Source organism: Lontra canadensis, unplaced genomic scaffold, assembly GCF_010015895.1.
Source record: "Lontra canadensis isolate GAN:19392208 unplaced genomic scaffold, GSC_riverotter_1.0 scaffold465, whole genome shotgun sequence".
Lineage (NCBI taxonomy): Eukaryota > Metazoa > Chordata > Mammalia > Carnivora > Mustelidae > Lontra > Lontra canadensis.
In genome coordinates, this window is record NW_022631458.1 from 11,329 (window position 1) to 78,247 (window position 66,919).

The 66,919-nt window shown below is 45.5% G+C and overlaps 3 protein-coding genes and 1 non-coding gene across 7 annotated transcripts in view; 1 reads left to right on the plus strand and 3 right to left on the minus strand.

The window, feature by feature from the left end:
* Positions 1-6,399, plus strand: part of LOC116863017 (high mobility group protein HMG-I/HMG-Y) — an 8,181-nt gene extending 1,782 nt beyond the window's left edge. Inside the window, exons 3-6 of one of the 2 annotated variants that reach the window (XM_032850491.1) lie at positions 1,937-2,115; positions 4,110-4,193; positions 4,823-4,873; positions 6,255-6,399. In XM_032850491.1, coding sequence (XP_032706382.1) covers positions 1,981-2,115; positions 4,110-4,193; positions 4,823-4,873; positions 6,255-6,308 — 324 coding nt within the window. In that variant the 5' untranslated portion in view covers positions 1,937-1,980 and the 3' untranslated portion in view covers positions 6,309-6,399. The remainder of the gene's footprint in view (positions 1-1,936; positions 2,116-4,109; positions 4,194-4,822; positions 4,874-6,254) is intronic. The other variant, XM_032850492.1, reaches the window with a different exon arrangement.
* A 1,407-nt stretch (positions 6,400-7,806) lies between these two features.
* LOC116863018 (small integral membrane protein 29) lies at positions 7,807-10,413 on the minus strand. Of its 3 annotated transcripts, XM_032850494.1 has the most exons (6): positions 10,305-10,323; positions 10,025-10,093; positions 9,059-9,242; positions 8,850-8,875; positions 8,442-8,547; positions 7,807-8,256 (listed from the first exon to the last, which is right to left on the minus strand). In XM_032850494.1, the coding sequence occupies exons 3-6, from the start codon at positions 9,167-9,169 to the stop codon at positions 8,191-8,193; spliced, it is 309 nt and encodes a 102-aa protein (XP_032706385.1). In that variant the 5' UTR covers positions 9,170-9,242; positions 10,025-10,093; positions 10,305-10,323; the 3' UTR covers positions 7,807-8,190. The 3 variants fall into 3 exon arrangements, with proteins under 3 accessions (XP_032706385.1, XP_032706384.1, XP_032706386.1); XM_032850493.1 differs by lacking the exon at positions 10,025-10,093 and having other exon boundaries at positions 10,305-10,413; XM_032850495.1 differs by lacking the exon at positions 10,305-10,323 and having other exon boundaries at positions 9,119-9,242; positions 10,025-10,214.
* Positions 10,414-17,307: 6,894 nt separating this feature from the next.
* Positions 17,308-17,418, minus strand: LOC116863019. Its single transcript, XR_004381752.1, has one exon. It is a non-coding gene; the product is annotated as a U6 spliceosomal RNA (small nuclear RNA).
* Positions 17,419-37,526: 20,108 nt separating this feature from the next.
* LOC116863016 (diphosphoinositol polyphosphate phosphohydrolase 1) lies at positions 37,527-46,364 on the minus strand (the record flags this gene model as incomplete). Its single annotated transcript, XM_032850490.1, has 3 exons — positions 37,527-38,350; positions 41,343-41,427; positions 46,320-46,364. Coding segments are annotated over 3 exons (309 nt in total), but the record flags the coding sequence as incomplete, so codon positions are not given.
* Positions 46,365-66,919: the final 20,555 nt, after the last annotated feature.

Here is a 66,919-nt window from a genome sequence, read left to right on the forward strand (position 1 = left end):
TGAGGCCCAGAAGGGCTTATTACAAACTGGAGGGTTCGGGTCGGGCCCTTTTAAACATGGCTTCCCCTAAGCCAGGCCTCTGATATTCAGAAACAGGTGGAAGAGACAAGCATTTCCCTTCGCCGGAGAGGGCCACAGGCTTTCATTCAGTTCCTGGAGGCCTAGACTTTGGGGGGGTGGGGTGTCGGAGAGTGGATTAGAGGGTTCCTACTAGTAAGAGGTGGGGGGAAGCTCTAGATGATGCAAGAACTTTTCTGGAGACCCACCAGGATTCCCAGGCATGTTGGGCCCAGGCTTTCTGGGATTAGGGGCTAGCTTGGAGCAACTGGACCCCCCTCTGTGAGGGGGCCTTCACAGACCTCATGTGAGGTCAGCACTCATTTAGGCTGATTAATTTTGATGTTTAGTTTGAAGGGGAACCTGTGGTGTAATATAAGATTCTAATCACTGCCTGTAATTACAGAGCAGGCCAAGCCACTAATGACGGAGCAGGATAAATCACCAACCACCTTGTTTAAAAGGGTCTTCAAGTCTGAAATATTATAAAATAGAATAATTACCAGACAAAGTCTCGCCGTCTGGAGAATCTTGAGGCTTGGGGCCTCAAGCCCTCCAAAAGTCACAAGTTTGAGGAAAAAAAAAAAAACCAAAAACCCACAAAAAACTTTTTTTTTTTCCCCCTCGAGTTAAAATTGGAAATTGTCTGAAAATCTGAAAAGGGGAAAGAAAAGTCATTTTCGAATGTTCTGTTCTCGTTTTGATTGGAGTGAGGACTTCCTGTTGTGGACCTATTTTCACTATGATCTGGTTTGATTCTTGGCCTCAGTGTGGAAAGGTAGTTGAGGTAAATGTCTTTGCATTTCCCCCATTTTATAGGTTGAAGGTCTGTTAGAAACGAAAGCGCTTGGGCCTACCCTTTGCCAAAGGCAACCAGGGGTTGGTTACCAGGGAGGTGGAGAGCCATGGATCTGCACCTGGGAAGACAGGGGGATCGGACCAGATGTGGGGAAGACCCTCACCGTCTTTTTTAAGCTTCTGGAAGAGGCTACCAAATAATGGGGTGCCGGGTGCTCCTTGCAGTGGGAGGTTTTAGATAAACTCACAATTAGTGGGGCTGATTAAATCCAAATGGGCCTCTAAGAAGAGGGAAGATGCCAGGGGACAAAAACAAGACGCTTTGAGGACCAGCCCTGCAAGGTGGGGAAGGGCAGCTAGGATCTCAGGGGAGACCCAGGACCGAAGGGGAAGATCTCATTTGACTCCAGGTGGTGTGTTTGGCTTTCTTTTTCTCCCTCCACTACAATTTCAACCATCTTCCCCAAATTATTCTCAGCCTTGATTCCCCAAGGCTCTACCCTGGGGAGAGAGTGGAGAGGAGAGCTAAGTGGTGGGGTGGGCACAACCCTGGCCCGGTGATTGGTGTGGAGCATCGAGGTTGGGCCTGAGGCTTGGGCCATGGTGGGTAGGCCACGCTGCTGGCCTGGTGGCCCGGGGCTTAACTCCCTCTGCTAACCTTCCCACCCTTGTTGCCTGTGAGTCGCTCAGGCTGGGTTTTCTCTTAGGGGAAAGGGGAGCTGGCTAGAGAGAGGGACCCCCTGGGGAGCATGAGGACCCCCCATCTACACCTTTGTTCAGGTAGCCTCACTTACAGAAGCACATCTGAGCTGGCTGTGCCTCTTGGGCCTGGGCCCTGTGTGGGTGGCAGGACAAAGCATGCTTCTGCTCAAGAGATAAGGAGCTGATTAGGGCCAACGGCCCAAGCCCCACCCTGTAGCCCGCGCTGGGGCTGGTCAGACCCCGATTCTCAGCAAGCAAGGGTATCCCTGGGGAGAAGGCAGGGTCCCCCAGTGCCCTTTGAGGGCACTGGTGGTGGAGGGGTTGGGAGGGGACTAAAGCAAGGGGTTGTGTTTTTTAAACAACTTTGCCTGCTTCCCAGCATCCTAGCCATCGCTTCTCCACCTGCTCCAGAGAGAAGGGAAGATGAGTGAGTCGAGCTCGAAGTCCAGCCAGCCCTTGGCCTCCAAGCAGGAAAAGGACGGCACTGAGAAGCGGGGGCGGGGCAGGCCTCGCAAGCAGCCTCCGGTGAGTCCCGGGACGGCGCTGGTAGGGAGTCAGGTGGGTGTCCAAACCTTTGCCTCGGTTTACCTCTCTGGGTTAGGGAGGTGCCAGGTGTCTCTGCAAGTGAAAACTGGAGCAAAGGGCTGCAGAATCATTGCTGTGTGTGTGTGTGTGTGTGTCCTCCAGAAATGCACCTGGCGTGCGCTGACCCTGGTCAGATCCTGAGACCCACGGATGGAAGTGGGGGCTGAGAAACCTTGAGCCCTGAGCCCGTGCCAGATCATCCAAGCCGGAAGTGACCCCGTGGTTGCCTGGGCCAGTGCCCCCACCCTGCTAAACTACCCACGCTTTACTCCCAAGGTGTTGCGGACCAGGGCGGACCGGGGCCTTTATAAAAACATAGTTAAGATGCGTCGCATATACGTACAAGTTCCGGGTTTCTAATCCTGAGAGTCCTTCCACGTACTGCTCTGTCCAGTCACCATAAACATTTCTAAAGACTAAAATGTCGGTTTCTGGACTTCCTCATCCCAGGCCCTAACAGAAAGGTCCTGGGCCGGCACCTGTTGGGGGCCTCTCCTCGCGTGGCCCTGGGCCAGGCTCCGCTCCGGCCCTGTAAAAAACAAAATGGAAGCCTAAAGACTTAAAAATGTGGGGAAGTTGGCGAGAGAGTGACCCTGGGAACCGTGGTGCTGTCCTCCACTGAGGTCGCATGGGTTTAGAAGGCCAGCCGGGGGGGTGCCTGGGTGGCTCAGTGGGTTAGACTTCTGCCTTTGGCTCAGGTTATAATCCCAGGGTTCTGGGATCGAGCCCCGCATCAGGCTCTCTGCTCAGCAGGGGGCCTGCTTCCTCCTCTCTCTCCCTGCCTGACTCTCTGCCTACCCATGATCTCTGTGTGACAAATAAATAAAATCTTAAAAAAAAAAAAAAGACCAACCTGGCACTTTGGGGCACGCTGGGGAGCCTGGCCTCTGGCCTGTCAGGCTTGGGGGCCCACCTGGCATGCTGTGGGGATCTTGGATTCTCTCGGGCGGCGGCTGGCAGGGCCCAGCTTATGTCCCTTTCCCAGGGAAGAGGACAGGAGTTGAGGTCCGCCCTTGCTCTCTCAGCAGGGTGGGCCTTGGGCTTCTGCATTTGTAGGATGGAGAGTGTGGTCTGTACGGGCTTCGGGGGGACGTGAGCCATGAGGCTAAGAGGTGGGCTTCCAGAGCTCCCAGTGTGGGGAGGGAAGTCATTCTCTGTCCGTGGCCTCCACCCTGTGCCTGTTAGCTGGGGCCTGCGGAGGGGTGCCCGAAGTGGGTGCTGGGTTACAGGACCATGGTGGCCCTACACAGCCTGTGAACAGCCGTCCTGAAACTGTAGCTGATGTGCCTTCACTGCCTGGCTTCTACGCCTCATGCAGCAGCTTCTTATTCTGTTGCGCTTATTAAAATTTCAGCGGCAACCACGGTAGGGAGCTCTGGGTTTCCGACACGTGGGCATACTTCCTTTTCTGAGAGGTGGCCTGGAGGGAGTCAGTTTGCAGGGAGAGGCTGGAAGCTCTCTCTAGTGGGGCGAAGGGGGCATCCTTTCCCCACTTCGGCATCCCTTCCCCACTTCGGCATCCCTCACAGCGGGGAGGCAACTGTCTTGGCCCAGTGCTGGCCACTTCCACACTCTTCATTTAGTCTCTGGATACCCTGTGAGGTGTCTTGTCACCATTTACGGTTGAGGAAACTGAGGCCCGAGCATCCCGCGTCTTGCCCAAGAGCTTCGAGCCCCGTGGTGCCAGAGCTGCCTGATGGTGTCTTTGTGCCCCTGTGCCGCCTTTCCCTCTTCTGCCTTCTTGTCCTCCTGTTGGCGCAGGGAGGCATGGGAGGAGCTTTGCAGAAGATGTTCAGTGTGAGAACTTGAATCACGAGGGCTTGTCTGCTCTGGTGCCTGTGGATTTCTGGGTCGTGGCACTGGCTTACTGACTCCGTCTTGCTGGGATGAGGGGAGAGCACCATGTGTTTTGAAAGGGGTGGCACAGGTGGCTTCTGTGTTCCTGATGACCCCATCTGTCTTTGCAGAAGGAACCCAGCGAAGTGCCGACACCTAAGAGACCTCGGGGCCGACCAAAGGGGAGCAAAAACAAGGGTGCCGCCAAGACCCGGGTAAGGATGGAGGAGGACGACCCCCTTCTGCCCATGGCCACAGCTGGGGGAGGTCTAAGAAGGCACTGGCTTGTCCTTATTAACTGTCCCCTGCCCTCTCTTTCCTGGCATGGGTGGCAGGGGGTCTTGGCTGATTGGGGAAGGCAGGGTGATGACCGAAGCCTCACTTCGGGGGAAATCAAGTCAGAATTCCCATAGCTTTTGTCGTCTGGAAACAGGCGAATCGGGAAGAGGGAAGGGGTGGTTCCACCAGTCCCTGCGTGGAGAATGTTCCATTCGGGGGTCCCCCTGAATCCCAAGGGAGTGGGGATAAGCAGGGAAGGGCAGATTCACAGTGGCAGCAGTCTCTCAGAGAAGTTGTTTTGTTTTTTATTTTTTTTCTGAGACACGACTCATATCCTCTGAGTCATGGGTGGAGGAGGGAGTGGGGGGCGTGTGTGTATGTTGGGGGGGTGCAGTGTGGCTGGCCAGTCATCACCAGCTGGACTCGGGTGGGCCTGCTGGGGTGAGAGTCCCAGGCTGCCCTAAGCAGAGGTAGGGAGTTCTGCCCCTCTCCACCAGGGCACTGGTGGTTGCGTGAAGACTGAGGGACGTTTTTGACTTAGTGGATCTTTTCTCTGACCATCTAGAAAACTACCACAACCCCAGGGAGGAAACCAAGGGGCAGACCCAAAAAACTGGTAGGTGAAGGGATGGCGGTGGTGTGGTTTGCTGGGGAGGATGTTTAAGGATGGGGGATACTGAGTCCTGTGCGCTCATCGTGGAAGGACCGCTCTGCCTGGCCTGAGCCGGGAGTAGTGGGACATTGTCCCCTTCCCCAGGCCTAGAGGGAAAGGGATTTGCGTGTGTCCCAGGGTCCTGACACCCAGCCCAGGGCTTTTAAAGGGCTGTATCCCTGAGAAGCAAGGGGTCCCAGGTACGAACCTGCCCTAGCCAGGGGGTGGGGCTCCATCTCTTTCCCCTGCTCCTAGAACAGACTCAGCTTCTAGGGGGAACTTGGAGGCCATCTAGTCCCCTTCTCCCACCCCAGCCCCATAATAGAAGTGAGGAAAGAAGGCCACGGGAGCAGAGCGCAGGGTCTGTCCTCACCACCATCTTAGGCGGTCTTGGGTAGGAAGGAGGAGGCAGCCAAGGAGCTCAGCCCTAAGCCGCGCTGGCAGTGCTGTGTGGGAGCGGAGGGGTGATCCCACATGGAGGCCCCTCCTCACTGGGACCCACCATCCATTTCTGAGCCCCCAAATAGCTGCTAACGGAAGAAGGTAGGTTGAGTCAGGAGGCTGCCTCTGGGGCCTCCACTGAAGTCAGTGGCCACCCCAGCTTTGTTCTTCCTGGCCCTTTTCTGTCTCCCCAACCTGCTCCCTGAACTCCCTGAGGCCTTCATTCCTCGAGCTGAGCCACCACCAGGGTGAGGAGGGGGGTCAGGGGGTGCTGGCTGGGCCCCAGGAGTGAGTAACAGGAAACAAGTTGTTTGGGAGTTTGAGCCTGGCACGGGGGGCCGCAGGCCCGTGTGGTGTCCCAACATTCCCGCCCAGTGAGTGAGCCCCGGCGGCACACACACTTCCCCTTCCTCCCCGCCCTGGCCTGGGGTCAGTCCGAGGCCTGACTCCATAGCCCCTCAGCTGCCCCTGCGGCCCAAGGCCACCTGGTTCCCCAGCGAGGCACCCAGCAGCCACCTCTTCCCGTTTCCTCTTCCTGGCCACCTCTCCCTTCCCCTCCTACAGAAAGCCAGTTACCTCCTCACTTCCCTGAGCTGGGCGTTGGGGTGGGGGGGGGACAGGCCCTGGGGCCAAGGGGGCCTGGCTCCTTGCGGGAGCAGCCTGTGTGTGGGGTTTTTTCCCTCCCTTTAAATTCTTCCTTTTTTATGAATGAAACTGGGCCGTGGAGGTTGCTGAGTCACTCACACACTCAGCCCTGACTCATCCCCCTTCTGGAGAGCCAGGGAACCCAGGGAGGGGTGGGGGCCCTTCTGGCCTGTGCCCCCACCCCCCAGCACCACCAGTGGGGTGCAGGGGGCAGGCCTGGCACTCCTGCTGACCGGCCTGCCTGCCTCCTGCCTCACAGGAGAAGGAGGAAGAAGAGGGCATCTCGCAGGAGTCCTCTGAGGAGGAGCAGTGACCGCGCCGTGCCGCCTTCTCCTTGGCCGAGGAGCGATTTTCCTTCTGGGACTGGACAGCTCCGCTCCGCTCCCACCGCCCCCTCCCCCAGGCCCCCCTTTCTCCCACACCACCACCACAACCCACCTGTGCCCTCGCTGCCACACTACACAGCACACCAGCCGCTGCGGGGCCCCAAGGCCCGAGTGGGGAGCAGTTTCCTTTGGTCTCGGTTTCCAGCGACCCCTCACCCACACGCACACTCACAGCTCCAGACACAGCGACCCCCAGTCTTGCGGCACCCTGCCCCCTGCTGTGTCTCTACACCCTGCGGTGGGGACATTGCTGACTGGGCTCTTGGTTTGGGGGGGGGATCCCTTCTGCTTCCCCATTCTTCCCTCTGGCTTCCCACTGAGGGGCCTGGGAGGGCTTCCCTGGCCTTAAAAGGGGCCCCAAGCCCCATCTCCTGATCTGCTCCCCTCCACAGCACAGGCAGCGGCAGGTATGGCCAGTGGGGAGGGGCGCTGGGCCCCGAGATGCCCCCCACCCCACCCAGCCTGTGTCTCACTAGGTGCAGCTCATACCCACTTTTCTTTCTTCCTCCCTTGCCTGGTCCTTGCTCTAGGTGAGACAGCCCCCTTTGGGCACAGGAAGGAAGGCAGGAGGGGTCTGAGCCCCCTACCCTTTCTAAATGGGCTCCAGCCCACCCCACCCCCTCACCCTGGAATCTGTTGCAGTGAGGGAAATGCAGTCCCCCCTTTTTCCAGGTGAGGTCCCAGAGGCCTAGGCTCCCTGCCACGGCCTCCCCAGGTGGGCTGGAGCCACTACCTAACCCCTCCGCTTCCACCTTAGGCCTCACTTTCCCCCTTCCTCACATGGGGCACTAATAACAAGGAGCTAGCCTTGCCCACTCCCACCCTTCTGCTCCTCCCCACCCCCCCAAGGTTCTGGTTCCATCTTTTCCTCTGTTCACAAACTACCTCTGGACAGTTGTGTTGTTTTCGTTCAATGTTTCCATTCTTAGACATCCGTCATTGCTGCTGCGACCAGCGCCAAATGTTCATCCTCATTGCCTCCTGTTCTGCCCGCGGTCCCCTCCTCCAAGGCACTCTTAGGGGCAGGGGCCCGGGGCAGCACAGGCTGGGTTACCGACCACCCCAGTCCCAGGGAAGGTGGGGCCCTGCCCCTAGGATGCTGCAGCAGAGTTGGGGGGGGCCTGTATTGACCGTCGGGTGTAGAGGCTACCTTCTCCCCCCTGTTCTGATGGGGAGGAGGTGGCCATTATTTGTCCCAGCCTGGGGCCCCCCCATCTGGTTTCCTATTTGCAGTTACTTGAATAAAAAAATATCCTTTTCTGGACCGGAATCCTTCTGTGGTGGGTACCTGGGGTAGGTAAGAGTGGAAGCCAAGGACAGAGTTGGTGGGGGTGGATCTCCGGGGAGGGGGCGAGGAAAGCCTTAGCTCTGGGGAAGGTAACAAGCCTCTCTTAAAAAAAAAAAAAAAAAAAAAGGCACCACACCCCTAGCCACAAAACAGTTTATTTACAAAATATATATACTGAATACTATACATTAGGCCCTGTCACCATGGAAACAAATCCAAAGCCAGGTTGGGGAGGGCTCAAGAGAAAGGTGGGGCCTAGGAAAAAAGTCTCCCAACCACCCTTCCAACCGGGCAGGAAAAACTTGGATTAGCCTGGTGGGGGGAAATGGGTGGAAGGCTCAGCCCACCAAGGATTGAAGGCCTGGGCAGGGGGAGCGAGGTGCAGCCTGGATGGATGAGAGTAGAGGAGACCCAGTTCCCAGTAGGGGGAGCTGGGTGAGTGCAAGTGGGGAAGGACACCGCAGGCCCCCAGAGCACTCCCAAGTGCCATGGTTCTGGAGAGCAGGGGGGTGGGGGTGAGGTCAGGTCTTGACGTCCAGCAGGGGCATCCGCTTGTGCTGGTAGCCACTCTGCCAGCCGTGTACCACCTGTGGGGGCAGAGACCGGGCCACAGGGCTGGGGTCCAGGGCAGAAGCTGTGGCACCCATGGCAGGAGGACAGCCCACTAGCCCTGGCCCACATAGGGAGGTCTGAGGACAAAACCTGGCTCTGGGGAAGAAGACAGCAGGTTGCCCCCCTGACTGTTCTGCACCCACCTCTCCCCAGCACTCACCTTGGGGTCCCCCACATCCGAGAGCAGCTCCTGCTCAGCCTCATGCAGCTCCTCTGCAGGGTCGTAGCTGTACATGGGGAGCAGGTGATGGCGAAGCCGGTCCACTCTAGGGAGCAGGGGAGGGCACTCAGCCCAGGGGAGTCCCACTCCCAACACCTAAGGCCCTGAGGGCCTTTGGGGGCACACTGTGGTTCTGAGAATACATGCCCAGTTCTAGAAGGGGCCCTTCTTCAGTAGGTTCCAAGCCCAGTTTGGGCAGGAAACCCTCACAGCGGGGTGTAGGGAATTTTGGGCTGGTATAAGGAAAGCCCAAGGGCATCTTAACCTCGACTGTAGAGAACCAAGCCTATGGGAAGAAACTTGTGAGCCAAATGCAGGGGAAGTAACACTGGGGACAGGGACACTCACCGCTTTTTCTTCTGGACATACATTACCTGTAACAGAGACACAGCGCTGTGCAGGCTGCTGAGCCCAGGACGGCCCACGGGAGACCCACCTCTACCCCTTCACCCATCACATCAGGACAGCAGAGATGAGCGGTGCAGGTTCACCAGCCCCACCGTCCCCACTCCCAGCCGAAGTGTGGGTGTGTATGTGTGTCCATGGGGACTCCTTACCACAACCACCACCACCCCGACCAGGGTGATGAGGAAGAAAGGCCCCAACACGTAGCCCACCATGGAGTCGCTGTTGGCCTGGGGGGCATTGGGCACTGTAGTGTTACTCATGACATCGGCAGCCGGAGGGCTGGGTCGTCAGCATGGGCAGTGGGGCCTTGGGAGGGCGCCTCCACTGGGCTCCCTGCGGAGGAGAAAGGGAGGTGATTCGTTTGACCCAGGGCGCCATCCAAGCTCTGGATCCCTCTCCAAGAGCGGGTGATGTATCAAAACTTAGGTCAGGCCCTGGGACGAGATATCCTCCAGGTCCGTGTGCTGGGTTTAACCCTCCAGTGACCAGGGAAATCCTGGGTGTGGAGGGCACCAAGGGGAGGCCCAGAGTGCTGCCCGGCTCCTGTCCCCAAGCCAGGGTGGGGCCCAGCTCAGGTGCTGGCAAAACACTAGCACATCTCCTGGGAAAAGCTTAGATCTACGTTTGGAGCTCCTATTCTGACCTCTGGGGACACTGGGCAGCCAGCACCTGTCCAGTGGAGCAAAAGGGGGAGATCTGACAGATATATGAGGGTCCTGCGCTGTGGGGCCTCCGGGTGAGGCAGGAGCATCTCAAGGAGCCTGCCCCAGTCCTGGTCCAATACCCCCACTTAGGCTACAGGCCTTCTCTGTGCCCTCCTTGTCCCTGGTGTGACTGCGGACATACAGCCAGGACAGCCTCTCCTCCACTGTTATCGTGCCAGGGCGGAAACGAGTGGGCAGGTATCTGCGAGGTGATGTCACCTCCCTCTGGTCCCCACCCGGGGCTCCGCCCAGGTCCCTCCCCTCTTTAGCGCGGGCTGATAGGCAAAGGTGAGAGGGTCAGCTCCCATCGACAGATGCAAGGAGACTGCCGATGGGCTCCTGTACGCAGACCCCAAGGTCCCCGACCCCGCTTCGCTTGGGTCTCCACTGGGGGGGCAAGGTATGAACTACCTGTCCCGGTGTCCGTGGGGGCACCGAGCTTGCACGGTCGCATGCACGCCGTCCCACGGTCGAAGGGACCTGCCGAGGTGGGGCGGATGTCTGGCCGCTCCCAGGATGCGGACCAGCATGGGCGAGTGGGAGGTATAGTTCCCACGACGCTGGGCGGCTCAGGCCGGGTAAGGGAGGTTTGGGGGCTGCAGGGAGGGCCCGGACATCCCGGAATCCCGGCACCCTGAGACGTGGACCCGCGCCGGCGCTCTGCAGCCCGTCCAACCCGAGCATGCCTTACCTCCCGCCGCTGCAGCCCGGACAGGAACGCCCTCGGTTGGCTCCCAGGCCCCGGAAGAGCCGGCAGGCGCGTGATCAAAGGACCCGGGGAAATGGGCGGGGCCTCAGCCCCGGGGCGCAGCCAATCCAGTGGCGGAAGGCTGCCGGCCCGGAGACTTCTGGAGCGGCCAATCCGGGGCTGGGGGGTGCGCGGGGCGAAGGCGGGGAGGGCCGAGGTTGCAGGGCCCACCCCGCGGCAGCAGGGGGGCAGGCGAGCGCCGCGCAGCGGGGGGAGGAGAGCGCGCGGGGAGGGGCGGGGCAGCTTCCCGGCGTCCCCCGGGGCGGACCCCGGCCGGGCGCCAGCGCTGGGGAGCTCTGGTTGCAGACTGCGGCCCGGCGTTGCTTCCTCGTCCTCCCGGGTGGAACCCAGGTGTAGGGCCAAGCCACGCCCTGAAGCTTAGTCCTGGCGAGCGGCGACTAGCCGCTCCCTCCGCCGGTGGGGCTCTGCTCGGGTCCCCCACGGACTCCATTAGTGTTTGCGGAGCCTTCCAAGCCTCCTAGTGCCCCCAGGGGCCCACGGGACTGTGCTCAGAGGGTAGAAAGCGTAGGCAAGCCTGGATTAGCTCCTGCCGGACCCACTCACCCTCCACCCTTCTCCGCGGCTCAGTCTTAACGTCTATGAAACAAGCTCTGGTGACGATTAAGCGATCACGTGCATGAGGAGTCCAGAACACACTAGGCCCTGTTAACCTCTGTCCGGCTTGCAGGGGCACTGTTGGAGTAGCAGGGTGCAATACCCCGGGGCCACAAGCAACTTTAGTAGGTAAATTTGGAAGCTTTAGTGGTCTAGCATTACAATGGCACACGCCAGAGGTGGACTGATGGATTGTACCAACAGGGGATGTCTTATTTCTTCTTTTTCTTTTTCAAGATTTTATTTATTTATTTGACAGAGATCACAAGTAGGCAGAGAGGCAGGCAGAGAGAGATGGAGAAGCAGGCTCCCCACTGAGCAGAGAGCCGGACGCGTCCCAGGACCCTGGGATCCTGACCGGAGCTGAAGGCAGAGGCTTTAACCCACTGAGCCACCCAGGCGCCCCGGATGTCTTATTTCTTAGAACTGCATGTGAATCTACAATTACTTCAAGTACGTGTGTGCAGCTTTGTACCCAGACCTTCCCACCTTTCCCCTCAAGTCACACACGGTTAGGAAAGCTCCAGATTGGCAGGTGATGGAAGCCACCCAGAAACATAAAAGATGTGGGACCTGAACCAGGCTGAGGCGCTCCAGGGCCCTTGGGTGCTACTGGAGATAGATCTAACCTAGATCACCTTATTCTTGCCAGAAATAACCAATGGCTCGGACATGGTCGAGCCACTTGGCCTGCTCTGGTCTGTTTCCTCGGGTCCTCCAAAAGAGGTTGGATGCAGAGATGACCCAACCTAGAACCAGAGGGCTGTTTGGAAATCTGGCCTCTTGCCTTCAGACACCATCATCTGACTGGTAGGAAATCATAGATAAGGGGAAAGGAATGACAGAAATGCCTGCATCTGGAGGCTACGGGTGGATTCCCTGCTGTTCTCAGACTTTTGAGCCTGAAGATTAAGGAGACCACTCTTCCCAGGCTTCCGTCAGAACTGAGGCAGAGGGAGGGGGCCACCTTCCCTGGCGGAGCCTACCCTGCAAGGAGGTTAGAATCAAATGATAGGTCCTCTGTCCTCTTCTTTACAACCTCTGACTACGTAACTTGAGGGCCTTCTAGGAGGGGGCTTAGCAGTCAGTTGGCTAAGGCAGTGTGTAGAAAGGACTGGGGTGTCACTTTCAGAAACTCAGCTTGTTTTTACTTCTCTGACTCCTAGTTCAATTTCAGTATATCTGCTGCTGAAATGAGCACACCTTACTCCCCGGAGAGAACACCCTTCTGAGCTAGGCAGAGCAGGTGGGGTCACCCCAATTTACAAATGAGTAAGCTGAGGCCCTGAGCAGTGTGATGACTTCCCAAGGCCCTTGGTGTGATCGGCAAGGGTGAAGCAGAGTGGAATGATGGGTGGGACCCTCTTCCTGGACAGCTCTGTGCCAGCAGCTGCTCCGTGTCTATATTTGAAGTCTGGTTTGTTCCTGTGATAAGGTTTCAGATCCCATGAGGGTACCCTCAAGCCTACCCAGGGAAAACTCCAGCCCTCCCTGCTCTCTTCATGCTGCTGCTACTACCTCGGGAAGGGGAGATAGAGGGCAGAGGTGAGGCTGCACTCCGCCACCCTGATCGAGTTTTAATGTCCCCTTAGCCGTGTTGCTGTGGTTTAGTGCCTGGGCTTATGTATCCACTTTCACTAATGCCTTGCTCGTCTTTGTGTCCTCCTGCTCTGACTCAGCTAACAAATCATAAAAGCAACACTTAGGAAGATCAAATTGTTGACTGAGTAATGTATGAGTAATGAGTAATGTAAACTCATTACACAACAGAGCTCAAGATTTATAGGAATGCAGCTATCTAGCCCTCAGTAAGATCACATTCATAATGTATGGCACCCATCAAAAAAAATGGATCAATAAATACTTAGACATGCAAAGAGGCAGGAAAATACAGTCTATAATCAAATGAAACTGACCTAGAACTGAAAGAAGTTGGGCCTAAGGAGGACATTAAAACAGTTAACTGTATTTCTTATGCTCAAAAAGTTGAGAGAAGGAAGATATAAAAAAGCCTCAAATTGGGATACCTGGGTAGCTCAGTCGGTTACGTGTCTGCCTTCGACTCAGGTCATGATCTTTGAGTCCTGGGATCAAGTCCTGTGTTGGGCTCCTTGCTAAACAGGGGAGCCTGCTTCTCAGTCTGTCTGCCACTCCCCCATTTGTGTTCTCTCTCTGAAAAATAGACGGATAAAATCTTTAAAAAAAAAAAAAAAGAAGCCTCAAATTGAAATTTCTGATGTGAAATCTGCAATGTCCAAGGATGAAAAATAAACGGGATGAGATTGATGGCAGATTAGATATTGCAGAAGAAAAGATATGTGAACATGAAGGCATTAGAATAGAAATTATCCAAAATGAAAGGGACAAAAAAGAATCTAAAACAATTACAAGAACATCAGTGAATTATGGGACAATTTCAAATGGCCTAATATATGAGTAATTAGAGACCCAGAAGAAGAGAAAAAAAGGGGACAAAAACGTTTGAAGAAATAATGACTGAAAGGTTTCCAAACTTAATGAAGACCATACACCCGCAGATCCAGGAAACATAATAAACCCCAAGCAAAAGAAACATGAAGAAAAGTTATATGAAGTCACATTATAATCAAATTGCTTAAAATGAGTAAAAAGAGAAAATCTTAAAAGATGGAATGTACAGAGAAACAAAGTTAAGAGTGACATCAGATTTTCACCCAAAACAATCTGTGTAAGAAGATAGTGAAACAATATCTTTAAAGTATTGAAAGAAAACCTCCCAATGTAGAACATTAGGCAAAAATATCTTTCAAAAACATACAATAGCCAAATTATAGAAGCAGCCCAAGATGAATGAATAAAGAAGATGTGGTATAGGGGCACCTGGGTGGCTCAGTGGGTTAAGGCCTCTGCCTTCGGCTTGGGTCATGATCCCGGGGTCCTGGGATTGAGCCCCATGTCAGGCCCTCTGCTCATCAGGGAGCCTGCTTCCCTTTCTCTCTCTCTCTCTCTGCCTGCCTCTCTACCTACTTGTCATCTCTATCAAATAAATAAATAAAATCTTTAAAAAAAAGAAGATGATGTGGTATAACATATGATGGAGTATTTTTCAGCCATAAAAAAAAAAGATGAAATCTTGCCATTTGCAACAACATGGTTGGAGCTAGAGAGTGAAATTCTAAGCAAAGTAACAAAGAGAAAGACAAATATTTCACTCATGTGGAATTTGAGAAACAAACAAAAAGGGGGCAAAGGAAAAGAGAAAGACAGATAGACACAAACCAAGAAACAGAATCTTAATGACAGAGAACAAACTGATGGTGACCAGAGGGGAGGTGGGTGTGGGGTGGGCGGGGATGGATAAAACAGGTGATAGGGATTAAGGAGAGCACATGTTGTGATGAGCACAGGGTGGTGTATGAAGTGTTGAATCACTATGTTGTACACCTGAAACTAACATAACACTGTGTGTTAACTGTACTGGAATTCAAATTAAAACTTCATAAAAAGTATCTTCCAAAAACAAAGGTGAAACTAAGACATCTTTTTTTTTTTTTTTTAAGATTTTATTTATTTATGTGTGAGAGAGAGAATGAGAGACAGAAAGAGAGCATGAGATGGGAGAAGGCCAGAGGGAGAAGCAGACTTCCTGCTGAGCAGGGAGCCTGATGTGGGACTTGATCTTGGGACTCCAGGATCAAGACCCGAGCCGAAGGGAGTTGCTTAACCAACTGAGCCACCCAGGTGCCCCCAAAGGCATCTTCAGATATATATAAATTGAAAGAATTCATCACTAACAGACCTGCACTACAAAAAATGTTAAAGGAAGGTCTTTAGGCAAAAAAGAAAATTGTACCAAGTAGAAATATGGGTCTATCCAAAGGAATGAAGAACTCTGGCCATGGTAACTACCTGAATAAGTATATGTTGCTTGTTTTCTTATTACATCTTTTAAAAAGATAATTGTGTTTAAAAAATAATCATGTAGGGGCGCCTGGGTGGCTCAGTGGGTTAAAGCCTCTGCCTTCGGCTCAGGTCATGATCCCAGAGTCCTGGGATGGAGCCCCGCAGCATCGGGCTCTGCTCGGCAGGGAGCCTGCTTACCACCAACCCCGCCCCCCCGCCTGCCTCTCTGCCTACCTGTGATCTCTGTCTGTCAAATAAATAAATAAAATCTTTAAAAAATAATAATAATGTATGGTGGGGTTTGTGCACTGAGAACATTGACCAAAATAGACTATATTTTGGGCCATAAAACAAGTCTGAAACTTAAAAGGATTCAAGTTAACATATGTAAAAGTAAAATGTTTTATGCGCCTGGGTGGCTCAATTGGTTAGTGTCTGAATCTTTTTTTTTTTTTTAAGATTTTATTTATTTATTTGACACACAAAGATCACAAGTAGTCAGAGAGGCAGGCAGAGGGGAGGGGGAAGCAGGCTCCCTGCTGAGCAGAGAGCCCAATGTGGGGCTTGATCCCAAGACCCTGGGGCTCCATCCCAAGACCCTGGGATCGTGACCTGAGCTGAAGGCAGAGGCTTTAACCCACTGAGCCACCCAGGTGCCCCAAGCATCTGACTCTTGATTTTGGCTCAGGTTGTGTTCTCAGGGTTATGAGATTGAACCTTGTATTGGGCTTGCGTGAGTGTAGAACCTGCTTAAGATTCTCTCCCTCCCCCCTCAGTCAGTCTCACTCTCAATCTCCTCTAAAGAAGGAAAGAAAAAATAAACAAATAACAGAAAGATCCTTGGACCATCCCCAAATGTTTGGGAAATGAGTAACACACCTTTAGATAAAAAAATAACTAGGGGGATACAAGGCTGGTTCAGTAGGTAGAGCATGTGACCCTTGATCACAGGGTTGTAAGGTCAAGCCCCATGTTGGGTATAGAGATTACTTAAAATAAATTTTTAAAAATAATAATTAGGACATATTTTGAACTGGATGAAAATGAAAACACAACATAGCATTTGTGGGGCACCTCTATTAGGGAAATTTATTGCACTAAATGCTTTTTTTGTTTGTTTGTTTGTTTTGTGGGGGGGTTTGTTTTGTTTTAAAGAAAGATCTCACGTAGAGGTGCCTGGGTGGCTCAGTTGTTAAGTGTCTGCCTTTGGCTCAGGTCATGGTCCCTGGGTCCTGGGATAGAGCCCCACATTGGGCTCCCTGCTTGTCAGAAAGCCTGCTTCTCCATCTCCCATTCCCCTTGCTTGTGCTCCCTCTCTCACTGGTCTTTCTCTGTCAAATAAATACATAAAATCTTTTAAAAAAAAAAAAAGAAGAAAAAAAAAGAAGAAAGATCTCATGTCAATGACCTCAGCTTTCACCTGAAACTGAAGTATGTAGAAGAAAATAACAAAGATCAATGCAAAGATCTTTGAAACAGAAAACAGAAAAATAAAGAAAAATCAATGAAGCCAAAAGTTGCTTAAGATCAACAAAATAGGGGCGCCTGGGTGGCTCAGTGGGTTAAAGCCTCTGCCTTCGGCTCAGGTCATGATCCCAGGGTCCTGGGATCGAGCCCCGCATCAGGCTCTCTGCTCGGCGGATAGCCTGCTTCCCTCTCTCTCTCTCTCTGCCTGCCTCTCTGCCTACTTGTGATCTCTGTCTGTGAAATAAATAAATACAATCTTAAAAAAAAAAAGATCAACAAAATAGATAAACTTCTAGCCACAATGATCAGGAAAAAAAAATACAAATCACCAATATCAGGAATGAGAGAGGTGACATCACAACAATTTTTACAGATAATAAAAGAATAATAAGGGAATATTAGGAACAAATTTATGCCAATAAATTCAACAACTTAGTTGAAATGGAAAACACATGGAAAGACACAAATTACCTAAGTTCACTTAAGAAGAAATAGAGAAATTTATAACAATTTAGGTTGAATTGATACCATCTTGGTTTTAATAGCATACATTAATGCCTTCTGTCCAATTCCATACCCCCTTCATCTTTATACATTGTGTACATGTGAACATAGATTTATGATTATTGTTTTATGCATCTTTTATATCATATAAGAAAAAAAAAGGAGTTACATAGCAAAAATAAAATAATACTTGTTTTTAAAATATTTACCATGTGTTACCTTTACCAGTGGTCTTTATTTCTTTATGTGGCTTTGAATTACCATCTAGTGCCATTTTGTTTCACTCTGATGGACTCCCTCTAACATTTCTTGTAGGGTAGGTCTACTAGCAACAAATCCCATGAGTTTTTGTTTATCTGGGAATGCCTTAACATCTTCGTTTTTGAAGGACAGTTTTTCTAGATATAGAATTCTTGGTTGACAGTTCTCTCCCTTTTCCTGTCAGTACTTTATTTTAATTTTTTTTAAGCATAACTTTAAAAATATGGAATGCCCCATGAATTTGCATGCCATCCTCATGCAGCGGCCATGCATTATAATCTTCTCTGTATTGTTCCAATTTTCATATATATGCTGCTGAAATGAGCACCCTATCCATACTTTAAATATATCATCCTACTTCTTTCTGGCCTTCATGGTGTCTGATGAAAAAATAGCTATTAACCTTAGGATGTTAATTTTACAATTATGGTAACCACTAGGAAAACAAGGAGGAAATATACAGAAAAGAAAATGAAGAGGAAACCAAAATGGTACACTAGAAAAAAAAAATGGTACACTAGGAAAAAAAAAAGTCAAACATGAAAGAAGGCAGTATTGAAAGGATTGGGAAACAAAAAAGATCACATCTAGAAAGGAACACTTGCAAAAATAAATCCTTTAATATCAGTAATCACTTTATTTTATATTATTATTAAAAAAAATTTTTTTTTTTAAGGGACGCCTGGGTGGCTCAGTGGGTTAAGCCGCTGCCTTCGGCTCAGGTCATGATCTCAGGATCCTAGGATCGAGTCCCGCATCGGGCTCTCTGCTCAGTGGGGAGCTTGCTTCCCTCTCTCTCTCTCTCTCTCTCTTTGCCTGCCTCTGTCTACTGTGATCTCTCTCTGTCAAATAAATAAAAATAAAATCTTTAAAAAAAATTGCTTTTAAAGATTTTATTTTTATTTATTTGACAGAGAGAGATCACAAGTAGGCAGGGAGGCAGGCAGAGAGAGAGAGGAGGAAGCAGGCTCCCTGCTGAGCAGAGCGCCCGATGAGGGGCTCGATCCCAGGACCCTGGGACCATGACCTGAGCCGAAAGCAGAGTCTTTAACCCACTGAGCCACCCAGGCACCCCTATTATTATTATTTTTTTAAGTAATCTCTACACCCAATGTGGGGCTTTGAACTCAAGACCTGGAGATGGAGTCCCATGCTCTACCAACTGAGCCAGACAGGCGCCCCAGTAATGACTTTAAATGTAAATGGATTAAGCTCACCAATGAAAAGACAGAGCTTGGTGATAATGGTACAATATTATGAATGTACTTAATATCACTGAATTGTATACTTAATGGTAAATTTCATGTATATTTTACTACACACAAAAGAAGACAGATTGGCAGAATGGATTTAAAAATGATTTAACTGCTCCCTGATATGAGGAAGTTGAGAGGCAACGTGGAGGGGTTAGGGGGTAGGAAAAGTATAAATGAAACAAGATGGGATCAGGAGGGAGACAAACTATAAGAGACTCTTACTCTCACAAAACAAACTGAGGGTTGCTGGGGGGAGGGAGGAGAGAGGGTGGTGGGGTTATAGACATTGGGGAGGGTATGTGCTATGGTGAGTGCTGTGAAGTGTGTAAACCTGGCGATTCACAGACCTGTACCCCTGGGGCTAATAATACATTATATGTTAATAAAAAATAAATTATTTTAAAAAATGATCTAACTGAAATAAGTAAATACAAATGATCTCCCTGGAATTGAATGGACGTTTCTCCAAAGAACCTAACAAATGGCCAGTAAGTACATGAAAAGATGCTCAACATCACTAATTAGGGAAATGCAAATCAAAACCACAAGATGCCACTTCACACACATTAGGATGGCTGTTAGAACACAACAAAACATAAAATAAGCGAATGTTGGTGAGGAGGTAGAGAAACTGGAACTCTTGTGCACTGCTGATGAGAATGTAGAAAGTACAGGTACTATAGAAAAGTGTATGGCAGTTCCTCAAAAAGCTAAAAATAGTATTACCGTATGATCCAGCAACTCTACGCAAGTATTCTACACAATTATTCTACACAATTCTACGCAAAAAAATTGAAAGGAGGGATTCGGCCAGATATTTGTACATTTGTGTTCCAGCGGCATTATTCACGGTAGGCAAAACATGGAAGCACCCAAGCACCCACGGACAGATAAATTGATAAAGAAAATATGGTACATATAATACAATGGAATATTATTCCTCCTTTAAAAAGAGTGCAATTTTGACATATCTACAACATTCTAAACCTTGAAGACATTAGGCTATGTGGGAAAAAAAAAACAGTTATAAAGGACAGATGCTTATGATTTCACTTCTATGAGATACCTAGTATTTTACATACTCTAGTGATAAATTCAGAGACAGAAAGTAGAATGGTGGTTGCCGGGCGCTGATGGGGCAGGGGAAATGGAGAATTATTATTTAATGGGTATGGAGTTTCAGTTTGGGGAGATGAAGAAAAGATCTGGAGGGGCAGCTGGGTGGCTCAGTGTGTTAAAGCCTCTGCCTTCAGCTCAGGTCATGATCTTGGGGTCCTTGGATCAAGCCCCGCATCGGGTCCCCTGCTCAGTGGGGAGCCTGCTTTCTCCTTGCTCTCTGACTGCTTCTCTGCCTACTTGTGATCTCTGCCTGTCAAATAAATAAATAAAATCTTTAAAAAAAAAAAAAAAAGAAAAGATCTGGAGATGGATTGTGGTGTTGTGTACAACATTTATTGTGTAAGTACAATAATGTACTTACTGCCACTGAACTATACACTTTAAAATGGTCAAAAAAAATTTTCTAAAAATCCAAGTATCTATTGCTTACAAGAAACTCACTTAATTTTTTTTTTTTTTAAAGATTTTTATTTATTTATTTGACAGAGAGAGAACACAAGTAGGCAGAGAGGCAGGCAGAGAGAGAGGAAGGGAAGCAGGCTCCCTGCTGAGCAGAGAGCCCGATGCGGGGCTCGATCCCAGGACCCCGGGACCATGACCTGAGCCGAAGGCAGAGGCTTAACCCACTGAGCCACCCAGGCGCCCGAAACTCACTTAATTTTTTAAAAAATATTTTATTTATTTATTTGACAGAGAGAGATCACAAGTAAGCAGAGAGGCAGGCAGAGAGAGAGAGAGAGAGGAGGAGGAAGCAGACTCCCCACTGAGCAGAGAACAACGTGGGGCTCAATCCCAGGACCCTGAGATCATGACCTGAGCCGAAGGCAGAGGTTTTAACCCACTGAGCCACCCAGGCACCCCAAGACTCACTTAATTTTTAAAAAATTTTTTTGAAGATTTTATTTGTCAGAGAAACAGAGAGAGAGAGTGTGCACACAAACAGGGGGAGCAGCAGGCAGATGGAGAACCAGGCTCCCCACTGAGCAAGGAGCCTGACTTAGGACTTGATCCCAGGACCCCAGGATCATGACCTGAGCTGAAGGCAGATGCCCAACAGACTGAGCCACCCAGGCATCCCTATTTATTTATTTTTTTAAAAACAATTTTATTTATTTATTTGTCAGAGAGAGAGAGAGAGAGTACAAGCAGGAGAAGTGGCAGGCAGAGGGAAAGGGAGAAGCAGGCTCCCCGCTGAGGAGGGAGCCTGATGCGGACTTGATCTGGGACCCCGGGATCATGACCTGAGCTGAAAGCAGACACATAACCCACTGAGCCACCCAGGTGTCCCAAGAGACTCAGTTTAGAGAGACACAAATAAGCTGAAAGTGAAAGGATGGGAAAACATATTCCATGCAGAGAGTAACCAAAAGACAGCCAGGGTGGCTCTGCTGATACTATACAAAATTTATTTTATTTTATTTTATTTTGAAGGACTTATTTAAATCATCTGAACACCCAAGAAGAGGATCGAACTCATGACCCCTAGATCAAGAGTCACGTGCTCTACTGATTGCGCCAGCCAGGGGCCCCTCGACAAAACAGATGTTTAATCAAAAACTGTTACAAGAGACAGAGGAGGACATTATATACTGATAAAAGGGTCAGTTCACCAAGGAGCTGTATGACGCAAACAATGACAGAATCGAAGGGAGAAATAGACACATCTACAAGAAGCGTTGGAGACATCAGGACCCTCTTTTCAATAATGCACAGAATAGCCTTTACAGAAGGAAACAAACGACTTAAAAAAACACTAGAAACCAACTAGCCCTAAAAGACATACAGAACACTCCTCCCGATGACAGAATATACACCCAACATTCTCCAGGACAGACCATATGTTAAATCATAATAAATTTAAATATCTCTTAACAAACAAAAGTCCCCCGGATGGCTTTACTCGTAAAGTCTACCAAAAATCAAAAAGAGAATTAACACCAACATTTCTCAGACTCTTCCAAAAAAAAAAAAAAAGAAGAGGAGGGGAACACTTTTTAACATGTTCTATGAGGCCAGCATTATCTCGATGCCAAAGCCAGAGAAGGTTCTATAAGAAAACTCTAGACTAATACTCCTTACGAATATAGATAAGAAATTCTCGACAAAATACTAGTAAATCACATCCAATGGCCCATTAATAATGATTATGCATCGTAACCAAGTGGGATTTATCTTAGGAATGTAAGGGTGAATTCCTAGCAAAATCAACGTCAGCACATTTACAGGACAAAGGAAAACAACCACATGGTCATCTTCATAGTTGCCGAAAAGCATCTGACAAAAACTCAGCATCCTTTCATGATAAAAATACTAAGCAAACTAAAAATAGGACAGCCTTTTCAGCAAATGGTGCTGGAACAATTGGGTATCTGTATGCAAAAATTATCAACTAGAATCTATACTTTGCAACACATACAAAATTTATGATGTGTGATTTTATTTCTATAAAACTAGAAAATGCAAACTAATCGGTAGTGACAGAAAGCAGATTCGTGTTTGCTTGGGGATAGAGGCATGATGGTTAGGAGAGAGGGATCATGGAGGCATAAAGAAACTTCTGGGGGTGACGATCAGTCCATTGATTTGGTTGTGACTGTTTTATTTGAGCACATATGTTAAGATTTATCCAAGTGTACACCTTGAATATGTATAATTTATTATATGTTAATTATGCTTCAGTAAAGCTTCAAAATATATGAATAAAGAATGCCTTAAAAAATAATGGAATGCCCAGTGGGTTATCAGTGCATATTTATTTTATAAATGATTTTTTTAAAAGAATTTTTATGGGCACCTGGGTGGCTCAGTGGGTTAGGCCTCTGCCTTTGGCTCAGGTCGTGATCTCAAGGGTCCTGGGATCAAGTCCCGCATCAGGCTCTCTGCTCCGCAGGGAGACTGCTTCCTCCTCTCTCTCTCTCTGCCTGCCTCTCTGCCTATTTGTGATCTCTCTGTCAAATAAATAAATAAAAATCTGTTTAAAAAAAAAAGAATTTTTTATTTATTTATTTGACAGAGAGAGATCACGAGTAGGCAGAGAGGCAGACGGGGGTGGGGGGAGCAGGCTCCCCACCGAGCAGAGAGCCAGATGCAGGGCCCGATCCCAGGACACTGAGATCATGACCTGAGTCGAAGGCAAAGACCCACTGAGCTACCCAGGCACCCTTATTTTATAAATGATTTATTGGATTTAATGATGTGATTCAATGAACCGAATCCCAGGGATTGGGAAGGACAAGACACAGAGAGAAAGAGGAACCAAGAACTGCAGCAGAATCTTATTGGCCACCATCATGTTGCTAACGTTCAGCCTCGCCAGCCGGGCTCAAAGTCCCCTGACCCCACTGCTCGCTGCCACTTTGTGCCTTTCAGTTAGTTGTTCGACACCATGGGATCTCAGAGTCCCTAACTCCAAAATTAACTAATAATATCCACCTCACAAATAGGATTACTGTTGCTTGGGGCACCTGGGTGACTCAGTGGGTTAAAGCCTCTGCTTTCGGCTCAGGCCATGATCCCAGGGTGCTGGGATCGAGCCCCGCATCGGGCTCTCTGCTCGGCGGAGAGCCTGCTTCCTCCTCTCTCTCTCTCTGCCTGCCTCTCTGCCTACTTGTGATCTCTATCTGTCAAATAAATAAATAAAATCTAAAAAAAAAAAAAAAGATTACTGTTGCTTGAGAGAAATAACATAAAAGGACTAAATATTAGGTAAATAATAAAAGGCTCCCTAAGTGTAAGGGACTATTTCCTTTTTTTTCTTTTCTTTCTTCTTCTTCTTTTTAAAAAAACAATGACAGTGCATTTCTTTTTTTTGTTTGTTTTTTAGATTCATTTATTTTAGAGAAAAAGCAAGTGTTTGAGCATGGGGAGGGACAGAGGGAGAGGAAGAGAGAATCCCCAGAGGACTCCACGCTGAGTATGGAGCCCAACACAGGGCTCGATCTCACCACTCTGAGATCATGACCTGAGCTGAAAACTAGAGTCTGACTCTAAGCTGACCGAGCCAGCCAAGCACCTATTTCCTTCCTGATTGAAAAAACAAAAAACAAAAAACAAAAAAACACAACAATTAGTATCAACAGTTGAAGAATATATGATGTAAAAAAGAAGGAAATAAAATGACTCATAATCCCAACTTCAGAGGATACTTCCTTCTAGACTTTTGCTCACACTGGCTCACTTGTGTGAAGCTGCTTGGTGTGCGGCCTGCAGGCCTTGTGCTTTCCCACCCCCGGGTCTTGCACCAGCTGGGGTCCACCTCTTTCAGAAGCCCAGGGGTCTCTCTCGGCGGGTGCAGCAGGGGCGAGGAGGAGTGGAGGAAGAGCTTTGGAGAAGACCATGGCCATGGGGTCAGCCTTGGCCCCCAGCCCATTCTGGGATAAAGGCCAGAGGGATTAATACACAGAGGGTCCCCATAGTCCCTGCTCCTGCCACTGTCCTATCCCTGGTGGTCTGAGGAGCTGAGGCGTGGGGCCTTGGAGCAAGGCCATCTCTTTTTGTTGTTTTGGGGGTTCCCTCCCCATGGGGATCCCCACAGGTGCTGGGAGAAGTTCCAGCAGGAGGGTCTGTCCCAGCCTGATCCCCTGCCTCCGTCCAGCCCTGGGTTTGCCTTGACTGCCCAGGTTCCTCTGTGGCCGTTCCACTCCAGGCCCCCAAAATGCAGAAGTCCCCTTCACATGGGTAATTTCTCTTTGGAAGGAGACTCACCCTCCTTCCAAAGGCCAGTAGGTGGAGGCCCAGATGGTCTCCACTGGAGCTTCGTATCTTTTTTTTTTTTTTATATTTTATTTATTCATTTGACAGAGAGATCACAAGTAGGCAGAGAGGCAGGCAGAGAGAGGAGGAAGCAGGCTCTCTGCTGAGCAGAGAGCCCAATGTGGGGCTCGATCCCAGGACCTGGGATCATGACTGGAGCCAAAGGCAGAGGCTTTAATCCACTGAGCCACCCAGGCGCCCCTGGAGCTTCGTCTCTTGAAGGGATAAGGGAGGAGGGACTAAGTGGGTCCTAAGGTTTATCAGAAGGAAGGGGAGGCTGGAGGGAACTTCTGACTGGCCCGCCCCTGACAGCACCAGAGGCCTGTCTTGCAAGGTATTTGCTTCCCTCCAGCTAGGGGTCCTTCACCTTCTGAATCTGACCCACCTCCCCCAACCCAACTCTGCAATCAACCTATTTTTCCCTTGTGCTCGGCAGCTCCAGGCTTCAGCTCCCTCAACAATGAGGTGGGGACCAAAGTGCCTGCATCTCAGGGTCTCTGTGAAGGTCAGGGCCCTGCCTATTAGGCAGTGAAGTGTTCAGGGAATCATTTGAACTGATGGGAGAGTACTTTGTGAGCTGCTCAAATAATATTAGCTATTCTAATGAGTCCACTCACCTTTCTCAGACCAAGTTCCCTAAAGTAAAACCAATTACCCTTGACTCCACCCCTCCACCTGCACATCCCCGTGACTGCCCTACCCTTCTCGGGTCTCAAACCCAGCTTGGCTTCCCTTGCTGGTCTCAGACACAGGTCCCACAGAAGGGACCAGCCTTCCATTAGGTCCTGCCCTAGGTCTGGGAAAGTTCACAGAATCCTGGGCTGAGAGAGAAGGGAAATAGAAGGAATTGGGGGTCTCCAACCCCTACAGAAGCACCTTCCCCGGTTCCCCTCTCTAACTCACAAACTCTAGGCAGGAAGAGAAAGGTGAGAGACTGCTATGGTGCTCCTCCTCCCCCTGCTCCGAATTTCTCCCCCTCTAGATCCCTGAGAGCAGGTCCGCACTGGCTTCCTTCCCAGTTTGGGGGAAAGTGAAGGGACGTATGTGCGCACGGCTGGTATGGCTGTCCAAAGCCAAGGTGACATAAAAGATACATTTCCTTGTGCTGGGTACATTCCTCAAATACCATTTGGCCCTTTGCTTCCTCTAACCCACATTTCCTAGGTAGCTGCTTTGACCACCCAGCTGGATAGCTAGAACAGAGAGATAGTCTCCCTGCCTCAGAGTGCCTTTGGAACGAGGGCATGTACAGGAGAATCTCCCAGATCTTTCCCAAAGGAGGGCATGGCCTATGTGAGCTGTGGACTAGCTGATGGTGTGTGATGTATTTGGAGAACTGCAAGAAGCTCGAGGAGATCAGGGGTAAAGAAGGGCAAAGTCGGGGGCAGGAAAAGAGTCTGCAGAGGTGGGCAGGGGCCAAATCACAAAAGATACCGGGATCTCAGCTAAGGAGTTGGAACTCTAGTCTGAAAGCTCTGGGGAGGAGGACAATCAGAAGCATGGCCTGGGACAACAATGGGAGAAGGGAGGGGTCAGATGAAAAGTGAGATGAAAAGAAAAGTGGCCTTTGGGGTTTTCAGTGTGGCAGTCACTGGCCGTGGATGGGTGGTACTGGGGGCTCAGTGGAGGGGAGGCATGAGCCCATGGTATCTGGTTTTCTCTGGGCAGTTGCAGCTCTTGCAAAGTGGGGTACAGGAACAAATAGATTCATTGGTGGATGGAATTAATTCTGTAGGGAGGCTGCAGGGGAAGAACATGCAGCCCAGAAAGATGGGAGTAAATAATGGTGTGGAAGTGAGTAATGAAGTGATGACAGGTTAGACCTGCCACTGGCTGGATAGCGTTCGGTGGCCAAAGCAGGATAATGATTTATTTTAAAAAAAGTATCTTCAGCGCATCTGGGTGGCTCAGTCAGTAAAGCCTGCAACTCTTGATTTCCGGGAGATGAGCATGTAACCCTGAGATCAAGACCCGAGTCAAAATCAAGAGTCGGCCCCTTAAAGGACTGTGCCATACAGGCGCCCCAAGATTTTATTCTGAAGTCATCTCTACACCCAGTGCAGGCGGGGGTCTAAAGGGACCAGGACAGAGTACTGCTGAGTGGGTTAGAGGCCAAGGTCTGACACCAGACCCCTCAGGTTCAATGACTTACAGTTTCTTATTACCTGTGTGACCTCAGATACATTATTTAACTTCTGTATTTTATTCTTAAAGTTTTAGGACTCATTTTACACACTTGTGAACTTAATTTCACATATGTTGTGAGGTTAAGGGGCGAATTTTGTTTTCCAACACCATTTACTGAGGAACCCAGTCTCTCCCCACTCCAGTGCACATTTCCTCTGGCTCTTAACATTTTCCCACATGCACATGGGTCTGCTCCTTGATCCCCTGTCCCATTTCCTCTTTCATTTCTCTATCACTTTTGTTTTAACGACCCTTCTTATGAAGTCTTTTATGGCACCTGATTTCTTTTTCTTTCAGGTTTGTTTACTTATCGAAGTCATCTCTACACCCAGCATGGGGCTCGAACTGACGACTCCGAGGTCAAGATGTGTACTCTTCGGACTGAGTCAGCCAGGCATCACCAATATTAAGTCTTGATGCTGATAGAACACAGGACTTCCCTTGTAGTCCCCCTGTATTTTCCCTTGAAGTGTTTCAAAATTATCTTTAGACATCCTTGGCACTTGACCCTATGATTTTTTTCAAATTAGTCTGTCCAGTTCCTTTCGAAAGTGGTCTGCTTCCCGAAGCCTCCGTTCTCGTTACCAGACATTGGTAGGGATCACAGGTCTTTCCCTGTGCACTGCAGGGAAGCAGAGACTAAATGTAAAGCCGTGAACACATTGCTTGGTGCAAAGGTCTGGAACACAGGCTCAGCAGATGGTGGTATCGTCTTCCTCAAACGTCCAACCCAATGCAGTCACTGCTGTTTTAAAACCTTTGTTGGCTTCCCAGTCACGCAGAGTAAAGTTCAAACAGCCTGCCAAGGCACCTGACCCCGGCTGATCTTCCTGTGGCCCCTCCTACCTCTCTCTCCTCCCTGCCCACTCTCCGTATTGTGTTCCAGCCCCCGAACACTTGCTGTCACATGAGCACACTGCTGTGCCCTAGCCTGGCAATGCTGTTCCCTTTGCTGAGAACTCCTACATCCCTCCTGCATCCTCTGGGAAGAAGGCAGTCCCTCCCTCAGCCTTCCTTGGATCACACTTGTCACTCTGCACTGTGATTGTTTGTCTCTGTTGTGACTTAGTGAGCCCAGCACAGCCCCTGGCCATCTTTGAGCAGGTGTCTGCTCCCAGCTACCACTGAGTGATCACACAGCAATTTGGACATCGCACACCTTCCTCCACTTATTTAATGCTCACAGCAAGCACAAGTGGACTTCTCCCCCGCTGAACAGGAGAGAATGGGAACAGTACCAAAATCCAAGAGCCTGGCAAACAGCTGAGCTGAGACCCGAACTGGGGTCTAATTGTGATGCTCACACCTTCCTTTCTGGCAGGCAGCCTCTCAACGTAGGACAGTCCTTCCTCCCTCTTCCAGCTCCCTTACTCTTTCCCATGCTCCTATGGTCCTCCTGCTTGAGCTCTCTCCCTTGTCCCCTCTCGCCCCACCCCTGGTGGCTTACCTCCCCAGGCTGTCATCTCCTATCTCGTGCCACCTGTCACCCAAGCAGGTGCCTCTGTGAGGACTGCATGTCCTGGGGTTAGCACATTGCTGGTATTCGGGACACAGAACATGGGGCCACACGGTTGCGCCCTCAGAGGCTGAGATGTTAGTCAGGTGTCACAAGACCTAGGAGAGAAAATAAACCTTTCACACCCCAAATGTGTCTGAAACCAGAAAGCAAACAAGGTCATGGTTTCTAACACCAGGTGTCTTGAGCACAGTGATCAGGTCTTTAGTGGGGATGGGGGCCAGCCTGAGTGGGGGATGAGCAAGAATTGTGCCTACTTTGTCTGGCTTGGGTGCTCAGAGCTGCCATCCAGGCTAACAAAGGGAGTAGGCATTGCGAGGCACCTTCCAGCAGTGTCATAGCTGCGCTGGGGGCCTCTGGGCTCATTTCTTCTCCTCACCCATACTCCAAATTTTGGGAACTCTTTAGACCTCTCTCTCTGTGGCCAAAAGCCTGGGCTGTAGCAAGATAATCCTAGAGCCTGAGTTACCCTGAGTTCAATGGGGGAACCAGCAACATGTAAAGCCGTGAAGTGATGGGGACGGGACCCCTGCACAACGGCCTGTCCTCATCAGACACGGCAAGTGGAGAGTTCCACAAACCCCAGATCCCAGTTACAGATGGCCATCTGGTAGTTTCCTAAGTATAGCCCATCACTTGTGTCAGTGTTTATAAGCTCATGGCCTCATTATGCACGCTGAATCTGGCAAAAGAAAGAATCCTTTGATGGAGGGGGGGAATCATCGCAGGATGGACAAAAGAGGCCTGCAGAATCGGAGTTCAGGGGGAAAGGGCGCCCTGACCAGCTGGTAGGGCACCCGCCCTGCGGTGGAATGAAGTCATTGGGTTACTATTGTTTAGCAACCCACTTCCTGCCTATTTTTGGCTACTCACACAGATAGCCAGTACATTAGCCCGGTGAACTTGGTCTGATGTTTGCCATCGTATGAGAGAGCCAACTGTCATCCAGGCACGTCCATCTGAGTCTTATGAGTTAGATTCGTGGCAGTCTCGTCCTGGTTGTGACCCTCTGGGTACACGGATTCTATCAGGTTTGTTGACTTACTAAAACTTGGCCACTGGTGATGCCAGCAGAATCCCAGGAAGGCCAGCCTACCTCAGTGGATGGACATGCTTATTTGATTGTGATACAGTGTTTACTCCCCCTTCTCTATCCCTGTCTTCATCCCCGGGTTCATTCACCCCAAGTCCAGATCAGCTCAGGCACGGGGCTATCACGAACTTCCAATCTGCTCCCCTCCAATCTTTCCCGCTGCCTCCTCCTCAAACACGGTTGCTATTACAGGGCTATCCTTATCTTGTTCAAGAATGTGTCACGAGTATGAAGCTCAACTCCCTGGCCTGGCTTCTGTAGTCTTCCAAAATTTAGCCTCACCATGTTTTATTTTTCGTGACAGCTCAACGTGTTCTCCATCTGTCTCTAGGTCACTCAGTGCCACTCTCCCAACGATGGTGGTCCGCCTATTGTCCTCTGCCCACGAGTCCTACCACTACATACCTTCAAAACATGGCTCTTGCCCATCAGCAGCCCCGATCAAAGTCACTGGAAAGGATGGGACATAAGACTTCCTGACCCAACCATGCCCAGCTCCTGCTCCCACGCTGTGGGAAAGCAGCGTTTGGCTGTGCTTTCGTGTTGTCTTCGATGTGGCTCACCACTCTGTCCCTTTTGTGTCCTCTGGGCTCTGAGAAAAGCCTCACTGGCTTAGGGGGCAGGCCCTCTCAGCCCTGGGCGCTGGCAGTCCACCTGGGTCTTCCTGGGGCCCCGGCAGCCGAGTCTCTCATGGCCTGCTGTGGGGCTTCTCCAATTCACTTCTCACTTGAATTTCCTGAACATCAGACCGTCCACAGGGCCACCTGTGACCTACCTCGAGGGCAACTCTCAAGACCTCAGCAGAGAGTGGGGGAAAAAATCAAAGCAAGACTGATGTGAAGAATCACGGAAAATCTCAAGAAAGAAGAGACCAGACACTAAGCAGGGACGTGTGTGAAATACTGATTTTTATTGGTTGGCACAAGATTACAACCTACAATTCCAATGCCCTTCCCTCCCACACAGCTCCAATGGAAGGAAACTGATTAACACACAGAAAGAACAGCACGCTCACAGGATTAAGCATTTGTTTTTACAAAAAGGAGTGGGCCATGGGGATGATGGAACTTTAGGGAAAGTACCGAGGCTCTATCCAGACTATAGGGGAGGGGTCTATCTGTCCTCTGTTGCGGGCACCCCAGAAGCAGACACCTTAGTAAAGGAGAATCATTACATATGACTGACCTGCTATTGAAGGGGGGGAAAGTGGGACTCACATCAGCTGGACACCTGTCTCGGACCCAAACCCAGACTGGCTGGACCCCGTTTCCTTTTCTTTTCAGCTCTCCCTCCCAACCCGACTGTACCCACAGGAAACAGAGGCGTGAAGAAAAACTTGAGAAGAGGTAACCTCCTTGAGAAGAAGTAACAAGAAAATTCTGTTTCTGCTGCTTTCTCTGGACCAAGTTCCACTCCCCTGCTCCAAAGGGCACTGCATAGGTCTTCCTACGAGTGCTGTAAAGATACTGGGGAAGGGGCCAGGCCTGGGCAGGTGGCCCCAAGTGGGTAGGAATGAAAACTGGAACTTTCCATGCAATACCAGGCAAGGCTGTTTTGGAAACAAAAAATGGAAAAGACCATGCACCCATGGGTTGGGAGCTCCGAAGTCCCGGAGTGCATTTGGGTTGGGGTAAGTGTGATATTATTTCAAAGCCCAGTTTACTGCAGCATCAGGTCCCAAGAGGTAAAAAGACCAAAACCAACTTGTCCTCCTGTACAGGCGCGGTTCCTCGGTTTCCTGTTTTGTTGCACTCACTGGAGTTAGTTCTGCCAACCTCTCCAAGGGTGTGAGTACTCAGGCTGCTGGACGTTCCACTTTCTACCCTTTCTGCAAGCAGGAGGCACACCTCCCACGCAGGTGATACACACATTCACTCTGTAGACTGGTCACCGAAGGACTCGGTGACTAATGACAGGAAGCCTAAGTTGTTTGCTTTCTGGGAATATGGGGGACCCTGATGGATGGGGACAGCAGCAGACTTCTGGTGGGATCAGAACAATCTAGGTTGAGCATGAGATCCCCCAAGGGACTGGTCCCTGGGGCATGGGCCCCTAGCTTTTGTCTCATTACTGGACTTGATCTTTTAAGTAATGGAGACATTACTGCACTTGATCTTTTAAGACTCAGCTAAAATGTCTGTGCACATGGGAGAAGGGACAAAGACTGCCTTCTGGGGGAAAAACTCAAAACATCTTGGCTACTTGCCTCAGTTTAAGGGGTTCCCTGGAAATACTTGTCCAACTTGGCCAAAGGGAGATTGCATCTGGACAATACACTTGCAAAAAGGGAGACAGCACATCTAGTTCATCCATTTTAGAACTGGAATGGTCCCGGGGAATTTCACCTTGTTGGATGCTGACGGTAGGTGAGTGATGTGGAGGGAATCATGGTGAGGAAGACCCTTAAAAAAAACCTGATTGTTTGGAGGCCACATCCTGCAGCTGAGCAAACAGGAGGCAGAGCCTCGCTGCCTCCTTAGACGTTGTCCCTCCCAAGATCACTGGAGAGGACAGGAGGTAAGGTCCTTGCAACAAAGGCAGGGCTGGCCAGAGCCGATTTCAAGAGGCTACTAATAGGCCTCCACGCCCTTTCTCTGATATACTTGGGTAGGCCAGAGCCACTGGCTTTAATTTTACAACAGCTCCCAATATCCTCAAATGCTCCTGACTCCTTAAGCACCCAGCAAAGCGACAGCAATCTTTCCTAAGACAGAGGTACCAACTGAAGGTTTCTTAGTCTAACCATCTGCCTTTTCTTGGAGGATAAGGTTGGAGCTTGAAGGTTTTCAGACCACGAAACAATAAAAACAGACCCGACGTGTACAAAACTGCACCACACACTGTTAACAGAGTGGACCGACTATTTTTCTAACCACGAAACACCACACTGTGCTGCTGGGCCCTGGACTCGCACATCCGTGCCTGGAGCAACACAGTTCTGTGCATCCACAAGTGGGGGAGAAAGGGGGAGGTTGTTGGAGGCTAACCAAAACACCTGAAGTTAGTGAGATTTTGGAGGAGGATCCCCTTGGATTCTGAGCAAAACGTGCACGAGCCATGTGAGAAGCGGCAAAAGGGATGGTTTGAGTCTGTGCGCTGTGACTTCACTGTCTGCCATAGCCTACGGAGCTCCTCCATGTTCCTGGGAGGAACAAAAGCCGCCCAGCTGCGGAGCAAAGGCCCCTGAAGTCCTCCCTGCGTTTCAGCGCTTTGGAGGTTCTCCCAAACCTGACTTCAGATCTGTCCCCGGTGGAGGCTCTGGGTGGGACACACCTTTCGGGTGCGGGGGTGTCCTGACGATCAGGCTCTACCTTCCCGGCTGTAAGTCATATCTGTTATGCCAGTGTACTCGGGAAATCAAAACTAGAGTCTCCTTTAGATCATCTGTTAGTGACCCATCTCCTCCACAACAAACAGAGGTTAAAGACCAGGGTTTAACCCTGAAAAGCTTTTAACCCCCCAAATACAGGACAATAAAGAGGGGGACAGAGGCTATGGGGTCAGGGCTGCTTTAGCTTACCATTTTCAAGTTGGCATAAAAGTGCTCAGAAAGACAGGTTTACAGGGGTATTACCTCCCCAAGGGACTTACAGGCAATCTCACTGGAAAAACGATTTCCTGCAGGTGCCACTTGACCCCATACTAGGCAGAGGGGAGTATGGTCTCAAGGCCCAGCACTGGGATTTAGGTGTCTTGCTTTTTCCCCAAGGAGCCCCAAAGACTTCCAGTTTTGATCTAAATGCCTGATTGGGCCCTTGAGCCCAGAAGAATTTTACTATACCATTGAAATGTTCTCTGAAAGGTACACCCCACAGATAACTTCCACAGGCAGTAAGCAATTAAGCAGGTAATTGTTCCAGAACCAGAACTAAGGTTCCTCAAGTCAATGAATCCAGTCTTCACATCTGGGCTGGCTGCAGAGTGTGAAAGGAGGGCAGCATGTCAAAATGGCGAGGAACCTGGAAAATGACAATGTGGCTGCTTTTGGGTCTTTTAAAGCCAATCTCCAGAGTGTTAGATGCCTTTTTTTTTGTATGTTCTAGGGACTTCTGTATGGGGTTCAGAACTGAGAATGTAAACCAAAGGAAACCGAGAGTTAATTATTAAACAACTGGTTGCTGGAGGAACAGAAGCAATGCTTGTCCACCTTTTAGATATTAATCTTGCTTTTTTGGCCAAAGGCACTTTCTTCTGTAGCAGAATCCCTCCTGGCGTGAATTCTGAGTTGATGTGGCTTCCCTGTGAGCTCCCCTTCAAGTGGACCGTCTCATTTTTTCAGACGACTAAAGCTCACCAAATCTTCACTATAAATAAAGCTTCCGGGGAGAGACATGCCTTTTTGACTCAGAAAGCTTTACACTGCAGACACAAAATCATGGGACTACCCGCCTCAGCTCAAGCAGTGCATCCACACCCTCCCAAACAGCATCCTTTCTTTCTCTTTTTACTTATTCATTTTTAAGGGGACTAGGAGGGCAAACTAGTTCATGAATCTGAGAGTGAGAGGTATCATTTGCTCGGATGTTCTGATCAGGCTTCTCACATCCCCGAAAGGTCATCAGCTACGGCAAAAATGTGGTCAAAGAGCGAAGCTGCCTCTGTCGAGGCGGAAGCAGAAAGGCTGCTGGACTCCAGATTAGAGTCTGCCTCACATCCCCAGGTTCCCAGGGCCTCTGGTCACCTCAAGTTACCTAATCAACAGACAACAGTGGCTTTCACGGATTGTAGCCAGTGCTTCCCAATTTACTCCCTGAAAATCTCCAATGTCTGCTTTATGTAGTCTAAAACGACAACGGAACCCAGCTCTTCCAGGACAGTGAAGTCTCTGTTGCAAGGCTCACCCCAGAGAACCTAGGCTGACCCTGGGCTGCTTTCCCCCCTACTCTGAGTGAGATGGGTGCCCGGATGGAGCAAGGCTGAGGTCACAAACATCGGCAGCTGCCCAGCCTGGAAGCCACCCCCCCACGGCCGTGGGGAAACGGGTTCCATCCCAGCAGGGCTCAGAAGGAATGGCTGTCACCTCGGCAGGGCAGTACGACCTGTGTCGCTTCGGGTCTGACCTCTTTCAGAGTTTCAAGAACAAGAACCACAAGAGCCCTTGCCTTGTAGAATCACCATTAGATAATCTCCTCGCCCTAGAGCCTCTTGAGCTAACAGGTTTCCTATTTGTTATAAACATGGGTGTTCTGAAATGCACAAAGGACCAGGACGAGGCTGGAGTATAAACGATAGCTAATCCTCATTTCCCTTAAAGTAAAAATTCAGCCGATTGTGACAACTTCTCTAGGTATTTCTTCTAATTCTAAATTTCCTCTCAACTAGGCTGGACTTCAAGAACACTTCAGAAATACTAAAAATCACACAGTTGTGGCAAAGATCGCACTGTGGTTATTAAATCCTTTTTAAGGAACCAAAAGAAATGCGGCTCAGGCTAAGCTGTTTTTAAAAAAGGTCGGGTGGGGAGACCAACAGAGGCACTCCCCCAGCGCTAGGTGGAAACGACAAGCACATACAGTACAATGTGAGATGCACAGCCAGGTCCGGCGGGAGTTGGATTACTCCTCTGATTACATAGGTTCTGGGGGGAAAGGGGGGCCTCCAACAAGAACTGTGTATGGGCAAGAGAAAGGGGAAGAAGGAAGAAGAACATTTCTGCATGGACATTTTATTCTGCTTTTTGCAACAAAAGGTGAATTTTTTTTTCTTCTAAGCAAGTCTAAAAGACCTTACATGGACTGACTCCTAATGTCAAAACAGAAATTATGTGTCACGAAGGAACTTGACTATGTAGCAATGTGTTTACAAAACTGCTGCAGAAGCCTCCCGGGAGCAGTGACCCGCTCTGCTCCCCAGAGGCCCCGAGAGGCAAGGCCTCCAGGATCTACGGCGTTGAACCGAGCCAGGCAGAAGGTGGAAATCCCGCACCTTCGAGGACTTCCTCGTCCTCGGCCTCACCGGGGGTGTGTGTGTGTGTGTGTGTGTGTGTGCTCCTCCCACACGCTTTGATCCCTCCAGATGGCCTCAGCTCAGACTCAGCATCATGGGAGCCTTCTCCACACGGGGCAGATGGGGCAGCGGACACTTGTAAAAACAAAACTGTCAATTCGTTAACTTTTCCATCCTGCCAGGTGTGCTACGAGAAAAATCAGAGGGACTCTTGTTTCATGGGCCACGCCATTCTGGAAGGCTACAAACAAATCGGATACAGCCGACTCCTGGTAGCCCTTCTCTTTTTCTCTCTCTCTCTCTCTCTCTCTCTCACACACACACACACACACACACACACACACACACAAACAGCCCTGGTCCAAAAAGATGGCATGACCTCACTGATGCTTCCCCAGTGGCTGCAAAATGATAAACTGAAAACAAAGTGAACAAAGTGAAATCCCCAGTACTTTCTCCATCCAGCGCACGGTGGACTGTGATAGACGCCCTAGTAATAAACCAGAATCCTGACGGGCAAACTCACTGTGAGACTTCATCTGCGCCACACACAGCAACCTGTTTGTGTCAAGCTCGAATGAGGTGCATACCTGCAGAGTTCACGGCAAAGCGGTGTCCAAGAAAGCCTCTGCGAGTGGGATCACTTGTGTGAGTTCTTCTGTTTCTCCTTGCTTTCTCTGGGGAAGAGTAACGGCCACCGCGACCACGGGTCTGAGTCATCTATCACAGAAGGGCTATGACTACACAGCCGTGAAGACAGCCATGGTGTTAACGGTGCCAGGGAGGGAGGAACACCAATCCTCGCTCATCAGGATCCCAGTGTAACAGAAAATAGCACCAGTTTCACAATTCTGGTGTTGGACAAAGCTTCTTTTTGTCCGTTAAGAAAGCATCAGCACAATCTCCCCAGTTAATTGCATTAATAGGACCCATTCATGTCACTGAAAAACACCTCTGGGCACAGTTCACTCTCCTGACCCAAAGACGCCAACATCAGTCCACACTGGACTCGGTAGGGTCCTGTGTTGTGACACTGGCCCAGTAAAAACATCTTTAGATCATGAAAAAACGCACGAATTACTAGCAACGCTGCAGTTCTCTTTTTAGGAGTCCTGCTTGTTTTCCTGCAGAGTACTTTTAGTCCATCTTGTAAAGGTAGAATTTAGTTGGAAGAACATGTCTTTTGGATTCCACTTAGTGCTTGGTTGAACCTGTTACATTTTCTCCTTTGCTTGCATGGGCAGGAGCTCAGACTGCTCTTCATCAGGCAACAAGTGGCAGTTGGTTCGTTTTGGAGCAAGAAATGCGAACAGCGAGTTGGTATTTAAACTCAGATCCTGTGGTGAGGTTTGTCCACTGGGACCCTTACCTAGGGACAGGATGTCTTTCCCAGAGGTAGGACAGTATTCTAGGGAAACTGTGGGCACCCTTTGGTGGTTCTGTGTCTCAAGACTGGGAAAGAAGATACAAACTGAGAGACACACAGAGAAATTTAAAGTTCTTCGAAAGATGTCCCCTCAAAATATTCAACACTGAATGACACAGGCCCACATCTTTTATATATATATATATATATATATATATATATATATATACACACATCTCTTTTAGTGGGAGGGAAGAGCAAAAGCTTTTCAAAGTTTGAGTATTTATTAGAATTTTTAAATAAAGAAAACTACGATTTTCATTTCACATCCTGGCTACATTTTGACAAAGGAGATGCTAGTAACGGCATGTCCTAAGCCAGGGACTGACAGTGTCCGCTCTCCTAGACCCACCGATCTCAAGACTCTGTTCTGCTTATTTCCCAACTAAATGACACAAATGGCAAACAAAGCCAGCACAAAGCCTGTATCAAAAACCAACACGAGTTTGCAGTGGGCCAACGCACGATGTCGTTGTTCTAGTCAACCACCCAGCGTTCTCCCATGCCACTTCTCAGCAGAAGATGGACCTTTCACATCTTAGCAGGAGACACACTGACTATTTCTGAGCATGCTCTGTGGTGCAATTCCAAGTGCTGTCACATCGCAAAGATAAGCAGACACCTGAATCATCCTCCCGTGTAATTTTCCGGAACTTAAACATGGTCACCCGGGAGGGGATGGGACCATACACCTGCACTGGCCCAGGCCAGCGGATGATTCCGCACAAGGACAATGTCCAGTTCAGCACGGTGTAAGGCATGGATGCACGAGGAGAGAAGCCACTGTTGGCGGTAAGTAGCATAATGGAAAAAATTCCAACCTGCAGGACAGAAACAGTGCTTGATGCTCTAGTTTTTTAGATAGTGATCCCAAGAATCCAGTTCAAATCCCTACTGTCAACATGTACAGAGGACTCCAATCTCTATCATTGTTTCTCCAGGTCTGAGCTGAGGCCATTTGCTCCCGGGTCGGTAATAGAAAAGAAAATAGGTTTCTTCCTATGTCTTTCTTGGCAATGGAAACACAACTTTGAGAAGGCCATGAGTTCTGGGAGTGCTATGAAGGTAGCTGAATTCTTTCTGTACCCTATGTAACTACAGTCAGTGACTGGGGAAGAGAGAGAGGACAGGGACACTTACCTAGCCACTAGCATCAAAAAACAAAAAGGGAAATTAACTATGAGGCTCTCCATTTCAGAAACACCCCGAATTTAAAAAATGAAACAAAACCTTAAAAATTAAACAGTTAAATTCCTCTTCTAAAAGTCATTTATTTACATATTATATGCCCAGTATATAATGTGTAGATAAATGTACCTGCCGGGGAAGTGACCAACCTCCTGGACTGAACAGCGCATTAGAGGACAAATTCTTGAAAGGTTTCATCTCATACTGGTATCTTTTAATAAAAAAAAAATTAAAAATCAAAGAAAAAAACGTCTGGCCAGGGCTGGGGTGAGACAAACAGGAACACTTCAGAATCCAAGGCCGAGGGAAGGCTGTCTGTCTCTCTAGACAATTGTAGGGGTGTGAAAAGGGAGGGACCAATCATGCACAAAAGTACTTACAAATTACACACCCACCCCCCACCCCCTCCAATAAAAAGAAAAGAAAAAGCCCATCACTTAACACCAAACAGCAACACCATCAAGAACCCCTTTCTCTGCTGCCCATCATGCCTTATTTGGAGAGGAGGTCTGTGAGGAGAGGTGAAAAGAGCAAGGGAGGGAAGATCTGCGCCCCAGTCTAGTTTCCAATTTCCATTCCTCTTACGCGAAGTCTTCAGTCATCTGACGCCTGGCCTGGAGCTCTGGGAAGAAACCGAGTACGTGGTGGCCACGACCGGGGTGCCGTTGTTGGCCGAGTAGCCTTGCCTCAATGTCTCAAAATACGACGCCTGCACTGGCTTGTGGTACTGCAGCACTTTAACGGCGTCTTCTATTTTAAACCATTCTCTCTTCCTTCCTGTGGGGGGCAGACAGAAGAAGAAATGAGGACAAAAGGGAAGGACCGCAGGCTTCTGATCTTCAGCTTGGGAGCAAGGGTCACTGAAAAGAGAAAAGCAACATTATCAAGACTTTAAAACCGGGCATTACGAAGGTGTTTTTCCTCCCTTTCTTTTCCTACAAGAGTATATGCTTCAAATACCATACAGATGTCTGATGCGGAAGATAGGGAAGACATCTGAGAAGCAGACTGTGTGAAACCCGCCCTCCTGGTCTCCTCTTGCGTTCCGGGGCCTCTGGGCCTTGCCCGGCTTGCAGGTACACACCTGAAGCCCAGCCAGCACCCCCATCTTCTGCACAAATCAGCATGAACGTCCGCTTCCAGAATTATGGGGCTGCCTGCCTTATAATCAGTTATTTATTTCAGAATTTAAAGAGTTACATATCCATATATCATAAAATATTTTAAAAGTAACCATCCCTACTCACTTCTCAGTCTGTTTTCTTCCTTTTTTCTCAAATCTGTTTTTAAAATCCTTTATTTTTTTCTCTTATAATAAAAGATCATTGCTTAACATTAGGAAAATGGAAGAAAGTATAAAGAATACAATTACCTACAACACGAGAAACCACAAATGACTACCCTCGGTATCTTCGTGTCTTTATTTTTCTTCCATCGTATCTGAAAAAGAGGCTGCCCTGAACAACTATAACTGGGATCATGCTTTCAGATGCTCGGAGTCCTGAGCAGCTCTAAGAAGAGTGCTGTGGTTAGAAACCCTGATGCTGGAGCTAACATGCTGGGCTCCAATAACATCACTGGCTCTAATGAACGGTCAGTTCGTGGCAAGTTACTGAACTAGGTACTGAGCTGTGCCCCACCTTCTTCATTTGTAGAGGTAATACCTAGTACCCATCTCACAAGTCTGTTGTGAGGATTTTTTTTTTTTTTTTAAAGATTTCATCTGTTTGACAGAGAGATAGTGAGAGAGGGAACACAAGCAGGTGGAACCGGAGAGAAGCAGGCTTCCCGCTGAGCAGGGAGCCTGATATGGGACTCCATCCCAGGACCCTGAGATCATGACCTGAGCTGAAGACAGACGCTTAACTGACTGAGCCATCCTGGTGCCCCAGTTGTGAGGATTAATATGTAAGATATCTGAATGATACCTGGCACACAGTATAGAAGAGTTTGCTTATCAGTACAATTATTGCTTCATTTTTTATTTCATACTCTTTCTTACGTACTTGTCTACGTTATAAAAAAAATATGCACAGCGCCTGGATGACTCAGGCAGTAGAGTGTCTGAATCTTGATTTTGGCTCAGGTCACGATCTCAGGGTTGTAAGATGGAGCCCATGTCTGGGCTCTGTGCTGGATGTGGAGCCTGCTTAGGATTCTCTCTCTTCCCCTCTCCCTCAGCCCCCAGCACTCTCACTCTTCAAAAACAACAACAAAAAACCTTTATCTGTTTTTTTCTTTCTTTTAACCTCCCAGAAGAGGACTAGAACTGAGATCCTAAGAATAAAACATGTGGACTCTAAAGGCCTCTGGTTCTGTAATGCCAAATTGGCTTTCCAGCAGGGCCATCCCACTCCTCAGCCCTACCTGCGTGTGCCACATGTCGTTCTCACCACCGCCCTGCTCGGCAATGCTACCTTTCCCTCTGTCACTGCCTTATTCTTTAGGTGAAAACCAGAACCTCATTTCTGTTTTCATTTCACATCCCTATTTTAATATAGCTCTAATTAGTGTATATATAAGTTTATGCCCTGCTTTTTTCATTCACCAAAAATGATTCACAAGCCCTCTGCCATGGTCTATTAGCTTTCAGAAGCCCGTGTTTAACAGCTGTGCGACATTCCATCAGACGAATGTACCTCAGCTCACTTATCCTTCACTGAGGCGTACGTTTAAAAGCCAATTTCCACCCGAAAAAGGCTCATCTGAAGGACAGCTCACAGGCTTATTCTCCATATTTTAGACTATTTCAGTATTTCAATTCTCGCAAGTAGTACAAGGTGAAAGTCCTGCTGGATATTAACAGAGCAATGGTACCTTGATAATTCATATCACAAGTGTGTGACTCCCGCCTGACAGAGTGCTCTGAGGACAGGGCCATGCCACACTCATCTGTCTCCTTTTTAAGCCCTAGCACTGGCTGTCAAGGAGGCTATTTTTAATAAACCCCTACTGAATTCATTTACTTGAGCATATTGCATTCTTACCAGATACAAAGCCGTTGAAAGCCGAAGGGCCACAAAACACCAACATCAGCAGTGTGAGGGGCATGGTGGCAAAGCACACACGCACCATAAAGGGAGAGGTTTCAGCAACTGGATTCTATCCATTTGCTGATTTATAACTGGTTTTTAAATTAATATTACACTTTCCTAGAATATACTTTCCTTCAGAGGCAAAAGATTAAACCATGATCCAACCATTAAATCTCCTAAGTTTTTAGTTCCAAAGACACACACCCAATAGTGATCTGAGCGATCAAAGAGAACGGCTCCTCAGGAGAAAGGGAGGGGCATCTGAAGGCGAATATGGGTAAAACCGGAAACTGCTCCCACTACTCTGCTTCTACCACACAACTCTGGAGGGAGCGGCTCCCCCAACAAAACCAGCAGCTTTCTCCAACGGTATGAATAAGCATCACAAGGAACAGCCAAGGTCCTGCTCCCAGCTGGGGTTTCGTGGCCAGCGGTGGCCCTAGCATTGTGGCCGAGGGTCACTATCTGCTGTGGACGGTCCAGTTCGGTGTTAGAAACCACATTTCTTATTTTTTAGGTGCCACGTTTCTATTGGTTGACCAGGTACCCACCTTCAGCTTTCTTTTGAATATTTCAAAACACTACTTTTCATCAAAATGGACATGCTTGTTCCAATAAACATATTCTTCTATGGCTTCTTTCATCAGGCTTGTTTCTAGGTCTGGGTCATGACCTGTGGTGTGGCAAGGGCCAGTGGTGGGGAGCATTCTGAAAGCTATCTGGGGACAACTTACCAATGTTAACGGAATCTTCCCAGTCTTCCAGCACTTCTGTGACAATGAGCACATACACATACGTTCTGTGCTTCCTCTCCTGGTTCTGAAGGGCAAAGAGAAAAGGACAGAGGAAGAGCTTTCCCTCAGAGAGCTGAGATTACTTAAGTGAAACACACCCTTAGCCATATGTCCAGAGAGCTCAGACACAAGCATTCCTTTTACTTTTAATCATCCTACAGTCATAAAGGGAATAGCACCAGATGGCCTATTTAAAACATGCCGCACTTGCATTTACGGCTGTGCTCTTTGGCTGGCCTTCTAAAGCCCAAGCTTTAATCTCTTTTTTTTGTTCCCCTTCCCCTAAGTACAACTTCCCAGGAAGGCTGTGAGAAGAAGTATGTGACCCCTTGAGAAATGTAACTCGCAAGAACACAAGGAAGAGAAGAGGCTGTGGGTGGGTGGGGGTTCCATCAGCGTGAGCAAGCTGATATCCGGCACGTCTCCCCTTCTCCTACTTACTTTGCTCATCCTTATTTCCCCACTTCTCACTTCTTTCCACCTTCCTCCAAACCTCTACCCAGCCTCTTAGCTTGTTCTTTCCACCTTTGCTATATAGTTACTTTATCTTCTTTTTCCTTCAGTGTTCTCTACACTGTATGTCCTTTCCTTGTATCTTGGAGAAGAGGAAGAGAGGTAGGGACAGGATAAACCATATAGGCACACCTTGTTTGTGCGTCACAGACACTGCCTCTGCTATAAATGGAAGGTCTGTGGCAATGTGGTGTCAAGCAAGTCTACCAATGTCTTCTTCCTAATGGTATTTACTTACTTTGTGTCTGTCAGTTTGGTAATTCTCAGAGTACTTCAGACTTTTTCATCATTATTCTAAGTGTTACGGCAATCCATGATCAGTAACTATTGATATTGCTATTGTAATTGTTTTAGGGTCCCACAAAGGATGCCCCTATAAGATAGTGAACTCAAGCAATAAATCTCACTGACTGGCCATTCCCATCTCTCCGTCCTTCTCCCTATTCCCTGAGACACAACAAAATTAAGATTAGTCCAATGAGGAGTGCCTGTGTAGCCCCATTGGTTAAGCATCTGCCTTTGGCTCAGGTCATGATCCCAGGGTCCTGGGATTAAGCCCCGTATTGGGCTCCCTGCTCAGCGAGGAGTCTGCTTCTCTCCCCCTCTGCCAGCTGCTCCCCCTGCTTGTGCTCCTCTCTCTCTCTCAAAAAAACGAACTCTAAAAAAAAAAAAACCAACAACAAAAAAAACCTTATAAAACAAGATTACCCAATTAATAACCCTACAGTGGCTTCTAAATGTTCAAGTGAGAGAAAAAGTTGCATAGCTCTACTCTCCCTTTAAATCAGAGGCTCGCAATGATTAAGCTTGGTGAGGAAGGCACACTGAAAGCCAAGACAGGCTGAAAGCTAGGCCTCTCGCACCAGTTAGCCAAGGTGTGAATGCAAAGGAAAAGTTTTGGAAGGAAATTAAAAGTTCTACTGCAGTGAACGCATGCATGACAAGAAAGTGAAACAGCCTTACCGCTGATATGGAGAAGGTTTGAATGTTCTGGATGGAAGATCAACCCAGTCCCAACCGTCACTTAAGACAAAGCCTGACCCAGAGCAAGGCCCTCGCTCTTTTCAGTTCTGTGAAGGCTGATAGAGGTGGGGAGGCCGAAGGAGAAAAGCCTGAAGCTAGCAGAGGTGGCTTCATGCGGGTTAAGGAAAGAAGCCGTCTCCGTAACACAAAGTGCAAGGGGAAGCAGCAGGTGCTGGTGGAGAAGCTGGAGCGAGTTCTCCAGGAGACCTAGGTCTGATCATCCATGACGGGGCTATACTAGACAACAGCTTTTCAGTGTAGACGAAACAGCCTTCTATCGGAAAAAGATGCCATCTAGGACTTTCATAGTCAAAGAGGTCAATGCCTGGCTGCAAAGCTTCAAAGGACCGAGTGACTCTCTGGTCAGAGCAGCTGGTGACTTCAAGTTGAAGCCAGGGCTCAAGGATCATTCCAAATATCCTAGGGTCCTCAAAAATTAAGCGAAATCGATTCTGCTGTCCTCTTACAAATGGAACAAAGCCTGGATGACAACACACCTGTTTCCAACATGGTTTACTGAATACTTAAAGCCCGCTGTTGAGAACTGCTCAGAAAAAAAGATTCCTTTCAAAACAAATAATACATTATATGCTAATAAGAATAAATAGCCAAAAAACCCCACCAAAAAAAAAAAAAAAGATTGCTCATTGACAGTGTCCCTGGTCAGCCAAGCGTTCTGATGGAGATGGACAATATGAATGTTTCCATGCCTGCTAGCACAACATCCGTTCCACAGACCATGGATCAAGGAGTCATTTCAACTTGTAAGTCCTTCTACTTAAGAAATACACTTCATAAGGCTAGAGCTGCCAGAGAGTGAGTGATTCCTCTGATGGATCTGGGCAAAGAAAACTGGAAACCTTCTGGAAAGGACTCACCATCTAGATGTCATAAAGAACAATGGTGATTCATGGAAAAAGGTAAAAAATATCAACACAAACAGGAGTTTGGAAGCAGCTGATTGCAGTCCTCATGAAGGACTTTGAGAGATTCAAGACTTGAGTGGAGAAGAAACTGCAGATGTGGTAGAAAGAGCAAGAGAACTAGAGTAAGTGGAGTCTGCAGTCAGTTAAGTGTCCAACTCTTTTTTTTTTTTAAGATTTTATTTATTTATTTGAGAGAGAGAGAGCATGAGAGGGGGAGGGTCAGAGGGAGAAGCAGGCTCCCTGCTCAGCAGGGAGCCTGATGCGGGACTCAATCCTGGAACTCCAGGATCATGACCTGAGCCAAAGGCACTTGCCCAACCACCTGAGCCACCCAGGGACCCAAAGCGTCCAACTCTTGGTTTCAGCTCAGGTCATGATCTCAGAGTCGTGAGATGGAGCCCTGCACTGGGTTCCATGTTCAGCATAGAGTCTGCTTAAAACTCTCTCTCTCTCCTTCTCTCCTTCCAACTGCCCTGTGCTTATGCTCTCTATCAAAAAAGATAGAAAGAAAGAAAGGAAGGAAGGAAGAAAGAAAGTGGAGCCTTTAAATGGAACTGAATTGCTGCAATCTCATGGTAAAACCTGAAGACATGAGAAGCTGCTTCTTATGGACGAGCACAGAAAGTGGTTTCTTGAGATGGGAGTCTACCCCTGGTGAAGATTGTGTGAAGATTGTTGAAGTGACAACAGAAGATTTAGAATATTCCATAAACGTAGTTGATAAAGCAGCAGTAGGTTTGAGAGGACAGACTCCCAATTTTGAAAGAAGTTGTACTGTGTGTAAACAGCATAGTCTGCTACAGAAAAAATATATACAAAAGGGAGAGTCAACTGGTGCAACAAACTTTTTTTTTTTAAGATTTTATTTATTTATTTGACAGAGAGAAACCCAGTGAGAGAGGGAACACAAGCAGGGGGAGTGGGAAAGGGAGAAGCAGTCTTCCTGCTGAGCAGGGAGCCCGAGGAGGGGCTTGATCCCAGGACCCCGGGACCACGACCTGAGCCGAAGGCAGACGCCTAATGGCTGAGCCACCCAGGCTCCCTGCAAACTTCTTATTTTAAGAAACTGCCACAGCCAACCCAATTCTTAGCAACCATGACCCTGATCAGTCAGCAATCATCACGGAGGCAATCCCCTCTCCCAGCAAAAAGACTGTAACTTGCTGAAAGCTCATGATGATTAGCATTTTTTAGCAATAAAGTATTTTTAAATTAAGGCATATACATTAATACAGACATTTTAAGTGTATATATACACTTCATAGACTACAATATAGTATAAATATAACTTTTATATGCACTGACAAAAATCAAACATTTGACTTGCTTTATTGCAATAAATGCTCTATTGCAGTGGTCTGGAACTGAACCGACAGTATCTCTGTGGTTACGCCTGTACTTTGAAATAATTCTATTTGTCTGGAGGAGACTGTGGGATTTTGAAAAAGAAAGTAAACTATTCTCTTGGTGCTGCTTTGTTTTGAAAACACAGCAAAACAAAGATGGCGTCTACCCTAGACTCGGACCTCAAGGGACTAGATGTTTTTGTCCCCCCATGATTAGGATGTTGAAATCCTAACTCCCAATGGGTTAGTATTAGGAGGTAGTATTAGGAGCTCCCAATGTGGCAGCAGATTGGGTTGAGAAGGGCTGACTCTTGGGATAAAAGAGGCCCCAGTGAGCAACCATCCCCCTTTCACTGTGTGAAAACAGAGAGAAATGGTTGCGAGTATCCCCTGCTTTTCAAAAATTCTAGGTAAGCCACTTCACTTTTATGAAAGACCTACATCAGTACCCGCTTTTGCTAACTGAAAGAAATCTGAAGAGGAATTTGCGTTTAAAAAAAAAAAAAAAGTGAAAAGCAGAAGAAGCATTCAGCATTTCCACTGCAGCGAGCTATTAGAAGCAGCGGCTACCTGGAGCCGTGAGAGAGGAGAGGGTGGTCAGCCGGGCTCCTTCCCTGGGAACTACACTCAGCACTCCCTCATTGAGCTGCCAGAGCTGTGGACTGGGCCTCTGCACACCTGTGCGTTAACTTGACTTATTTTATGTAACCATTAACAACATGGATCCTGAAGTATCAGAAAAGCCTCAGAGAGATTGTTTTTTGGTTTTGGAAGTGCTAAAAAAAAAAATCACCATATAAATTAATTGCTTCTTCACTTTCTATCATTTTGACTTACAAAAGGCTTCCTATGAACACACTACTTTTGGATAGCAGGAGAAACTAGTAACTATGAACCAGGAAGTGGGTCCTCACCAGACAGTGAGTCTGCTGGGGCCTTGATTTTGGACTTTCTAGCCTCCAGAACCGTGAGAAACCCATTTTTAGTGTTTACAAGCCACTCAGTTTTGTTATAGCAGCCCGAAAGGACAAAGACAAAGAAATACATATATCCATGTTACATGGTTACAAACATGATAACAATTGCACCAAAGATTTTAACAGGCTTACCTCAAAAATTCCAACTAATCTTCCCAATGTCCCTTTTACTCCAGCCTGAAAAGTGAAGAAGAAGAATTAACACATTAATATTGTTTATATTGTTGGTCTCATTCTGAATCAAAACCCAAGGATGACTAGGTCTATGGAGGTCACACCAGTATTTTCTGACTGTCACAGACTGGTAACAGCAGGGTGTGCTCTAGGGAGGGAGGATTCCTCTCATCTCCCCATCTCTCTCCCCACTGCCATGCCGGCCAAACACAGCAAGTAATCAAGGCCATGAAGCTACATGGAAGATATTTTGAGGTATTAATTACTTCACTCACTCATTCATTCATTCATTCAACAAATACATTGACTGCCTAATACGTGTCAGAGATACAGTGATGAATAGGCTAGAACACAGGATCCAAGAACACAGGATCCTTATCTGACTCGTTCTTGGCTGTCCGCATACAGTATGCCTGAAACAGGGCTCAGCACCTTGTAGAAGCAGCTCAGAAGGCGTAAGTTAACAAGTACATAAACCTGGCGATTCTGCTAGTGACAGGAATTGACAGAGATGCACAGAATGATATGATGGACAGAGTGACAGGGAGGGGGCAACTTCATACAGTGGTCAGGCCTTTGTGCATAAACTCCGTATCTCCTATTGGCCCTTCGGTGTTTTTTGTTTTTTTTTTTAATTTGTGTCTTTCTGATGCATCACAGGCACATTTTTCAATTTATTTCAATTGATTAATTTTCTTTTCAGCCTATCAAAACTAGAGCTATCCCATCTCTAGGAATGTTTTTCATTTCTACCTGTTCTTTACATATCTGTTTCCATTATGTATGCCTTTGTTTCCATGATTTTTTGTTCTTTTAAAGTTATTCCTTCATTCACCTTTGAACAGCTTGAACATACTTAAGTTCCTTGTCAGGCCATGCCATAAAATTCATTTCATCTGAAGTGAATTCATGTTCCAACTGGTGAGGGGCTTACTTGTGAAGCTTCTGCTCCAAGGATGTCCAGGGAATACTGCAGGCAGAGCCACGGAATCAGGGTATGGTTTGGCTCCATCTTTTATGGTGCATTGCTTCTGTGTCCTCTCCCTACCTAGGTGCACACCTTTCTAAAAGTCTCTGCTCCTGGTATCCTTTCCGTTGGGAACTTGGGCTCCCCCTACTCCAAGGGGTTTGAACACTAGCCACCCAAGGCCTGTCAGGCTGCAGTCTTCCCATGACATTCAGGAGTTCTACCCTGTTTCTGATCTATAGAGATGGTACCCACCTTACTTTTGTACCAAGCTATGTCTTTTTAGCTTTTGATTTTTCTATTTTATATCTGTCCCTGCTAGAGGTGAGGAGAGCAAGAGAAGGATGAATCCCTGGAAGTGCCTAGGAAATGCTGTAACTTGTTTTTAATTTCCACTGCCATGTTATTTTATAACTAAATTTGTAATAAACTAAAAAGTGAGGCAAAAATACTTTCTAAAGACAAGAGATACTCATTAAATCTGTACAGAATGAAGAAAATTTTGAAATAAGTACTCTGGAAGTTCTTCAAAGATATTTAAAATAAAGGCCAATTTATAGGCCTAGACTCCTAGGTGACCTATATTTTAAAATTAATTTTTGAGAATTATCTGTCAAAGAATTCTCTTCTTTCCTCTTGCCAACATGCCTGTTCATTTCCCATCCATTCTTTCCCCCATGTGGCTTTGGGGTCTACTGAAATGGAAATGTTTACCTTTTCTCATTTAAACTTATTCTCTACATGTTTAAAAATTTTTTTGTATTTATTTAAGTAATCTCTACAGCCAATGTGGGGCTTGAACTAATGAAGAATAAGGGCCACACACTCCACTGACCAAGCCAGCCAGGTGCCCTTAAACTGACTCTTTTTACATTTTTAGAGATAATTGCACTCCACGGCCAGCTAAGACTAAGATTGTACTTCATGAATTAACCAATGTAGCTGCCTGAACAAGTGGGACGAGCTGGCAGGCCAGCCTGGACTAGAAAACCAATTCAGTACCCTGACCCCGGTAGCCTGAACACTCAGATCAACTCCTGAGACGTGGCACTCGTGCTCCTGCCTGTGGTCCCCACTGACTGGGCCTAGAGCATCCGTCAGGTTGGTGGGGAGGGAGGGAGGTAAGGAGATTCAGAGAGGTTCACAGAGGCCATCATTCACATTTCTCCTCTGCAAAGTAGAGACAGAGTTCTCTTTAGCAGTTTTAACTGTTCAATTAAAATTTTTTTCCCTAAAGAAACCAAAAGTTTAGAAAAGAAAATGACCTCCAATTTTTTTTTTATTTGTCAGAAAGAGAGAGAGAGAGCGCGAGCACAGGCAGACAGAATGGCAGGCAGAGGCAGAGGGAGAAGCAGGCTCCCTGCTGAGCAAGGAGCCCGATGTGGGACTCGATCCCAGGACGCTGGGATCATGACCTGAGCTGAAGGCAGCCGCTTAACCAACTGAGCCATCCAGGCGTCCCTGATCTCCAATTTTTAAAAAAAGATTTTATTTATTTATTTAAAGAGTGTGTACTCATGGGGGTAGGGAGTAGAGGAGGAGGAGAGGGACAAGGGACAAGCAGACTCCACGCTGAGCTCAGAGCCTGACACAGGGCTTAATCTCATGACCTGAGCCAAAATCAAGAGTTGGACACTTAACTGCCTGAACCACCCAGGCGCCCCAATCTCCAATTCTTTTTTTTTTTTTTTTTAAGATTTCATTTGTTTCTTTGACACAGAGAGAGATCACAAATAGGCAGAGAGGCAGCAGAGAGAGAGGGGGAAGTAGGCTCCACGCCGAGCACAGAGCCTGATGCGGGGCTCGATCCCAGGACCCTGAGATCATGACCTGAGCCAAAGGCAGACACTTAACCCACTGAGCCATCCAGGTGCCCCCCAATCTCCAATTCTTAAGGGAGCAATTAATTTAATATTATGACAGTTCAATACAACTTATTTAAAACTTTTAATAATGGTGTTTTCTGCATTCAACATCAACACATATCTGATTTACTTTAACAGAGGCAGTTGGAAAAAGCATTAAAGCATTTTTTTCTTTCTTTTTTTTTTTTTTTTTTTGCATTTTTCTTTATCACATAGATGCATTCTGGGGCGCCTGGGTGGCTCAGTCGGTTGAGCATCCGCCTTCGGCTTGGGTCACGACAGGGGAGTCCCAGGGCTCTCTGCTCAGTGGGGAGCCTGCTTCCCCCTCTGCCCTTCACCCCACTCATGCTCTCTAATAAATAAATAAAATCTGAAAAAAATAAAATAAATGTCTTCTTACGAAGTCCAGTGTAACTTAAATAATGCCATCTGCACAAAGAAATTTTAGTGGCATTTATTTTCACTTCTAATTAAACTTCAAGTTGTGGAAATTAACAATAGCTTTATTTGTTTCAGTGTTTCAAGTTTTATACCAATATTTAGGGGATCTACTTTGGAGAATTCTATCTAAGGTGATCTTGCCAAAGAGTCTATGGTGAAAAGCAAAGAAATATTCTTTTATCTACCAGTTTTCTTAGGAGGAGGTGCCTCTTTCGTAAGCAAGAGGATTTCAGTTCTTGAAAGTCATAGTGCTGATCAAGAGGAAGATTCCTCAGAGGCAAAGGTCCTCCAAGACAGAGTTCACTGCAACATTTTACGTTTTCATGCTTCTCCACCGTCCAATTAGCTTTGAGCTAGCTCCCTGTCAACTTCTGCCACAAGCACCAGGAGAGAGTTATTTTTGTCGCTCACATGATTCTCGCATGTGGGCTGGGGTAGGTGTCAGGGTCACATCAGACAGAGAGCTGGCTCCAACATTTCGGGATGAGATTTGAGTCAGGGTTTATGGAAGTCTGGTGTAGGCAGGGTGCTAGGATGGACCTGTTCTTCTCCAAATCATATAAAAGCAGTTATAATTTCAATCTATATGTCAAAAACCCCAAAATCCGGAGAAGGAGACTTTGTTTAAAAGCTAATTTTAGCTAGCAGTAAGAACTCCCTTTAAAAAAAAGAAAAAAAGAAAAAAGAAAGAAAAAGAAAGAAAAAATCTATTGCCCTTCATTATCCAACTACATGCAGTTAAGTGCTACCTTGAACTTCTAAGTATAATACTTTGATTCTAGCACTTTCGGACTAGTTAAAAATAATTTGGGCAACTGCTTACTTTTTAAAAAGAAAAAGCCCTACAAATTTCTTTTTTTCCCCTTTTGGGGTGTTTTGCTGAGACTGGAAGTACCAACCAGCGAGAGTCCTGTGATGCCGTTTTTCCTGCTAGTAAGCTCTCCCACCAAGCACACGAGACTCAGGCGGAGGCACTGCCAATGGACTGGCCTTGGAGAACGCCCCTCCGACAATCTGCCACCATGAAGAGCCCTGGCTATGTCGTTGTAGTCTGAGTGGGTACAAAATGGATCATCACCTTCTGAAACCTATTTTTTACTCTAAGGTGGACATTCTGGCAGACACTGACGGTTGTCTAGCGCACAGGCATTCTTTCTTCCACTGTGCTACCAGTAAGACCTGGATTCTGTTCAGGCAAGAGCTATGGCACACCTGGAATGGCACAGGGAATTCTGCTCCCTTCTGCAGTGACAGGTTTAGGCGTGCCATGACCCAGTTCTGGACCAATGGTTTCTGGGAGGTTGTCTCTTGGGGGCTCATGGAAAGATTTCCCACCATGATAAAGAGCTGCATAAAAAGAAACCCTACACCTTGCTTGTCAAGTGGGGACCTGAAAACTTGGAGCTGCTACAGTCACCCTGTGCATCTAAGGCGAAGGGCAGGAGACTCAATGAGAAGCTGAAATGAAGTTGAGTCCTGAGGTGGCCGAGCTGCTGAAGCAATGACATAATGAATATCCAACCTCTGGGCTTGCTATGTGAGAAGAATAACCAGTATGGTTGAAGCCGCTTCTAGGCAGGTACTCTGGTACTGTATCAGAACACTTCCTGCTACTCGCTTTGATTTAGAAGGTAGCTCTCAGAGGAAGACTTGAGTATCCCGAAACAATTATGAACATCCAAGGGAACTGTAGTGTAACAGCTTGCTCTATTAAAGTGCTAAGCCCAGACCCAAAAGGAGCTCAGGGGAGCCACTCTCATGCAAGTATGTGTATGAGGAAACCCAGGAACAAAAATATATGGTCTTCAATACACACACCTTTCTGGTACCTGCCAAACTTAAGTAACAGCAGGAAAAGAGTCACACTGAAGACAGATGAAAGTAGATGGGATGCCATCATGATTAAGTCCAGTGAAATCCCATCCCAGAGATTTTCTGGTTTTGTTTTTTAAATGAAATATTTCAAACATCAAAAAAGTAAAGAAATAACAGACATTCAGGTAGTAGCCAGCTTTGTCAAATAGTGATGTACCATTTTGTATTTTATTTATTTATTTTTAAGATTTATTTGAGAGTGAGAGAGAGAGTGTGCGTGCACGCAAGAGTGGGGGAGAGAAAGAGTGAGAAGCAGACTCTCTGCTGAGCAGGAAGCACAAGTAGGGGCTCAATCCCATGACCCTGAGATCATGACAGACACTTAACTGACTGAGCCACACAGGTACCCATGTATTTTTAAATTTTTTTTAAAGAAATAAAACTACTGGTACCACTGAAGCCCCGTGTGTACTCCCCAGCCCTTAAAGGTAACTACTCATCTGAATTTGGTGTTTATCACTCTCTTGCATATCTTTATACTTGTAATACTTAGATATCTAGCCATTATTCATGGTAAACAGTACTTTCTGTATGTTCCTCTACTCAATTAAAAAAAAAAAAAAGGATTATACTTTCTGCAACTCTGCCCCCTCAATTTCATGATTCTGAGTTTTAGATATATTGAAACATGTAGTTCAAGTTAATTCATTTTGGTTGCTGAACAGTATTCTACTTTAGGAACTTACCACAATTAATTCATTTGCTTGTTGGTAGACATTTAGTTCTGTGATTATAAAAACCACTGCAAAACCCAAAACCAAAACCCAAAACCTCTCTTGTAGATATATCCTTGTTACAACCCACCACCTGTGTCAGTTTCTTTAAAATCACATTTCTGAATCACAGGATAAAAGCACCACCAATTTCCCCACATATTATCAAGTTCCTCATGGCAGAAATGACCACAATTCTCTACCTCTTCCTGTATCCATGTCCTTTGAAATGTGATTTTACAGTTCTTCCTATCAAGGGATACTCCTTTACGAGGCTGACCTTGTGACTTGGCCAAGAGAATGCAGACTGATGCTGTACCAGTTCCAAGACTAGGCCTCAAGAGGTCTTGTAGCTTCCACTCTGTCTCTTGGAACTCTGCCACTGCCCTGTGATCTAGTCTCCTAAAGGATGAAAGACCTGTCTCAGCCGAGGGTAACAGAAAGCAGTCTACAGCTGGCTGATCTCCAAACGAGGAAGCCTAGCTAAGAGGAGCAGAGCTGCCTACTCTGCCCAAAGCCGGCTGTAGACAACGGAGCAGTCCACTCAGTTTAGTACTGAGGAGTAGACACTGGAAGCAGACCCATGGGCTTGTGAGTAACAACCAATACTTAACTAATTTAAGCCACTGAGTTTGGGGACAGCTTGTTATACAGCAGTAACTACCTGGTGTATTCTCCAAGTACACAGGCAACGTACAAGTTCCCATCACTCTCGTTCCTCTTGAATATTTTTGTTGTTGTCAGCCTTTTAAATTTTAAGTCAACATGAGGAGTATGAAATTACACTGCATAATTTTCCTAACGGTGTACTTTTTCCTGTTTAATGGACATTCGGATTTCTTTTGGAAATTCATACTATTTTATCCATTTTTCTTATTTGATTATTGACCATTGTAATGATCTTTTTTTTTTTTTTAATTAATTTATTTATTTGGGAGAGAGGCAGTGAGAGAGAGCATGAGCGAGAAGGTCAGAGGGAGAAGCAGACTCCCCGTGGAGCTGGGAGCCCGATGCGGGACTACTCGATCCCGGGACTTCGGGATCCTGACCTGAGTCGAAAGCAGTTGTCCAACCAACTAAGCCACCCAGGCGTCCCTGTAATGATCTTCTGAAATTCTGTCTTAATACCTAGCCTCTGTGATAAACATATGTTCTGCTCCCAGCCTGATACCTGTCTTTTATCTTCGTTTTTTTTTTTTTTAATTTTGTTAAGTTTTTAAATTTTAGTTCCAGTATAGTTAACATACAGTGTTACACTGGTTTCAGGTATACGATACAGTGATTCGACAATTTTTTTTTTAAGATTTTATTTATTTGACAGAGATCACAAGTAGGCAGAGAGGCAGGCAGAGAGAGGGGGCGGGGAAGCAGGCTCCCTGCTGAGCAGAGAGCCCAATGCAGGACTCCATCCCAGGACCGGGGATAATGACCTGAGCCGAAGGCAGAGGCTTTAAACCCACTAAGCCACCCAGGTGCCCCTGATTCGACAATTCTCTATGTGGTTTTCGTAAGTGCACTCCTCAATCCCCATCACCTATTTCACCCGTTCCCCCCACCGCCAACCTTCCCTCTGGTCACCAACAGTTTGTATAGTTACAAGTCTGTTTTTTGGTTTGTCTCACTCTCTCTCTTTTATTAATTCCATATATGAGTGAAATGAAATGTATTTGCCTTTCTTTGACTTACCTGTTTTTATTTTTGATGTCCTATGCTAAACATGTTTCATAAGATATTGCTGATTTTACTTATCTTTTCCTTTTGTCTTTTGAGTATTCTTTCAATCTCCCACACTTTTTCTAATAGTCTGAAGAGTTTCATAATATGATCCATCAAAATTAACTTGGGAATTTATTCCCAAATACCCAATGGTCCAGAGGCTCCAGAATAGATCCAGTAGGTATCATTCTGTTTTACCAATCTAGTTGTCAATTTGTATACTAATATCGTGTGGTTTGAACTAATACAGCTTTATCCTAATACCTGCAAGGGTAGTCCCCTCTCCTCTGTTCTTTTTCAAAAACTTCAAAGCCATTTTTGTACTTTTATTCTTCCATATAAATATTAAAATATCAAAAATCAGTTTTTCAGATCTCTGAAAAATCCTTTTGGGATGTTTATTTTTATTATTGAATTTTTAGGTTAATTTAAGAAATACATCTTTACAATAGTCTTATCAGGGAATATATCTCTCCCTTAGGTACTTTCAACAAACTTATTATTTTTATTATAAACATCCTGCCTAGTCTACAGCAAAGCATTTTAGTTTTAGTTCAGTTTTTTTTTTTTTTTTTAAAGATTTTCATTTATTTATTTGACAGACAAAGATCACAAGTAGGCAGAGAGGCAGAGAGAGAGGAGGAAGCAGGCTCCCCGCTGAGCAGAGGGCCCGATGCGGGGCTCGATCCCAGGACCCTGGGATCATGACCTGAGCCAAAGGCAGAGGCTTAACCCACTGAGCCACCCAGGTGCCCCTCACTGAGCCACCCAGGTGCCCCATAGTTTTAGTTCAGTTTTATTGCTATGAATGGTTTGTATTTTTAAAAAGTTATGTATTTTCTAACCAATTACTGCTTTAAAAGAAACATTGCTGGACTCTGCATATTAATCTTATGTTTGCAACCTTTCTAAATGCTCTTACTAGTTGTACCAGTTTCTGCTGTGTTCGTTTTCTGAGTTAATAATTATATCATCTAAGTAAATAATTATATCATCTGCAAATAACAACAATTTTGCTTCTTCCTTTTGAATATTTACAATTTCTATTTATTTTTGTCTTACTGCAGTGGCTAGGACCCCAGTTCAGTATTAAATGGTAGCATGAGAGCAAACGTAACTGCCTTTTTCCTGTCTGTTGGGAATACTCAGAAGATTTCAAAACTATGATGCTTATTGCAGGTTTTATTAAGACCAACTATCAGGTTAAGGAATTTTATTTTGGTTTGCTAACAACTTTCAAAATGGACAGATATTGAATTTTATTTTTTAAAGATCTTTTCTTATTTTAAGTACAATATACCCCCAACATGGGCTCAAACTCACGACCTATGAGTCATATCAAGAGGAAGAGGCACATGCTCTACTGACTGATCCAGCTAGGCGCCCCTGGATACTGAACTTAAAATAATTTTTCCTTATTTACTGAGATGATAATTTAATTTTAATCTCTTAATGAAGTAAATTACATAAGCATATTTTCTGAGACTTGTATTTTGGGGATAATTTAGTTGTACGATATTTTGAGAAAGTTGCAGATCCTATTTGCTCTTCTTTAACTTGGGATTTTTTTTTTTTTAAGATTTTATTTATTTGATAGAAAGAAAGAGCACAAGCAGGGGGAGCAGCAGAGGGAGAGGGAGCAGCAGACTTCCCACTGAGCAGGGAGCCCAACGCAGTGCTCTATCCGAGGATCCTAGGATTATGACCTGAGCTGAAGGCAGACACTTAACCAGCTGAGCCACCCAGGTGCCCATCCTTTCTACTTCTAATTATCAGGATCAGGATCAGCAAACTATAAATCTGTCCTGCCACTGATTTTTGTAAATAAGCTTGCACTGGAACATAGCCAGGCTAATTCACTGAAGTATTATGTATGGGCTCATTCATGTTATGACAGCAGAACTGAATATTTGTGACAGATACCATACGGCTTCCAAAATCTAAGTATTTATTATCTGGCCCTTTACAGAAAAGCTTGCTGATCACTGATCAAGAGTACCCAAGCCTTAAGAGGTATAGTTCTTTTCTGAAACAGTTCTTTAAGATAAAAATATATAGGGGTGGGGGATTCCTGGGTGGCTCAGTTGGTTAAGCAGCTGCCTTTGTCATGATCCCAGGGTCCTGGGATTGAGTCCCACATCAGGCTCCCAGCACAGCAGGCAGCCTGCTTCTCCCTCTGCCTGCTGTTCTCACAGCTGTGCTCACTCGCTCTCTCTGACAAATAAATAAATAAAATCTTAAAATATATATATGAGTGCCTGAATGGCTCAGTTGGTTCAGCATCTGCCTTTGGCTCAGGTCATGATCCCAGGGTCCTGGGACTGAACCCAGCATCAGGCCCCCTGCTCCCTAGGGAGCCTGCATTTCCCTCACCCTCTGCCAGCTGCACCCCTCTTTGTGTTTCTCTGTCAAATAAATAAATAAAATCTTGGAAAAAAAAAAAGGATAAAAACGTGTATTTTTGAAATTTTGGTAAAGTTCAATTAATCTTAGTATTTTTTTGTCAGCAGGTGATTAAACACTTAATTTTGATAAACATTAATAATCTGTATACAGATTTTCTAACTTTTTTTTTTTAGATTTTATTTATTTGACAGAGATCACAAGTAGGCAGAGAGGCAGGCAGGAGAGAGAGGAGCAGAGAGCCTGATGTGGGGCTCGATCCCAGGACCCTGGGATCATGATCCGAGCTGAGGGCTGAGGCTTTAACCATTGAGCCACCCAAGCGCCCCAGGTTTTCTAACTTTTAAGACTTTATTTATTTATGTATTTAGAGTGTGAGTACTCATGAATGGGGGAGGGGGAGAGAAAGAGAGGGAGAGACTCTCAAGCTCATTCTGCGCTTAGCCCGTAGCCGATGTGGGGCTCAATCTCACAACCCTGAGATCACAACCTGAGCCCAAATCAAGAGTCAGATGCTTAAGTGACTAAGGCCCCAGGTACCCTTGGGTTTTCTAATTTTTGTGTAGGTTTGGGTAGCTTTTTCTAGAACAAAAAAAAATTTTTTTTAAGATTTATTTATTTGAGAAAGAGAGTGCACAAGTAAGAGCAGGGAAAGGGGCAGAGGGGGGGGGGAGGAGCAAACTCCCACTGAGCAGGGAGCTGAGGTGGAGCTTGATCCCAGCACCCTGGGATCATGACCCAAGCAGAAGGCCAATGCTTAACTGACTGAGTCACCCAAGTGCCCTCTTCTGGAAAATTTTTATCGAAATTTTCTAATTTTTGTGTTTATGGCTCTACATAGCAACATTCTCATAATGTAGAAGATTCTATTATATTCTATGGTTATTTCTTATTTTGTTTATTTATTTGTTACCTTTTCTCATTTCCTTTATCAATAGTCCTGCAAGAGGCTTGTCTATTTTATTAGAAAAATAAAAGTTAACCCACTTTTGGTTTTGTTGATCATTTATATTTTCCTGTATTAATTTTTGCCCTTTTCCTTTCTATTTCCATCCTTTTACATTCTTTGAGTGTATCCTGTTGTTTTTTTCTAGTGTACTGAATGGATTGCTTAGTTTATTTAATATCTATTTTGCTTTTTAATAAAAGTCTCTAAGGCTCAAAGAACTGAATGAGCTATACCCAGTAAGTCATGGTATGAAGGGCTTTCAATTGTTCAGTTCTATTTGTTTACTAATTTTTATTGTGATTTAACTCAAGAATTATTTAGGGGGTGCTTGGGTGGCTCAGTGGGTTAAGTCTCTGCCTTTGGCTCAGGTCATGATCTCAGGGGCCTGGGATCGATCCCTGCATGGGGCTCTCTGCTCAGCAGGGGAGCATGCTTCCCCTTCTCTCTCTGCCTTCCTCTCTGCCTACTTGTGATCTCTGTCAAGTAAATAAATAAAATCTTAAAAAAAAAAAAAGAATTATTTAGAACATTTTTTCTGTTTCCAAATATATATTTCTCTGTCAAGCTAACTTTATTGTTGATTTCCAATTTTACTGCATGTGTCAGAGAATATATATACAGACAACCCCTGACTTACAATGGTTTGACTTATGATTTTTTTACTTTATGATGGTGCAAAAGTGATACACATTCTGTAGAAACTGTACTTTGAATTTTGATCTTTTCCTGGTCTAGTGCTATGTGGTATGATACTCTCTTGTGATACCAGACAGTGGCAGTGAGCTGCATCCCCAGTCGGCCACGTGGTCACAAGGACAAACAACCAATCACACCATTCTGTACCTGTACACCTTTTTAAAAATAAAAATGAAAAAAAAAAAAAAAAAACCTGTAAACCTCTTTTTTTTCCCCCCCCCCCCTTTTTTTCCCCCTCACACTGTCTGTCAAAAAAAAAAAAAATCTAAAAAAAAAAAAAAAAAAAAAAGATTAGAAGAATTTATTTATTTGACAGAGACAGAGGACAAACAGGGGGAGCAGCAGAAAGAGGGACAGGGAGAAGCAGGCTCCCCACTGAGCAGAGAGCCTGATATGGGGCTTGATGCGAGGACCCTGGGATCACGACCTGGGTAAAAGGCAGACGCTAAATCTACTAAGCCACCCAGGCGCCCCATACCATCTCTTTTATTAATATTAAGTGTCCCTCTTGTCTCTCTACATGCTTTTCAACTACATTCTACTTTGCTTAATGTTATAATTACTATCTAAGTTTTCCTTTGGTTATTTGCCTGACACACCTTTTTCCACCCTTTCATTCTTCGTCATTCAGTACTACTGTGTTTGAAACATATGACAAGTTTTCTTTTCTTTTTTAAAGAATATTTTATTAATTATTTTATTAATGTTATTAATAATTTTATTAATAATTTTATTAATTTATTTGACACAGAGAGGCACAGCAGAAAGAGGAAGAGGGAGAAGGAGGCTCCCCACTGAGCAGAGAGCCTGACATGGGGCTCAATCCCAGGACTCTGAGATCATGACCTGAGCGGAAGACAGACACTCAACGAATGAGCCACCCAGGCGCCCCTTGTTTTCTTTTTAATACAAGTTTGTGTCTATTAATTATTTAAGTTTAAAGTGTAACCAAGTTACATTTATTGTGATATTTAACCTAGAAACGTAGCTTTTTCTGAGTCACATGGTGTCCCCTCAAGGTGAATTAGACTCAAGAGTCCTTAAATTTACTTCCTGTGCCAGAAGCTCTCTGCTAAGTGGCACCTCAGCTGGGTCCGTTAGATCTCCCCAGGTCCAGTGATTGTCAGGTGATATAAAGACTATGGAGTCTCCAGAGGCAAAAACTGCATTTACTATTTGCTGGAGCCAGGGCGAATTGTATAGGCATCAATGGAAAGTCCACTGTGGATCTACTTCCTAAGGACTAAAAATCCTTTCCTGGAATGTGGAGCTGGATAGGAAAGCAAGTACAACTGGTTTTGAAGAGTCATCTGGACTCAATTCATTTAGCAGAAGGCTACTACTGGCTCCTATCCCAGCAATTCAACTTCCATTCTATTCCAACACAAACCAGCTCAAATACAGTGCTATATTCTCTAACAGAGCAGATTCTAATCTCTACACTAAGCCACTGAATTAGTTATTCATCAATGGGTAGTATTCAATTATATGTGATAATGTAATCAGATAAATTGAGTAAAGAGATTTCTTTTATTCCAGTTTGTAAAAACAATGGTTGAAAAATAATTTAGTAGTTATTTGCAGTAAAAGAGAGCTGACCTTTAGGTTATCCTAGTAAGTTTAAAATAAATAATAAAATTTCAATTGTGACTAAAGAATTTTTTTCTTTCTTAAAGATTTATTTATTTACTTGACAGAGAGAGAGAGAGAGAGAGAGACAGACAATGAGAGAAGGAACACAAGCAGGGGGAGCGGGAGAGGGAGAAGCAGGCTTCCCGCTAAGCAGGGAGCCTGATATGGGGCTTGAAAACTTAGGGAAGAGTAGTTATTATCTTCAAAGAAATCTGAGAGGCTGTGGATCCCTAAAAAGAACAAAATGTACGTAAAAGCAACAAAGAATAAAAATGGTATTATAAAACTTACAAATGTGACTGTTGATATAACACATTCATTATAAGGGCAAAACCCTCAGTGAGACAATGCAAGTATAAAGCAAGAAATAAGACATTACCTATTTGTGGTTTTCCCCAGGGAATTACTTAAGCAATGTTTCTTTTCTTTCTAAGTCTTCCAGTCCTATTTTATTTTTAAACTAGGGACCACACAAAAATATTATTTTGATACAGTTTTAGAATTCAGGGGGAAAGGTTATCTTAAAAAAGAAACATTCTTCTTAGATGGACAGGTCTATGCCCATGTATTTGACTCAGTGGTCTTAATTTCCTTCCTTAACAACTGACACACATGGAACTTGGAATCTTGGCAAACAGTTGGCCTGGTAGGAATGGAGTGAATGGAAAAACATCAAAAACAGGCGAAACCTATGAAGAAAGTAAAGGAATCTTCTACCCCAGCCCCTAATACTCCCTGCAACCGCTCCTGACATGCACATCAGTGTCCTACTAAACTCTGCCTGTGCGGAGCAGGGAATGAGCGGTCAGCAGAACTCTAACTCTGCAGTGGACAGGAACCCGGGCCCTGCAAGACTGATGAGTTTACAAGGAGTGAGCAGGCTAGTGGAGTAGGGCTGATGGCTGAGGCAGGTGAGATGCAGAAAAGCAAAGAGAGGCAGAAGAAAGAGACTATCCCTAAAAAAAAAAAAAGGGCCCTAATCACTGCTGATGTTTATTTCAGTTACAACTAACTAAATAAACTCATGCTTCAGGGTAAGAATGAGCACTCAGAGAAAAGTCAAATACATGAAAAGATACAATTCAAAACAGGACAATCAATCTGATAATTCAAAGTTATTACAAGAAAAACTGAATTCTTATTCAGTAAGACCAAAGAAGACATTACAGTTCTCAAACAGTGGCAGACTGTCACAAATAGGGACCACTGTGAAAACAGAAAAAAATTCCTAAATAGCATCGCCATTATTATTACAATACAGAGAAGGCAATAAATAGCTAACTGAATACAGCAGAAAAGAAGAGATTTTGAAGGCCAAAATTTGAAGAATTCTTCCAGAACACAAGGTAAAAATGTGGAGATCGAAAGGATAAGAGAATACAATATAATGGAAAACTTTTAGCAGAAGAAAATAGAATTGATGAAGGTGGGGCAATAAAGAAAGAAAGAAAGAGGGAAAGTTCCTGAAGCTACAGAAAGATACAAGACTTCCTATCAAAAGAGCTCTCCAAGTATGAGGCTCCCAGTATGAGACTCCAGTGACATGCCTGAATTTCAATGCAAATAAAAGTTTTCATGCATTTACACAGGAAAAATAATTTGATACCAGACTTTTCCTCTATAACACCAAATGCTTGAAGTCAGCAGTCCTAAGGAAAAGATTACTATTCAAGGAGTCTATAATTAGGCAAATCATTCATGTGTGAAACATTTTTTTCAAAACAGGTAATAACACTCTGTACTTTTCTTAAAAGTAATTACCCAGTATACTACAGTCAACCAATAATGAATGAGGAAAAATAGGTGTGATCAATGACAGCAGTAAAATTCACTGGCCTTAAACTGAAATAATTACTGTTGATATTGTTTTCAGTATCACACATGATAACTTTGTATTTTGAAGAATGATATATATTTTAAAGATTTTATTTATTTATATATTTGAGAGAGAGAGAGAGATAAGAACAACTGGAGAGAGGGAGAGGGACAAGCAGACTCCCTGCTGTCAAGCCCCACTTGGGGCTCGATCCCAGGACCCTGAGATCATGACCTGAGCCCGAAGTCAAGAGTCAGATGCTCAACTGGCTGAGCCACCCAGGCGCCCCTGAAGAACTGTATCTTAATAATAATGATAATCTCTACCTAAAGTTACAAATTTAAACAAAATGAAAGTTGTGCAATAGGGGAGACTGTTTTTATCTTTTAGACTGTGTGTGTATAGACTACTTTGCTTGGGAAAATAAATACCTGTTCAAATATACAAATTAAAAGGGACTTCTAGTTTCTGGTCCAGTATATAAGGAGCTTAGAAGTTGCCACTCTGTTCTAATAACAACAAAAAATCTGAACAAACTGAAAAATTAACAACTCTTCTTAGATTTTTAAAAAGATTTCATTTATTTATTTGAGAGAAAGACAGAGAGAGGGAGAGAGCACAAGTGGTGGGAGGGGCAGAGGGAGAGAGAGAATCCTAAGCAGAATTCATGCTGAACATGGAGTCTGACATGGGGCTTGATCTCCACGATCTTGAGATCATGACCTAAGCCAAGATCAAGAGTCGGACGCTTAACCAGCTGGACCACCTGGGTGCCCCTCTTAGATTTTTTGCAAAAGTGAAGTAATAGGGCAAACCACTGCCACCAAAATTGGAGAGACATACAAATACAAAAAGTAACAACTTACTAGAGCAGAAACTACCAAGGGAACCGGTGGGGCTGAGAGGGGGTGGGGAAGGAAAACCCAAAGTATAATTAATGGATTGCTAGAAGCGCAGTAGAAAAGTCTAAGGATCGGGCGCCTGGGTGGCTCAGTTGTTAAGCATCTGCTTTTGGCTCAGGTTGTGATCCCAGGGTCCTTGGATCCAGCCCTGCATTAGGCTCCCTGTTCCGTGGGAAGCCTGTTCTCTCCCTCCTACTCCCCCTGCTTGTGTTCCCTCTCTATGTCTCTGTCAAAAAATAAATAAAATCTTTAAAAGAAGAAAAAAAAAGTCTAAGAATCAAAAACTTCAGTGGGGCAGGGAGCACACTTTTGTGTTTTTACTCCCAGATACCTCCCCTGCTTCTGCGGAGAGGAAAAAATAGCCATTTTCAAATACTCTAGAGCATCTTGTTCTTTACAAAGCTTGCCTTCCTAAGGAAGTATTCTACCAGACCCTAATCTATTGGGGTTTTATTAGAGCCTGGCCAATGTGGAGGAAGAGAGCTGAAACGACAGAGAAGCACCTGTGAAATTCACAGCCCAGAGGGACAAGCTCACTAAAAGACACAGACCTAATCATAGGATTTAAACTGCTTCCCTTCCTTGCACGTCTAGCCACCATGCTACTAAACTCCTAGTTATTAGAGTTCCTTTCATCTAGTAAATCATGGTCAATTTTCAACAAAAAGTTATAAGGCATACTAAAAGGAAAAAACACAATTTAAAGACACAGAACAAGCATCAGAACCAGACTGAGATATAGCAGGAATGTTGGAATTATCACACCATGAATATAAAATAGCTATGATTAATAAGTTAAGGGTTCTAATGGACAAGGAACCAATGGATAAACAGAGACATGGAAATTCTAAGAATGAATCAAAAAGTAATGCTACAGTTCAAAAGACACTGTTAACAGAAATGAAGAATGCCTTTGACTGGCTCATTAGTAGACTAAACACAACTGAGGAAAAGAGTCCCTGAGCTTGATGTATGTCAACAGAATCTTCCAAAACTGAAAAGAACAACAACAACAAAAAACCAAAAAACAAAACAAAACAAAAAAAAACCCCGGAAAAAACAAAAACAAAACATCCAATAACTGTGTGACAACTATAAAAGGTGTAACACTACATAATGGAAATGTTAGAAAGAAAAAGAAATAGAGGCAATATTTGAAGCAGTAACAATTGAGAATTTCCCCAAATTTATAGCAGACACAAAGCCTACATCCAGGATGCATAAAGAACACCAAGCAGGATAAATACACACACACACATACATGAAGACATATCATACTCAAAATGGAGAAAATCAAAGATAAGGAAGAAAGCTTAAAACCTAGAAGGAAGACATCCAGCTTATCTACAGAAGAGCAAAGTTAAGAATTATATCTGACTTCACTTCAGAAACCAGACAAGCAAAAAGAGAATGGAGCAAAACAATTAATGTACTAAGAAGAAAAAACACCGTCTACCTAAATTTCTGTATCCTGCAAAATTATCCTTTAGAAGTGAAGGAGGAAGACTTTCTCAACAAATAAACAAACAAAAAACACCTAATAGAATTTGTTGCCAGTAGAGTTGGCCTGAAAGAAAATGTTTGAAGAACTTTAGAGAAAAGGAAAAATGATATGGGTTAGAAAGTCAGGTTTATGTAAAAAAGAGCCTTACAGAAAGAATAAGAAGGAAAAATAAAATTTTTTTCATATTCTTAACTGATCTTATAGATAATAATATGAAAGAATAATGGCAATACTGTGACTTACATGTACATAAACTTATATATAACTGAACTGAATGACAGAAATGACAGAAGGGATGGAAGCATAAGGACTATTTTGTTATTAAAAGGCACTTGCACTTCCTGTGAAGTGGTATAGTGTTATTTGAAAGTGTGGACTTGGAACAGCTGTAAATACATACTGAAAACTCCAGGGCAATCACTTAGAAAAAGAAAAAGAAGAGCAAAATTGGTATGTTAAGAAAGAAATGGAATCCTATAAAGTACTCAACTAAAACCACAAAAGGCAGAAAAAGAGTGGAAGACAAAAATAAGAACAAAGAACAAGAGCAACAAAATAGAAAGTGGTATCAAATATTGTAGCTATTAATTCAACTATATCAATAATCACTTTGAACATCAATGGTCTACATATACCAATCAAAAGACTATCAGACTGCATCAAGAAACAAGAGCCAACTGATATGTTGTCTCCAAGAAACTCACTTTAAATATAAAAACATATACAGATGAAAGGAAAGGGATGGAGAAAGACATAACATGTTAACACAAACCAAAAGAAAGCATGAATACCTATATGTCAGAATAAACAGACTTCAGAGCAAAAAAATATATATCAGACAGGAAGTGTATTACATAGTGCTATATCAGAGCATTACATAACGATAAAATGATCAATTCTCCAAGAAGACATAATAATCCTTAATGTGTATGCACCAAATAACAATATATCCAAATATGTGAGGCAAAAACTGATGGGGCTATAAGAAGTAAAGGAATCCACTATTGAAGACTTCACCCCCTTATCAGAAATGGACAGTTCTAGCAGGCAGAAAAGAAATCAGACATAACTGACATCTCTAGATTACTACATTCAACAACAGCAGAATTCACATTCTTCTTAAACTCACAAAGTACATTCACTAAAACAGACCACATTCTGTGCCATAAAACAGAATTTTTTATTGCCATAAAAAATTTTTAATTTTATTTATTGCCAAAAAAAATTTTAATGCCATAAAACATCTATTTCAAAGTATAGAAATCATATAACATATGCTCTCAGAACACAGTGAAACTAAACTAGAAATCAGTAACAGGAAAGATAGCTGGAAAACTCAAAATACTTGGGAGATTAAACAACACACTTGTAAAAGACACAGAGGTCAAAGAGAAAATCTCAAGAGAAATTTAAAAATACTCTGAACTAAATAAACTTAAAAACACTACTTACCCAAATTTGTGAAATGCACTGAGAGGAGTGCTTCAACAGAAATTTACAGCACTGAATGCAAATATTAGATAAGAAGATCTAAAATCAACACTCCAAGCTTCCACTTTAGGAAACTAGAAAAAGAGAGCAAATTAAATCCAAAGAAAGTAGAAGAAAAAGAAATAAAAAAATTATAAGAGAAATCGGGGGCACCTGGGTGTCTCAGTCAGTTAAGCATCTGTCTTCAGGTCCAGGGATGGATCTCTGCATCATCGGGCTCCCTGTTCAGCAGGAGTCTGCTCCCCCCTTATGCCCCCTACACCATGCTCTCTCTCTCAAAAAAATCTTAAAAAAAAAAAAAAAATCAATGAATTTCAAAACAGAAAATCAATAAAGAAAATCAACAAAACTAAAAGCTGGTTCTTTGAAAGGATCAATAAAATCACTAAGTCACTAATCAGGCTAACTAAGGAAAAAATGAAGACATAAATTACTAATACCAGAGTGAAAGAGAGGCTATCCCTACAGATCTCATAAACATCAAAAGGATAATAAAGGAACACTATGAATCAATGAACACTGTGTTCACAAATTCAATAAACTAGATGAAATGGACCAATTCCTTGAAAAACACAACCTGCAAGAACATGCAATCTAAATAATCTAAATCTAAAAATATAATTTCTAAAGAAATTGTAATGATAATTAATAATCTTCTAAAACAGAAAGCACCAAGCCCAAATGGGTTAAGTGGTGAAATCTACTCAACTTTTAAAAAGAAACCATACCAATTTTCTATATTCTCTTCCAGAAGATAGAAGCAGAGGCAACATTTCCTAACTTATTCTATAAGGCCAGCATTACCCAATACCAAAACCAGAAAGACATTACAAGAAAACTACAGACATTCTCTCTTATGAACACTGATGTAAAAACCCCAACAAAATATCAGCAAATCAAATCCGACAATAAATTAAAAAAAAATTATAAATTGCAGTGACTGGGTGGCTCAGTTGGGCATCTGCCTTCAGCTCTGGTCATGATCCAGGGTCCTGGGACTAAGCCCCGCATCAGGCTCCCTGCTGCTCCCCCCTGCTTGTGCTTTCTCTCTAATAAATAAAATCTTTAAAAAAATAATTATAAATCAAGATGAAGTGTGATTTTCCCAGGTATGCAAAACTAGTTCATCATTTGAAAATCAATTAGCACATCAAGAGGCCCAAATAACTAACTAAATAAATAAATATCACAGGATCCTATCAATAGATGCATAAAAAGCATCTGACCAGATCTGACACCTACTGTTCATGATAAAAATGCTCAGTAAACTAGGAATAGAGGGGAACTTCCTCAAACTTGATAAAAAAATCTATAAAAAACCTACAGCTAACTTCATACTTAATGATGAGAAATCAGACATTTTCCCACTAAGGTCAAGTACAAGGAATGTCCCCTCTTAACCATTCTTTTTAAACATCATACTGGAAGTTCTAGCTAATGCAATAAGACAAGAAAAGAAAATAAAAGGTATACAGATTGATGGGAGAAATAAAACTCTGTTTGCAGATGACATGACTATAAGAAATTTTGAAAGAATTGGCAAAAAAAAAAAAGAATACTTGTGGAATTAATAAGTAACTGTAGCAAG

Coding starts and splice junctions, on each gene's coding strand:
- LOC116863018 (XM_032850493.1), bottom strand. CDS start 9,169: ATGAGTAACACTACAGTGCCCAATGCCCCCCAGGCCAACAGCGACTCC. Junction 8,876..9,058: donor TCGGGGTGGTGGTGGTTGTG/GTAAGGAGTCCC, acceptor TCTCTGTTACAG/GTAATGTATGTCCAGAAGAA. Junction 8,548..8,849: donor TATGTCCAGAAGAAAAAGCG/GTGAGTGTCCCT, acceptor CCTGCTCCCTAG/AGTGGACCGGCTTCGCCATC.